The sequence below is a fragment of the Balaenoptera acutorostrata genome, chromosome 2 (genome assembly GCF_949987535.1).
Source record: "Balaenoptera acutorostrata chromosome 2, mBalAcu1.1, whole genome shotgun sequence".
Lineage (NCBI taxonomy): Eukaryota > Metazoa > Chordata > Mammalia > Artiodactyla > Balaenopteridae > Balaenoptera > Balaenoptera acutorostrata.
Genome location: NC_080065.1, coordinates 56,174,665 through 56,246,753, shown reverse-complemented (window position 1 = coordinate 56,246,753; position 72,089 = coordinate 56,174,665).

Here is a 72,089-nt window from a genome sequence, read left to right as displayed (position 1 = left end):
GTATAAGTTTGTGTTTGTGTGTGTGTGTTGTGCACATAGCCAAAACTGGACACATTTATTCTTAAGTCTATACTGCTTCTCTCCTTGAAGTGGAAGGAAAATAAAATTCAAGTTCATTGTGCATTTATTATGTGTCAGGCTTTGTGCTGGCCCTAATCAGAGCAGCCTAGTGCTTAGGCATGTGGTCTCTGAAGTCAGGCTGCCTTTGTTGAAATCCTGACTCTGCTATTACTGGCCATGAAACATCAGAGAGGTATTTAACCTCTCTAAGCTTCTGTTTTCTCACTTGAGAAACATGAATATTAACAGAATATATGTCATAGGATTATTGGGGTGATTCAATGAGGTAAGTTATGTAAAGTGCTTAGCACAGGGTCTGACACATGATAATGTGCAATAAATGAGATACTATAATATCTCATTTAGTATGACAATAATCCTATGAAGTACATACCATTAGTCCCATTTTATAGATGTGGCAAGTGAATCTAAGGAAAATAAATTGACATATCCACAATTTCAAAACTAGTAATGATCTCATCTATGAAAAAAATTAAATGAACGAACAACTATATTCATTAGGGGAACGCTAGCTGCTACAACAAATAAACGTCAAGATTTTGAAAGCTCAAACACAACAGAAATTTCTTCCATGTAACTTTTGACAGTGGTTGTTCCTAGTTGGCAAATGATCCTCCTCCTCGCCATGATTCAGACATGAACATTTCTTCCATCTGGGAGGTCTGCCATCCCCCGAGGCCTTGAAGTCATTTACATCCAGCAAGCACAAGGGGAGAGAGAGAGCATGGAAAAGGTATAATCACTTCTGAAAAGCCTTGGCTCATCAGACGTCATTTCTGCTATTCTATTGGTAAGAATTAGTCACATGGCCACATCTAGATGTGGAAGGTGCTGGGAAACATAGCCCCTAGCCAGGCAGCTGATTCCCAGAGACAACTCTATTCTTTGAAAGGGGGAATACAATGTCAACATCATACAGCTTTCATTCCATGCTGTCAGTGGATCAAATGATAGCATCTTTAAATATGATAGACGTTATTTGTTTTATTTTCCTCTTAGTTTGTGAAATTTCTCCAAATTGAAATTTCATTCCTCTTCTGCCTATCATTTTCCTTACTTCTTGCCAAAGGAATTTCAGATCAATGTATTTCAGGGCTTGAACAATTATCTTCATGGGTCAAGGTAATTTTGCTATGCTAAGTTTGATGGAGAAAAGAGCAGGAAGAATCTGGCCAATTCAACTTATAGCCCGAAGCTTGTGGGTTCGTTATGTGTGTGCTCTTCTGGGCTTCAAATATTGATAAGGGCCATCAAATGAGTCCATCTTAAAAAAAAAGTCAAAGCCTTGTGCTGATTGTGAGCTAGAGGGATTTGGCACTGAATAGCTAATAAAACCCACAGAAAAACATACTAAATGCCTGGAAGTGAAGTTCAGCTAAATGAATAAGTAAACATGACCACACATATAGTCGATGACCCCCGTTTCAGTTAACTATTGTTGTGTAAGAAGCCACTTCCAAACAGTGGCTTTAAACAAGAATCATTTATTACCCTCATGATTCAGCGGGTTGACTGAGCTCATCTGGGAAACTGTGCTCTACATGATGTTGGCTGGGGCTGCGGTCATCTGTGGACCTGATTGAACTGGAACATCCAAGGTGGCTGTCTCCTATGACTGGTGCCTGGGTGGAGACGACGGGAAGGTGGGGACAGCTGGGACACTGGGACAGTTGGGGGCTCCCTGTCTCCCCATGTAATCTCCAAGCTTCTCCCTCTCCAGGCAGCCTCTCCAGGAAGTGTCTCCGTGTCATTTCTCCAGGAGAGTATCCGCACTTCTAATACGGCAGCTCAGGATGCCCAAAAGCACAGAAGTGGAAACTGCAAAGTCTTACCAAGACTTAGTCCCAGAACTAGCAAAAGGTCATTTCTGCCGAATGCTATTGGTTAAAGTGAGGCACAGGTGCAGCCCAGGTTCAACAATCTGGAAACATAAAACGATATATACTAGGAGGTGTGATGCACTGGGCACCATCTAGGAAGCTATTACCACAACCTGAGCTCAACAATGAGAATAAGAACCATGTTATCGTGCTTACTACCATGTTATAGTCAAGGTCTAGAGCGGACAAGAAACTTGATATACTTGGCCTCTAATCTTTTCCTTTCAGTTTACTCTTTGCTAAGAGTTGGTTTTACAGGGGATCACGTGACTCCATAGCATTCTTGATTGCAGAGTGAGGAAAGGCAGCCGGTGGTAATCTGAGCCGTGATGATACAACTTAATTCCACTTATTTAGAGATGGTTCCTTCACTGTTCTACTTTTTTTTTTTTTATCTTTTTTTTTTTAACATCTTTATTGGAGTATAATTGCTTTACAATGGTGTGTTAGTTTCTGCTTTATAACAAAGTGAATCAGCTATACATATACATATATCCCCATATCTCTTCCCTCTTGCATCTCCCTCCTTTCCACCCTCCCTATCCCACCCTTCTAGCTGGTCACAAAGCACCGAGCTGATCTCCCTGTGCTATGTGCACTGTTCTACTTTTAGATAGCTGAAGAGATGGGATTAACAAAGTTGAAGAAAGTAGAACTAGAAACATGAGGAGGGCAGACAGTCAAATAATCCCATAACAAATGGGATGGCAACTGTGACAAGGGCCATGGAGTGGCGTTAGAGGCTGGGAGAACAGTTAGGGAGGCCCTGTGTAATCTAGACACGAATCAATGAATTCTGGATCTGCTGTAAACCACAGAGGGCTTTCAGAAAAGGAGATGCATTTAAGAAACATTTATAATGTATAATCCATAGGATTTGATGACCAGTGGCTTTAAAAAGGGAGGGAGAATAACTCTGAGTTTAAGGACTTGAGTGGCCGGATGAATGAGTTCCATCGGATACCAAAAAAGGAGCGAGAATAGGAGGTGTAATTTGGTGTAAATAATGGAGATTTCATTTGGGACACTTTTGGACAGAACTGGAGGTGGCTGTAAATGATCTAATGAAGTACAGTGGGCAAGTGGATAATTGGCTCTGTGGTGGCTCTTTGCTTGTTTTTCCTTTACTTTACCTTTCTTTGTTCCCTTTTCTTCCTTATTTCTATTGCCCATGTCCCTCAATTTGTGTAGGTGGGAAATTCTCCACTGAATGAGTCCCAGTGAGGGACAGCCCATATCCCAATCTAAAATCTTAAAGGGTCAGATTTGTGTTTTCCCAGACCCCTTACAGCTAGGATATGTATCCACGATCTAGGTTTGACCGATCAAATGCACCCACCTAAGACTTTGAATTAGGAACGAGTGACTCAAAGAAACAACGACAGTGGAGAATTCATTCTGGAGATGGTGACAACACCATTTTCCAAAGAACACTGAGAGCGCAAACTGCAGCGTCCACTGCCTCGGCGGCAGGGACCTCCCTGGACTAACGTGGCTTAGGTTTGGCCTCGCTTTCTCCCAGTCCATTTCCTGAGTCTTGTTCTTCAGTTTTCCAACAATTCTGAGAGCTACACAGTCTCTCTTCGATAATTCACGTTTCTGCTCCAGTCAGCCTCTGTGGCTCACAGCTGAGATCCCTGGCCGGCCCAGACTTGGAAACCTGGAGGAGGGACTGGGGTTCATCAGAGAAAACACAGAAGTGGAAGCCACAGGGGTGAATGGAATTGTGCAGGGAGAGGGTGTGAGGGTTAAAAAAGAAGTGGACTGCGGACAGGAGCCTGAGGAGAAGCCAGCGTAAAGGCTGGGCGGAGCAGAATGACAACACTGGGCCCTGAGGGCAGTCACTTAAAGGGTTTTCTTCCTCTGCCGCGTTATCACAGTGAAATCATCCAGGGTATAGTGGATTCAGGTGACAGAGGTGTTGAGGTCCCAGAGTCCCACCAACATAAAAGATCTGTTGGTACCTCAGGTCAGAGAAACCGTGAAGGCCATCAAGGGGAAGAGACAGAATTGGAAGCAGGAGGCCAACCTCAACAGTCAGACAAGCGGCATCTGGAGAAGGGGAAAGGCAGAAAGGATGAGGCACGGCTGAATGGTGTAGGCATGGGGACCTCCGAGTCCAGAGCTGGGAGAACAGCGCTGGCAGGGAGGGGGCACCAAGATGTGTGCTGCACCCAGGATTAGCTACCCTGTCCTTTCACACTTTATACCACCAGGAGGTGCCTGGTCAGGGCCTTATAGGTACGTACTTAGAGCCAGAGAAAAAACAAGAGTCTGCACGGGCAAGGATTTATAACTGAAGCAGGAGAGGAGTGCTAGGCCTCCTTGGAAGTTCCTACTCCAGGCAACACAAACGACTGAGTGGTTGCAATAATAAAAAGATTTTATCCAAATTTTATCCAAATATTTCTGGGTGTCAGTTCATCGCTGGTGTCAATAGCCAACATCAGTAGTTGGCACTGCGTGGGTTAGCCCTGTAAAACACACTGTCTTGGGCTTCAACTGTAGTATATCTAAATCTTTTCAGCTTGGCTGGAGCATGTCATAGCATTTAATACCTCTTTTGTCCTTCCCCAGAGTAGCTGGCAAAGCACTAACATGTGTAAGTATTCAGTAGGTACCTGACCTGGGTGGCTTATACCTCTAGAACAAGTTTTTATGCCAAAACTTCGGATCAATTCTTACCATAGATCATGGCATATTTTTCTTACCATAGCTTTTTCGTTTTTGCTTTAGTACTTGTCAGAAAAAAACTAGGACACTGAAATTTGAGGACTTACTGAAGTTTGGAGTCTTCAGTTATCTGATGTCTATGAAGCCTGACCTGTCTTCCTCTCGTCAATAAGATCATATGAAAGCTTCAGTGACAAGCTTCTACTTTGTTAACGATTTTAAGATCCTGCTACCCATTGTAATTGCTTAAATAGCATTTTAATTACCTGCCTTAAATGACTTTTCTTTTTTCCTAAAAGCAGTGTGTGTTTTAGTTTAAAATATGGGCCACTGGTGTTTCCCTTTACAAGATGGCTATGTTTAGTACAAGGGGAAATAAGTATATATTTGCAGAGGTTTTACTCAGTCATTTCTGTATCTCAGGTTGATTTCTGGCATATAAATGCTTCAATACTTTTGTGGGTTCAGTGTTGTTATGTAAAGATTTATCACATTTTTCCTGATTTTTAAATACTGTTAATTCATTCATGAGCTTTCCACAGTTCCAGTTTATTTCTGGTACCTGCAACAAGTCAATCTGCTGTGTTGATGATTAGACACAGTTTTAGAAAGGAGAACTGACTTAGGACATGATGTGCCAGGAAGAAAATAAAAAGAGAGACACTTACTATGGGTACAGATTTGTCTTCCCTGCATTCATTGCTTCTGCCCAAAATACCATCCATGGCCTTATCTACTGTCATGGTATTAGTAAATCACTTCACAGCAAATGAAGTGCAGCAATGGGCCCATACTCATGGAATTCACTGGTCTTAACATGGTCCCCACCATCCCGAAGGAGCTGGCTTGATAGAACAATGGAACAGACTTTTGTAGACTCAATTACAGCACCAGTTAGATGGCAGTATCTTGGGTTGGGACAAGGTCCTCTAGGAGGCTGTCTATGCTCTACATCAGTCTCTAATATGTGGTGCTGTTCCTCCTCTATGGACAGGATTTATGGGTCCAGGAATCAAGGGATAGAAATGGGAATGACACTCCAATTATCACTAGTGACTGACTAGCAAATTTTTTGCTTCCTGTGCCTGCAACCTTATGCTCTGATGGCCTAGAGTTCTTAGTTCCAAAATGAGGAATGCTTCCACTGGGAGACACAATAGTGATTCCACTGAACTAGAAGTTAAGACTGCCACCCAGTCACTCTGGGCTCCTTATGTCTCTAAATCAACAGGTAAAAAAGGGAGTCACTGTGTTGGCCGGGGTGATTGATGCTGACTACCAAGGAGAAACTGGACTGCTGTGTCACAGTGGAAGTAAGGAAGAGTGTCTAGAATGTAGGAGATCCCTTGGGACATCTCTTAGTATTGTCATGTCCTGTGATTAAAGTCGATGGAAAACTACATCAGCCCAGTCCAAAAAGGACGACTAATGACTGAGATCCTTCAGGAATGAAGGTTTGGGTCACCCCACCAGACTAAGAACCATGACCAGATGAGATGCTTGCTGAGAGCAAAAGAAATACAGAATGGGTATTGGAAGACAATAGTTATAAACACCAGCTACACCCACATCACCAATTACAGAAACAAGGACTGTAATTGCCATGGGTATTTCTTCCTTATTTTGTTGTGACTATGTTTCTGTGTGTATGTGTGTATAGCAAATATCTTTGTTTTTGTCCCTCTCTTATCCCCTTATCATGTAACATAAACTGTATTGACTTTATATCATAGTATTTAAGTATTGTTAACTTCACATCATAGTATTTCAGTTAAAGAATATCAAGGAGAAGAGTAAAGATTACCAAGGACTTTGTATCCTTCTCTGGGGAGAGGGTTAGTGTATTTTCAATTGTATATAGGATAGTGTATCATGCTAGGCATAAGTGTGACCTTATTATTATCTGTATTTGGAGAGTAAGCATGATTTAAGATGAATATGGGTGCCAAGTTGCCAAGGGGTGGATTTGTGATGGTTAAGTTTGTATCAACTTGGCTTGACCACGGTGCCCAGATACTTGGTCAAACATTATTCTGGATGATTCTGTGAGGGTGATTTTGGATGAGATTAACATCTAAATTGGTGGACTTGGACTTTGAATAAAGGAAATTGCCAACCATAATGTGGGTAGATCTCCTCAAATCAGTTAAAGGCCTGAATAGAATAAAAGATTCCTGCGCAAGAGGGATTTCTGCAGCAGACAGCCTTTGGATTTGAACTGCAACATGGGCTCTTCCCTAGGTCTCCAGCCTGCTGGCCCACCCTGCAGATTCTGGACTTGCCAACCTCCATAATTTTGTGAGCCAATTCTTTAAAATAAAAGGAATCTTCACTCTTTCTATGTATATATTCTCTTTCTCATTCTCTTTCTCTCTCTCTCTCTCTCTCTCTCTCTCTCCATCCCTTCCTCCCTCCCTCCTTCCCTCTGAACTGGTTCTGTTTCTCTGCAGAAACCTAATACACAAGATGATTAGATTACTTGTTGATGGCTGTCATGAGTATATTGGTTATGATGGTGTATGAAAGGCTAGGCAGACTTCTGGTTCTAAAAATATGGCAGACTGGCTAACCAACCCCTACCCCTGATACACATACATAGAAATGCTACACATAATATAACAGAAAAATGCCAAACTGAAAAAAATTACCCAGAATTCAGCAAAGAAAATAAAATTATAGAAAATTAGGACCCGAGATTAATAGATGCAAGAAGTTCACTTATGTCTAATAGAAGTTCCAGAATGAAAGTGTAGCGCAGACATTGACATTTTTTTTTCTGTAGAGAAACAAACAATAAATCATTTAGGCTTTGTGGGCCCTATAATCCCTGTCCCAACTACCCTACTTTGAAGCTGTAATGCAAAAGCAGCCATAGACAAATTTATAAACAAATGGGCATGGCTGTGTTCTAATAAAACTTTACAAAACCAGGCAATGACAAGATTTTGCCCATGGGTTATAAATTACTGACCCCTGGTCAGAGATAATGGATGAAAGCCAATATTTGATAAAAGAGTAGAAATTTTTCCTGAATTTTTAAATGCTTGATCTTTAGGGTGAGGAAGCATACTGAGTCTAAAGCAAAATAAATATAGATAAAGCACACTGTGTCAGATAGTAATGAAGCTCCAGAATGCAAGGATCAAGAAAAAAATTTTATACGCAACCAGAGAAAACAGAGTATCTATAAAGGACTAGCTGATATCACATTTCTCATCAGCAACAAATAGAATCCAAAACAAAAGGATCAAATCTTTGCAGAACTGAAGGAAAATAGCAAGCAATCTGTAATTTTACACCCTGAAAAACTATCATTCAAGAATGAGGCCAAAATAAAGACATTTTGAAACAAATACTGAAAAAGTTTACAACTCACATACGCTCACTGAAAGGACTAGTGGAAGACACACTTCTGAAAGAAGGAAATTGAACCTAAAAGGAAGGAAACGTGTGCAATGCTGAGCAGAGACCCATTTTCTGTGGGTAGTTTAAATATGCTTTAAAGATAACAACTGATGTTCAAGATCTTAAAAATAAGAGAGAACCACAATACTAGGCAACAATAATTTAGATTTTTAAGTCAGGTGGTACAAGTTAAGGAAAAACAAACAAACAAAAAATAGAAATAGAATGTTTAACTTCCAAAAAGAGTAAAAGGATTAAAAGTTAATTTTTTAAAAGATTAAATCCAATAGAAGTTGAAAAGGAAAAGAAAAAAGAATGATACATGGGAAAATACAAAATAATAGGCAGAAATCAATTCAAATACACCAGAAATTGCATCAAGTGGGTTAAACTTCCCTGTTTAAAAGATGGAAGTTCCCAGGTTATTTTTTTTAATATAACAACTGAATCAAATTATGAGCTATTTAAAAGAGTCACACCTAGAACTTAACAACACAAAAGGTTTAAAAAGATGGAAATGATATACTAAGAAAATACTAATAAAAAAGATTTGTGGCAATATTGTTGTCAGACAAACTTCAAGACAGTGATATTAGGGATAAAACAGGTCATTCTCTGATAAAAGGAAAAAATTAAAGTTAAAAAAATTTTTTTTGAACTAATATGCATCTAACAATGTAGTCTTAATATATACAAAGCAAACTTAGGCAGAATTACCAGGAGATGGTACTATGAATGGAATGTTTGTGTTCCCCTCCTCCCCCAAATTCATATGCTGAACCTTAGCCCTCAATGGTAATTAGGTCTAGATGTGATCATAAGAGTGAAGTCTTCATGATGAGATTAGTGCCCTTATAGGAAGAGACCAGAGAGTGAACCCTCTCTCTCTCTGTCTTTCTTTCTCTACCATGTGACAATACAGCAAGAAGGCAGCCATTTGCAAACAGGGAAAGGGCCCTCACCAGACCCTGAATCTTATGGCATCTCAGTCTTGGACTTCCAGCCTCCAGATCTGTGAGAAATAAGTATGTGTTGTTTAAGCCATCCCACCTATGGTATTTTGTAATAGCAGCCTGAACTAAGACAGATGGGAAGAGCTAATTATTTCAGAAATATTTTACCAGTTGTTAGTGTCTTTGTGGGATCACTGTTTGCCAAGAGTTTAATTTTCTTCAGTTCAAGAAGGGTGCTAAGAAACTGCTTAACTAATAATGTACAAGCAAGGAAAATAATGTACTAATATTCTGTGATTTGTGCAGGTGTATTTGCTTTCATACAATCACCATCTACATTACCCTATATTTGGCTTGTATTTATATGCAAGGGGAAACCAGATAACAAAATGGAAAAGGCAAAGATTCATGAGTGAGGAATTAAAGGAGAAAATGCCATAAGGAGTCAGGGATGAGAAATATCTCAGGTAGCAAGGTTAGCCTTGAACAGGTAGAGGGACAGCTTCTCCACTGAGATGTGGAGAAAGATGTATGTAGATACAGAGACGTGTATTTATGGAATGGGTTGGGGCAATTAGTTGAGGGGTTCCCCCCTGCCAACCTGTATTTGCTCGCAAGTTATCCAGAGGGTGTAAACTCTAGAAAGGCAGATATTTGCCTATCTTGTCGCCATTATATCCTCAATACCTAAAACAGGCTACAGGTACATGTAAATGGACAAATGTATTTGTTAATGTATTAATGAGTTGTTGAATGATGTGCTGTGACGGAGGGTGGGAGAAGTTAGAACAGAGAGCTTGGGGAAGTAAGCAAGTTAGCCCTCAGAGGGTAATGGGGCTTTGCAAATGAGTCCAGGACTGAATGCATCTCTCACATTAAACTTTGGTGGCAGGGTTTGGGAGAGGGAGTAAACTGTGTCCAATAGGAATCACAGTCTTTGAAATAAGAAGTGCTAGAAGGCACTTTCAGACATATCATCTTAGAACCAGAGGGGAAGCAGTAGCTCTTTACCTGAGAGTAGAACCACCTTAACTACCAGTTAATGCAATTATCTTATAAAGCCAATGAAACATGAAGTAGCAGCTCAGTGGAGCCTGAAGAGGTCTGGAGAGGTGTATTAAGCCAGTCATTGGAACCTGGGATTTCAGGCTTAGATAATATCTTCATTCTATGTACAGGTCTGGATTAATACTCAACAATTTGCCTTTTGAAATATTCTGTATTGAATCATTAAGACCTGTCCTTACTCCTCTCTATTCTGAAGATTATAGAGTATCTGTGGACTACAGTAGTTGTACTTAAGTTGATGGCTTCCTTTTAAGATCATCACCTAAAACCCCCTTCTGAAATTTGAAAATGCCCAAGTCTTAGCTGTAGCCCTAACCAATCATTTCCTAGGTGGCCTACTGCTGTGATGGTTTTCCCAGATGTCTGCTGGTACCTATCTTCAATGAGCAATTTCAGACAGTGACATTCTTGTAACTTATCAGAAAGAAGGATGCCATTTTGGACTGAGGTTTAGGATCTGAAACATCTTCATTTTCATTTTTTCTCAGACCCTGAGAAATCCAGTTCAGTGTTGCTACCCAATGGTCATATTTTAATTATTTTCCTTTAATGCTCAATTTTTTTTACAAAATTTAGATATTTCCCAGATAGAGTACCCTAACTCTATGTCAGAATAAGCTATTATGGAATTTGATAAATCTAAGAGAAGTTGCAATTTTTGACTCACCTACAAGATAATAATTGGTTTCTTGTTAAGAAATCTTGAGTAAACAGTATTAGGCCATCCCTATTAGAAACAGATGTTTTTATTTTTCAGAATATCACTTAGTTTTTGATTAGCAGCTGAACACTTTTCAGAGGCAGTATCAGCGTTAGCACCAGGATACATTTGGGCAACTGGTATTATATTAGTCAAAATACACAAATAGTTAAATAGTAGAGACCCAAATCAAAATAGCTCAAGGAAACAAAAAAGGATATGTTTCCCTTAGGTTAAAATGTCCTCAAATTATATCATCACAACGGCTTCATCCTCAGACAAGCTCTCTCCAAATGGTGGGAAAGATGCCCCCATTAGTACCAGGTTTACACCATCCTTTGGCTTCCAATCCTAGTAAAGAGAAAGAGAACCCTCTCTCCCCCAGCATCTATATCAATCTATGAAAATACTCTAGTCCCCTTGGTTCATATGCTCTCCCAGACAGTTCACTAAGCCCAGGGATATTGAGTAATCTGACTGGCCAGCCCAAGTCCTGCCACTCCCTCCCTACCCTCATCCCCACAATGGGAAAGGCAGGGCTACATGACTGACAGCCCATTTCCAAAGGCTAAAGATGCTGAGCAGACCCAAAAAAAAGTAATAAATCTTCATCTCATTCTTTCCAGGGACATCTCAGTGCAAGGGATCTATACTCAGACATACCTGCACCATTCACTAGCTCGAGCATGTTACGTAACCCCTGTGGATCTCATTTTTTCTCATTTGTATGCAACTTGCAGAGCTGGAGGCCATCTATGTAAAAAAGCACTATTCAGCTACTTCCATTCCTCCCTTATGTCTGTCTCTGTTCTTGGCTGATAACTGTGTCCTCAGGTGGATCCCCTCAAATGCCAGTCCTCAGGCTGTAGAAAGGAAGATAGTGCTCATCTGCTCCTGGAGCTGTCCTCCCCCCAAGTCCAGCTCCTGGAGCTGGCCCTGGCTGCCTGCAAGTCTCCCTTAATGTGGCCTCATAACCTTTCCTGGTCCTCATTAAATTAGGTAGAGTTCCCTGCCCCATTCTTGGTCTCTTTGTCCATTCCAGCTGCTATAACAAAATACCACAGACTGGGTAGCTTACCAACAGCAGCAATTTATTTCTCACAGTTCTGGAAGCTGAAAGTCCCAAGATCAGGGTGCCAGCATGGTTGGGTTCTGGTGAAGGCCCTCCTCCGGGTTCTCATTGGATTCTCACATCGTAGAAGGGACAAGGGAGCTCTCTTGGGCCTCTTTTATAAGGGCATTACTTTTATTGATAAGGGTTTTGCCCTCCTGACCTAATCACCTCCCAAAGTCCCCACCTCCTAATACTATCACATTCGGGGGTTAGGATTTCAACATATGCATTTTGGAGGGACACAAAGATTCAGACCATAGCACTTGGTCATTGGCTCAGTAATCTATGCTGTGCTAATTCCTCCTTTACCCCCGCTGATGTGTGAACTCCCTCTTACGAGGAAGCAGACAGATGCTGGGAAAGAGTTAGGAGTACAAAAAGTTTTACTGGGGAATCTGCCTGTGAAAGAAAAAGGAAGGAAACAGGGCTGGGTAAACAGAACTCTCAGACTGTGATGCAGACAGGACAAGCTCTCTGCCATCCCAACAGGAAGCGACTCTCTGATAGGAGACTACAACATCAGGCAGAAATACCTAGGCCTTGGATCAATCGTATTCCTCAGTCATTGCCTGGGGGCCACCCAGAAAAAAGTACGCCCTCAACTACCATCCACTTGCTCAGGCATTGGTTGGGGGATGCCCCAAGAAGATTATGATCTGGGCTCAAAAGCTGAGGCCAACCCCGAAGAAACACCTGGTGCCTGCAACTAATTACATTCTTCAAGCTGGGCAGTGAGACCTTCCTTGAAGGGGGATCTATGTGGTGTCTTGCCACGTCTGTCTTATCCTCCAAGATCCTGTTTAAGAGGAAGTTGTAAAGGAATCATTGTCTGACCTCAAAGGAGGCATCCTGATTATGGCAGGTAGATGGAGAAGACTTAGAGCAGGGGAACCTTCCCAACCACGTCACCTAGAGGTCGCCTACTCAGCCCTCCGAGCCAGCCCTACCTACACCCTGATTTCCTCCAGGACCTCTCAAACCAGGGATCCTTCCAACTTCATCAAATGTATCCAATCCCTTCTGTGCCCCTTCCAGGTATTGTATTTTCCCAGATCATGTCCATCCAACATTTGTAAGATTGGAGTCATGGTGGTGGCCTAAGAGAAGCCAATAGTGAGGAGTACTTACTATGTGGTAAAATTAACCAATACTTACTGAATACTTACCATATAGTTCAATTATGCCCATTTTACAGGTTAAGAAACTGAGGCTCAGTAAGTATAATTAACCAAGGATACTCAACTAGTAAATGGGGCTGTGGGTATTTGCTCTCGTGCTCTCCAAAGTCTATATTCCTTCTATTGGCCATTCAGGAGAGTATGTAAAACATTTTCCAGAAAATTTCTTACCCAACATGGTTTTTAAATATTTTGTATGTTATTAGACAAATTTCTGGCTATTCAGGGTTCATGGCTATCTAGAATGACCCATTCCAAAATGGTACTAGAAAGCTGAGATTTTACTCTCCCACAAATTCCATGCAAGAGGTCAGCATGAAAACTATTCAAAAGTGAACTCTCTTTTATAAATATAGCTAACATTTGCTGGTTAACTCTTGATAGCTAATCTTGATAGCCTTCGAGTTGTGAAGGCTCTTTCTCAGTCTCTCCTCCCCCTGCCCAGGGGCATTCCAGTTTCAGTTGACCTTGGCTATGACATTGAACAGTGCTCATTTGTGAAAACCCTGTTGACCTGAGCATCTGATCCTCTATTTGTTATTCAGACCATATCCTCTCTGCCTTTATGTGAGGCGTTAATATACATATGAGGACAGCAAGGTCCAAACCTTACTTGTTAAAATGAGCAGGCCAGAATTACTACAGGGACCAGTATCAAAAGCATCTCACGCACAAGAACGGTCCCTAGTTACTTTCACTTGCTTATGTCTAAGAGAGTCTGACAGCCTTTTTCATGGGAAAGTGCTCTTCAAGACCTGTGGCTTCCACCAGCTCCAGGGGAAGGGCAGACAGAGAAGCAAAGTGCTTGGCTAATAAGGACAGACATCTGCATTAGATGTTTGAAGAAGACAAAGGGAATTGGGAACATATTTGTTTAACCACATTACTTATTTCTTTATTATTATTCCCACTTAAAGTCTGGCTGTACTCATGTGCATTCAACACTGGAATCCACAGTTTGAGATGTTTAACTCCTTACTCCAAAACAAACATGCGTGACTGAGGAGAGGAGGATGTGATCTGAAACTCAACACCCGACCTGCACGATGCAGAGATTACTGGTAAAAGAGAAAGGCATGGGGTTTTCATGCATGTGTTTTTTTCTGCCCTAGAACCACATTGGTCCTCATCTTAAAATGCATACTGAAGAGTTAACGAATATACTTTAAGCCAAGAGACCTAAAATTAAGTTACCCAACCAAAGTAGGATGCAAAGATCTGAGGCTTTCTGGTCAGGGGAACCTGGGGACATGTGTGTTATATTCTTTGGTTTTTTGATGTAAGCTGCTGCTTTGGGAAAGGCGAGTTGTGGAAGCTGGTGTTTCACAGCTCTGAGCAGCCAGCGTGATGCCGAGCTGACCTCTGCCATCATCAGCGTGTTTAGGCTTCCCTGTCATCAACACTCCGGCTCAGTTAGGATGGTGCTGGGTTGGTGTCAGCAAGATTGCTTCCGCATGTAATACCCATCTCTGCATGAAAGTCAGTTCGCTCTTGGAAAAGTGTTACTCGTTACTTTATTTTTTAAAACTTCCTTACAAAAATTCAGAAGACCTCACAAAACAAATGTATAGCATAATGAATGATTAAGGCAAACACCTTTGTAACTATGATTCAGGTCAATAAATGGAACTTTGCTCCACCATGTGCCCCAGTCATTAAGCTCTTCCCTTCCTCCTAAGGTAATAACCATTCTGATTTTTATAGCTGCCTTTCTTATGTTCCTGTATAGTTTTTCACTCAAGTGATAAAGATGTACTTTGTCTCCTTAAACCTACAAAAAAAAAAAAAAAGCAATTCTTCTCTTTTCCTTACAATTTATCTGTTGAAGAACTCAGGAAGTTGGATGGGTAGAGTGTGCCATAGTCTGGATTTTGCTGGTGGCTGATCATACAGTCCCACATGTTCTTCTGCCCTAGGGATTTCCTACAAGCTAGAAGCTGGAGTCATTACACCGCTTGACTTTTACAAGTCTGGTGACCAAAATTTCCTCCTTTCCCCCATCCCCGCCGCCCCCAAAGGAAGGGGCCTTTCCTCCAAGGTGCAGACACAGCCTCTTTGGACACATTGCCCTTTCATGCTTCTATATTTTCTGCCCAGCTTGTTCCACTATCTGAAGTACCCTCCCTGCTTCTCTGCCTGGAAATCGACTACTCAGTTTTCAGGGCCCAATTCAAAAGTCAGTTGTCGGGCTTCCCTGGTGGCGCAGTGGTTGGGAGTCTGCCTGCTAATGCGGGGGACACGGGTTCGAGCCCTGGTCTGGGAGGATCCCGCATGCCGCGGAGCAACTGGGCCCGTGAGCCACAACTGCTGAGCCTGCGCGTCTGGAGCCTGTGCTCCGCAACGGGAGAGGCCGCGATGGTGGGAGGCCCGCGCACCGCGATGAAGAGTGGCCCCTGCTTGCCGCAACTGGGGGAAGCCCTGGCACGGAGGCGAAGACCCAACATAGCAATCAACCAATCAATAAATAAATCTTTAAAAAAAAAAAAAAAAAAAGTCAGTTGTCACTCACAGCTCTGTGACATCTTCACACATCCCCTCGGCAGAATATGTCACAGCGTCCCCACCGCGTTCTCAGTCTCTTCAATCACAGCACTTGCCCACCATGTCACAACTGCCTGAACTCATCACTTTTCCACCCCACACTGTCCCCACCCCTACCCCCTCCTTGACAGCAGTGACCGTCTTATCTGAGCAGAAGCAGATATTCAGTGTGGGCCACACCCTTCCACCCCACCTCTAGGGAACACCTGGATCCCTATCAAGCCCTCACCCACCAGTGGTCCACAGAGGACCACTCTCCTCCAAGGGCCCTCCTTCCTTTCCCGCTCCTCCAAGGTGCCTCTGCTCTTTAGCAATTCTTTTATTTCAAAATGCACAGCATGCTCTCCTGCCCTCAACTGCCTCTTCTTTTCTCATGAAGGATCTGTACCCTCACCTGATCTGAAGTTGCCTTGAAACCTAGAATTCAAAAAGAAGGGTCATAGACTATTAGCCCGTCCCCTGCCTGCTCTGTAGCTCAGCACAACAGCATCTACAGTGTAATGAGGCCTTGCTTCATTCATACCATTAACCAGTACAGCAATGGAAAGACAAGCCCCAAATTACACCAGCCCTCAAGAGGGGGATGGGCAAGAAAAGAAGGAGGTATTTTCTCATACCATTCCATTAAACTCTCTCTCACCTTTCAAATCTGGCTTCAAAATCACTTCCTAAGAACTTTCCCTGATTAACTTGACCTAATTCTCTTAATTCCTGTACTCAGTGAGCCTTCATTAATTATGTACCTAGAGATTTTTCACTATTCATATGCTCTCACTATATATTAGTCTATGCATATGCTTTTCATATGCAGTTTCTCATATACAGAGAGGAAATTCTGGTCTTGCAGTTCTTTTGAATCTCTCCCACCACATCAGTTCACATTTCTGCACAGAGGACAGACCCAATAAATGTCACTGACCGACAAACGGATGTTACTATTCATGCACCAGGACCCTGGGAAATTTCTGGTACAAGAACTGAAAGAGCTAGGGAAGAAAAGATGATAACATTTCTAGCCCCTCTGAAGAACATTTTATCCAAAATGTCTGTTTTTCTTTTCCTGAATGATTTTTTTTTTTCTCACTGGTCTGCTGAAATTTGCTAGTGCCAATCTTTTGAGCTCTTGAAATAAAGACTTGTTGAGCAGATTTTTGACTTTTGAAAAAAGGGTTTCAGAACCCAATTTAAAGCCCTAAATATATTAAAGCATATTACTTCAAGTATTGCTATAGCTATTTGTGTTCGTTGTAAATAAACAGCATTAAGTCAGTGTTTTTTTCATCAACCTGTAGAATTTTCACGAATTCTCCTCCCAGTTCCCTATGATATCGTTAACGGTTTCTCTGAGGCAATGAGCCCTGGTAATAATGTTGTGAGTCAAATCTGAATTATTTAAATTTTTTATTACTTTTTACTTTACAAAGAGTATTTTTCAGGTCCTGCAGCGCCATGATAGTTTAGAGTAAATGTTGATACTTTTCTGAAGACAAAGGGCATTTGTCCAAATCTGGACTGGAGAAACTTGGTATTTCTTCTCAGAGAAAGTAAGCCCCCAGAAGACTCAAGTTATCTATTCATTTACCCAACGGTTTATGAAAAAACTAAGGAGCATGCATGTGTGTGTGTGTATGTGTGAGAAAGAGAAAATGTTCAATTCTACAGTGCAGGCTGGGGCCCCTACTGCCAAGCTGAGGGAAGGACATCATGTATTCTAGAGCAATGACAGGAAGTTTCTTTGGATCTTTGCTCATGTTTTTCCAGTCAATAAATTAAGGAAGGACCTAGATAATGTACAGAAAAGTGTAAGGTAAGATTAGCAGTGTGTGTGCACACATGTGCCGTCATGCACATTTTGGTGTTCAAATCATTAGTAAATGCATACGTTAGACTTCACCTATTAATTTTAATAAGAATCACAGCCTTGATTATGCTAACCAAGGTGAAACACGTTTCGCTTACTTATGGTAATTTACATATTTAAATTGGAAGGTATTACTTAAAAGAAATGAGCAGTTAATTTTGATAAAATGAATGAAAGAACTGAGTTCACGCTATTTGCAATGGGATCTCCCAGACTGGGTTCCCCTAGCAAAGGGCTGGCTGAGCACCCAGGCTCAGTCATTCATCCCTGACAGGCTTTCTAAGCTCCCTTCCTTCCTCCCAGCCTCCATCTTCTTCCAAAACTAGTTAATACTTCTGCCTTTCTTATTTCTAGCTGCTCCGACAGCCTCCCCTCAAGGTTATTTTATTCCCTAAACCTCTCTCTATTCTCCCTCTTTCCATTCTCCCTGAAATAATCGATCTGACCCTTATAGTTCCAGGTTATTAGTTGTCCCTAAAGGAGAGGAAATAATGGGTTCAGAAAATCCTAAGAAGTTATAAACGTAACTTACTCAACCAGAAACATTTACAATTTCTTTCTAGACCTGCATTGTCCAATATGGTAGCCACTAGCCACACATGGCTATTTAAATATAAATTTAAATGAATTAAAGCTAAATGAAATGAAAATTCCAGTTCCTTAGTCTCACTCACCACATTTCGAGTACTCAATAGCCACAGCTAAGGTATTAAATGACACAGAATATTTACATCACTACAGAAAGTTCTATGGGACAGAGCACTATTCTAGATTTCCTTCTCTGAAGGACAGCCCTAATGTTTTTATTCTATCATTTTTTCCTTTCAGCAAATGTCCTTCGCTCTTGTTGAGGTGGTCATTCCATTCACCTTCAGACGTAGCCAGACCGCCCAATGGTGTGCTGAATCAGATCAGCCATCCTATTTCTGAATCAGGTGGATCGTTTACCCCTCAGTGCAAGGCATATTATAAGTGCTCCATATGAAAGAATCGTAGAGGGACTCATACCTAGAGAGACCCAAGGAAACCAGCAAGACTTATGGAGCTTAGTTTTCTGCCAGAACATTTAAGTATAGAGTAGGGGAGGGACAGTAAAGCACATTTAAGGTTCAAAGACAGAGTACTCTCTCTTTTGTTAGGAGAGGAAATTTAGAATTCCAGTGCTATCTCACTTTATGCAACACTTAATGGTGTGTAAACAAATAGGTAAAGAATGCAGAAGCTCACAATTGAAAGAACGCTGTGTAAATTGCCATCCATTTAAAGGAGCAGGTTTTCACAAAGCCATGGGGCACATCTGCAACCAGGGCCTCAGGGAGTCTGCTCCCAAGGCCCCAAGCCGCTAGGCCAATTTTCCTGGGGCTTCTCCTTTCAAGGCTCTCCTAGGACCCATTTCCTGGACTTCTTGTCGTTTCCTGTCTAGATCTACTCTCTTATTTTGCTAGAGAACATCTTCTAGTTGTTTTTTGAGACACTGTTTGGAATGAATGTAAGTATCTGAAAATGTCATTATTCTTTTTTTTTTTTTTTTGGCTGCATTGGGTCTTCGTTGCTGCGTGCGGGCTTTCTCTAGTTGCGGTGAGCGGGGGCTACTCTTCATTGTGGTGCGCGGGCTTCTCATTGCGGTGGCTTCTCTTGTTGCGGAGCATGGGCTCTAGGCGCGTGGGCTTCAGTAGTTGTGGCTCGTGGGCTCTAGAGCACAGGTTCAGTAGTTGTGGCACTCAGGCTCAGTAGATGTGGCTCGCAGGCTCTAGAGCACAGGCTCAGTAGTTGTGGCGCACGGGCTTAGTTGCTCTGCGGCATGTGGGATCTTCCCAGACCAGGGCTCAAACCTGTGTCCCCTGCATTGGTAGGCGGATTCTTAACCACTGCGCCACCAGCGAAGTCCCAAATGTCATTATTCTACCCTCACATTTGATGGATAATTTGGCTGGGTTAAGAAGTCACTTTTACTCAGATTTTGAAGGCCTTGTTCCATTGCCTTCAAGCTTTCTGTGGTGCCAACGAGAAGCCTGATGTCATTTTGATTCCTGATCTATAGTGTTTGACCTGAGATAAAGTTAACTTGCATATCAGGACCCACAAAATGGAGGACTCCCCAGTGGTCTGGCTCAAGTCACAAATCTAAACCTAAGTCATCCTGCACTTACAGGAAACATCTGACAAGGAAACCAAATGCCAATCACAGCCCTCCACCTCAGCTTCAGCTAGCTCATCTTACACTAGAAAATAGGACCTGCTAGCCTTACAAGGAAATCCCTGACCTCCTAGCCCATCATGCCCTGCTTCCCCATTGCCTCTTCTCTATAAAGGTGCCCTAATTCCCTTGGGAAGCGTCCTCCACTGCTTGTGAGGCATTGTAACCCACCCCCCACCACAGCCCATGGATTGTTTTCTCTTGAATAAAGGATCTCCTTGACTAAATTATTTTAGCCTTGTCATTTGACGCTTGCTTTTTTTTACCTGTTTAATGTGCATTCATGTGGATTTTTAAAAATTATTATTATTCTTTGGGCAGGAAATTTGATGGACTCTATGTCTGGAGATGTTAATCCTTCACTCCTGGTAATTACTGCATGCTTTCAATAATAATTTTCTCTCAGTTTTATCTGTTTTATCTTTCTAAAATTCTTCTTACCTAGGTGTAAAATCTCTTTAATTGAAATGTGTAACTATTTGACATGTACTGCCTTTTTTGCCTCTATTCAGAGCAATTTTCTTTTACAACTCATTTTATAGGATAAAACTTGTCAAAGACTCTGCCTCTGTTCATCATTAAATGCTGTTTTCTGAACAAACTGCAAAGGACTCATTTACAAAATAATATAATACCACTGTAGGTCACACTTAGGTGGACTTATAGTTCTTCAAAGATTCAAAATTTTCTGAATTCCATTTGGTGACAAACAATGAGGGGAGAAAACACTTGTGGCCAAGCTGAAATAACTTTCTGAATTCAGCATCAGCTCTGTCACCAAAATTTTTATGGTTCAGTTACTCTATGCATATAAAAAATATTTGTAAATCTTAACAACTACAACTTCTATTTTTATGGGAAGGATACTACAGCTTGTTTGAGCACACAAGTATGAATTATGCATGCACACAACCAGTTCCAAATACATTTCTGCTCCATCGTTTTCTAATTTAGTAAAAACATTATTAATGTTATGATTCTGTGCCTTCCCAAAGTTTGTGTTCATATTATTACTACAAAAACAAATCATTTTATCTTCAGTGTTAAACTTTTGAACTGTATTCATAGTGATGTTCACTATAATGTCAAATATTTTAAATTCAACCCAATGAACTTTCATAAGCTTTACTCTGACTCTATTAATTTGATTAAAAAAATGACTCATTATTGGTATTAACTGATTTCTGTCTGAAGCATCAGTTGTCACAGATATTAGTTATTCATTTGCAAATTATTTCTTTGTTAACAGAGACAACATATTGACAGTTATCACTTCATTTTTTTGTACATGTGCGAGAGAATTTAGGATTAAAAATGAGACAAATGAATTTAGAACAAGAGTTATCTTCATGCTCAACATCACTAACCATTAGCGAAATGCAAATCAAAACTACAATGAGGTATCATCTCTCACCAGTGAGAATGGCCATCATCAAAAAATCTACAAACAATAAATGCTGGAGAGGGTGTGGAGAAAAGGGAACCCTCTTGCACTGTTGGTGGGAAGGTAAATTGATACAGCCACTGTGGAGAACAGTATGGAGGTTCCTTAAAAAACTAAAAATAAAACTACCATATGACCCAGCAATCCCACTAGTGGGCATATACCCTGAGAAAACCATATTTCAAAATGAGTCATGTACCATAATGTTCATTGCAGCTCTATTTACAATAGCCAGAACATGGAAGCAACCTAAGTGTCCATAGACAGATGAATGGATAAAGAAGATGTGGCACATATATACAATGGAATATTACTCAGCCATAAAGAGAAATGAAATTGAGTTATTTGTAGTGAGGTGGATGGACCTAGAGTCTGTCATACAGAGTGAAGTAAGTCAGGAAGAGAAAAACAAATACCATATGCTAACACATATATATGGAATCTAAAAAAAAAAAAAAAAAAGTGGTTCTGAAGAACCTAGGGTTAGGACAGGAATAAAGACACAGACATAGAGAATGGACTTGAGGACACAGGGAGGGGGAAGGGTAAGGTGGGACGAAGTGAGAGAGTGGCATGGACATATATACACTACCAAATGTAAAATAGATAGCTAGTGGGAAGCAGCCACATAGCACAGGGAGATCAGCTCGGTGCTTTGTGACCACCTAGAGGGGCGGGATAGGGAGGATGGGAGGGAGATGAAAGAGGGAGGAGATATGAGGATATATGTATATGTGTAACTGATTCACTTTGTTATACAGCAGCAACTAACACACCATTGTAAAGCAATTATACTCCAATAAAGATGTTAAAAAAAATAAATAAAATAAAAAGGTAAAAAAAAAAGTCATCTTCAAAACAATGTTATTTCAAAGGGTGATGTATAAACACACTTGGTGCAGCTGTACGTGTTAAATTGTCTTTAAACATGGTATTCTTAGAATAAGTACCAACTTTTCAAGTAAATGTTGATAGTTCTTCAGCAAATTTCTGTCTCCTGTTTTCAGTGGTCAGAGCTGTCACTACTGACTCAATGGTAAATGTATAATGGAAGTGTTTTTGTTCAGATTTCATATTTACCATTGACTTTCTTCAGAAATGAAAATTCAGTTCTTAATTTTTCATTAAACATGTGTTTTAAAAATTCACTACTGAGACAAGATAGGGGGATAAGGAATGCTAAAATCTTACCTCTCCATAAAAGCAATGAAAAACTGACAAAAATAATAAGAACCAAGAACTTTTTGTGCTTTGGAAACTTGCAGCACTTATTGCAGCAACCAAAAGTTTGCAGCAATCCATGCAGCACTTATTCAAGAAAAATGACTGAATCTCAGTAAGAACAGTGAGCTTTGTGGCATCTTACTTTAATCCCATTCCCCATCCCCCAGCGCAACTGTAGCCTTGAAATTAGCAGCCTATATTCCTGGTACTGGTAGAGGAGAGAGAAGAACAGATAACCTTTGCAAATTGTTCTTAGTTGTTCTGTCTGGTGGCTTTCTGGAGGAGCTTCTCAAAAGGCTGTCTTTCATACAGATTGCCAACAGGCACATGAAAGGATGCTCAACATGGCTAATTATTAAAGAAATGCAAATCAAAACTACAATGAGGTACCATCTCATACTGGTCAGAATGGCCATCATTAAAAAGTTCACAAATAACAAATGCTGCAGAGGGTGTGGAGAAAAGGGATCCCTACACTACTGGTGGGAATGTAAATTGGTGCAGCCACTCTGGAAAACAGTACAGAGGTTCCTCAAAATCTAAAACCAGAGTTGCCATATGATCCAGCAATCCCACTGCTGGGCATATATCTGAAGAAAATTGTAATTCAAAAAGATACATGCACCCCAGTGTTCATTGTAGCACTATTTACAATAGCCAAGACATAGAACCAACCTAAATGTCCATCGACAGATGAATGGATAAAGAAGATGTGGTACATATATACAATGGAATAAAACTCAGCCATAAGAAAGAATGAAACAATGCCATTTGCAGCAACATGGATGCAACTAGAGATTATCATACTAAGTGAAGTAAGTCAGAAATAGAAAGACAAATACCATATGATATCACTTATATGTGGAATCTAAAATATGACACAAATGAACTTATCTACAAAACAAAAAACAGACTCACAGACATAGAGAACAGACTTGTGGTTGCCAAGGGGGAGGGTAGGGGGAGAGATGGATTGGGAGTTTGGGATTAGCAGATGCAAACTACTATATATAGAATGCATAAACAACAAGGTCCTACTGTATAGCACAGGGATCTATATTCAATATCCTGTGATAAACCATAATGGAAAAGAATATGAAAAAGAGGGTGTATATATATGTATGTATATGTATAACTGAATCACTTTGCTGTTCAGTAGAAATTAACACAACATTGTATATCAACTATACTTCAACAAAATAGAATTTTAAAAAAGGCTTGTCTTGGAGACCTTCAAGATGGCAGAGGAGTAAGACGTGGAGATCACCTTCCTCCCCACAACTACATCAGAAATACATCTACACGTGGAACAACTCCTACAGAACACTTACTGAACGCTGGCAGAAGACCTCAAACCTCCCAAAAGGCAAGAAACTCCCCACATACCTGGGTAGGGCAAAAGAAAAAAGAAAAAACAGAGACAAAGAATAGGGACGGGACCTGCACCAGTGGGAGGGAGCTGTGAAGGAGGAAAGGTTTCCACACACTAGGAAGCCCCTTTGCAGGTGGAGACTGCAGGTGGTGGAGGGGGGAAGCTTCGGAGCCACGGAGAGCGCAGCAACAGGGGTGCGGAGGGCAAAGCGGAGAGATTCCCGCACGGAGGATTGGTGCCGAGTAGCACTCACCAGCCCGAGAGGCTTGTCTGCTCACCCGCCAGGGCGGGCAGGGGCTGGGAGCTGAGGCTCAGGCTTCGGACGGATCGCAGGGGTTGGCGGCGTGAACACAGCCTGAAGGGGCTAGTGCACCACAGCTAGCCAGGAGGGAGTCCGGGAAAAAGTCCGGAGCTGCCGAAGAGGCAAGAGACTTTTTCTTCCCTCTTTGTTTCCTGGTGCGCGAGGAGAGGGGATTCAGACCGCCGCCTAAACGAGCTCCAGAGACGAGCGTGAGCCGCAGCGATCAGCGCGGACCCCAGAGACGGACACGAAACGCTAAGGGTGCTGCTGCCACCAAGAAGCCTGTGTGCAAGCACAGGTCACTCTCCACACCGCCCCTCCCGGGAGCCTGTGCAGCCCACCACTGCCAGGGTCCTGCAATCCAGGGACAACTTCCCCGGGAGAACACATGGCATGCCTCAGGCTGATGCAAGGTCACGCCAGCCTCTGCCGCTGCAGGCTCGCCCCGAACTCCATACCCCTCCCTCCCCCCCGCCTGAGTGAGCCAGAGCCCCCGAATCAGCTGCTCCTTTAACCCCGTCCTGTGTGAGCGAAGGAACAGACACCCTCAGGCGACCTAAACGCAGAGGCGGGGCCAAATCCAAAGCTGAACCCCGAGAGCTGTGCGAACAAAGAAGAGAAAGGGAAATCTCTCCCAGCAGCCTCAGGAGCAGCGGATTAAATCTCCACAATCAACCTGATGTACCCTGCATCTGTGGAATACCTGAATAGACAAGGAATCATCCCAAAACTGAGGCAGTGGACTTTGGGAGCAACTGTAGACTTGGGGTTTGCTGTATGCAACTGACTGGTCTCTGGTTTTATGTTTATCTTAGCTTAGTATTTAGAGTTTAACCATTTGTTTATTGATTTGTTTGCTCTGTTGTTGTTTTTTTATATATAGATTTTATTTTGTTTTTCCTTTTTCTCTTTTTGTGAGTGTGTATGTGTATGCTTCTTTGTGTGATTTTGTCTGTATAGGTTTGCTTTTACCATTTGTCCTAGGGTTCTGTCTGTCCTTTTTCTTTTTTTTTAAATATAGTTTTTAGCGCTTGTTATCATTGTGGATTTGTGTTTTGGTTTGGTTGCTCTCTTCTTTGTTTTTTCTTTTTATAATTACTTTTTATCTTTAATAATTAAAAAATATTTTTTATTTTAATAACTTTATTTCTTTTTACTTTCTTTCTTTCTTTCTTTCTTTTTTTCTCCCTTTTATTCTGAGCCGTGTGGCTGACAGGGTCTAGGTGATCCAGCTGGGTGTCAGGCCTGTGCCTCTGAGGTGGGAGAGCCAAGTTCAGGACATTGGTCCACCGGATATGTCCCAGCTCCACATAATATCAAATGGCGAAACCTCTCCCAGAGATCTCCATCTCAACGCTAACACCCAGCTCCACTCAACGACCAGCAAGCTACAGTGCTGGACACCCTATGCCAAACAACTAGCAAGACAGAAACACAACCCCACCCATTAGCAGAGAGGCTGCCTAAAATCATAATAAGGTCACAGACACCCCAAAACACACAACGGGACGCAGTCCTGCTCACCAGAAAGACAAGATCCAGCCTCATCCACCAGAACACAGGCACCAGTCCCCTCCACCAGGAAGCCTACACAACCCACGGAAACAACCTTAGCCACTGGGGGCAGACACCAAAAACAACAGGAACTAGGAAACTACAGCCTGCAAAAGGGAGACCCCAAACACAGTAAGCTAAGCAAAATGAGAAGACAGAGAAATACGCAGATGCTCCAGATGAAGGAGCAAGGTAAACACCTACCAGACCAAACAAATGAAGAGGAAATAGGCAGTCTACCTGAAAAAGAATTCAGAGTAAGGATAGTAAAGATGATCTAAAATATTGGAAATAGAATGGAGAAAATACAAAAAAGGTTTAATAAGGACCTAGAAAAACTAAACAGCAAACAAACAATGATGAACAACAAAATAAATGAAATTAAAAATTCTCTAGAAGGGATCAATAGCAGAATAACTGATGCAGAAGAATGGATAAGTGACCTGGAAGATAAAAGAGTGGAAATAACTACTGCAGAACAGAATAAAGAAAAATAATGAAAAGAATTGAGGACAGTCTTAGAGAGCTCTGGGACAATATTAAATGCACTAACATTCAAATTATAGGGGTCCCAGAAGAAGAAGAGAAAAAGAAAGGGACTGAGAAAATATTTGAAGAGATTAAAGTTGAAAACTTCCCTAATATGGGAAAAGAAATAGTCAATCAAGTCCAGGAAGCACAGAAAGTCCCATACAGGATAAATCCAAGGAGAAACATGCCAAGACACATATTAATCAAACTATCAAAAATTAAATACAAAGGAAAAATATTAAAAGCAGCAAGGAAAAAACAACAAATAACATACTAGGGAATCCCCATAAGGTTAACAGCTGATCTTTCAGCAGAAACTCTGCAAGCCAGAAGGGAGTGGCAAGACATATTTAAAGTGATGAACGGGAAAAACCTACAACCAAGATTACTCTACCCAGCAAGGATCTCATTCAGATTCGACCGAGAAATTAAAAGCTTTACAGACAAGCAAAAGCTAAGAGAATTCAGCACCACCAAACCAGCTTTACAACAAATGCTAAAGGAACTTCTCTAGGCAGGAAACACAAGAGAAGGAAAAGACCTACAATAACAAACGCAAAACAATTAAGAAAATGGGAATAGGAACATACATGTCAATAATTACCTTAAATGTAAATGAATTAAATGCTCCCACCAAAAGACATAGACTGGCTGAATGGATACAAAAACAAGACACATATATATGCTGTCTAAAAGAGCCCCACTTCACACCTAGGGACACATACAGACTGAAAGTAAGGGGATGGAAAAAGATATTCCATGCAAATGGAAATCAAAACAAAGCTGGAGTAGCAATTCTCATATCACACAAAAGAGACTTTAAGATAAAGACTATTACAAGAGACAAAGAAGGACACTACATAATGATCAAGGGATCAATCCAAGAAGATATAACAATTGTAAATATTTATGCACCCAACATAGGAGAACCTCAACACATAAGGCAAATGCTAACAGCCAAAAAGGGGGAAATCGACAGTAACACAATCATAGTAGGGGACTTTAACACCCCATTTTCACCAATGGACCGGTCATCAAAAATGAAAATAAATAAGGAAACTCAAGCTTTAAATGACACATTAAACAAGATGGACGTAATTGATATTTATAGGACATTCCATCCAAAAACAACAGAATACACTTTCTTCTCAAGTGCTCATGGAACATTCTCCAGTATACATCATATCTTGGGTCACAAGTCCAGCCTTGGTAAATTTAAGGAAATTGAAACCATTTCAAGTATCTTTTCTGACCACAATGCTATGAGACTAGATATCAATTACAGGAAAGAAATCTGTAAAAAATACAAACACATGGAGGCTAAACAATACACTACTAAATAACCAAGAGGTCACTGAAGAAATCAAAGAGGAAATCAAAAAATACCTAGAAACAAATGACATGAGAAAACACGATGACCCAAAACCCATGGGATGCAGGAAAAGCAGCTCTAAGAGGGAAGTTTATAGCAACACAATCCTACTTCAAGAAACAAGAAACATCTCAAATAAACAACCTAACCTTACACCTAAAGCAATTAGAGAAAGAAGAACAAAAAACCCCCCGAAGTTGGCAGAAGGAAAGGAAGCATAAAGATCAGATCAGAAATAAATGAAAAAGAAATGAAGGAAACAGTAGCAAAGATCAATAAAACTAAAAGCTGGTTCTTTAAGAAGATAAACAAAATTGATAAACCATTAGCCAGACTCATCAAAAAAAAAAAAGGGAGAAGACTCAAATCAATAGAATTAGAAATGAAAAAGGAGAAGTAACAACTGACACTGCAGAAATACAAAGGATCGTGAGAGATTACTACAAGCAACTGTATGACAATAAAATGGACAACCCAGAAGAAATGGGCAAATTCTTAGAAAAGCACAAGTTTCCAAGACTGAACCAGGAAGAAACAGAAAATATAAACAGATCAATCACAGACACTGAAATTGAGACTGTGATTAAAAATCTTTCAACAAACAAAGCCCAGGACCAGATGGCTTCACAGGCGAATTCTATCAAACATTTAGAAAAGAGCTAACACCTATCTTTCTCAAACTCTTCCAAAATATAGCAGAGGGAGGAACACTCCCAAACTCGGTCTATGAGGCCACCGTCACCCTGATACCAAAACCAGGCAAAGATGTCACAAAGAAAGAAAACTACAGGCCAATATCACTGATGAACATAGATGCAAAAATCCTCAACAAAATACTAGCAAACAGAATCCAACAGCACATTAAAAGGATCATACACCATGATCAAGTGGGGTTTATCCCAGGAATGCAAGGATTCTTCAATACACAAATCAATCAATGTGATAAACCATATTACCAAATTGAAGGAGAAAAACCATACGATCATCTCAACAGATGCAGAAAAAGCTTTCAACAAAATTCAACACCCATTTATGATAATAACCCTCCAGAAAGTAGGCATAGAGGGAACTTACCTCAACATAATAAAGGCCATATATGACAAACCCACAGCCAACATCGTTCTCAATGGTGAAAAACTGAAACCATTTCCACTAAGATCAGGAACAAGACAAGGTTGTCCATGCTCACCACTATTATTCAACATAGTTTTGGAAGTTTTATCTACAGTAATCAGAGAAGAAAAAGAAATAAAAGGATCCATATAATTAAAGAAGGAGTAAAGCTGTCACTGTTTGCAGATGACATGATACTATACATAGAGATTCCTAAAGATGCTTCCAGAAAACTACTAGAGCTAATCAATGAATTTGGTAAAGTAGCAGGATACAAAACTAATGCACAGCAATCTCTTGCATTCCTATACACTAATGATGAAAAATCTGAAAGAGAAATTAAGGAAACACTCTTATTTACTATTGCAACAAAAAGAATAAAATACCTAGGAATAAACCTACTTAAGGAGACAAAAAATCTGTATGCAGAAAAGTATAAGACACTGATGAAAGAAAATAAAGATGATACAAACAGATGGAGAGACATACCATGTTCTTGGATTGGAAGACTCAACATTGTGAAAATGACTATACTACCCAAAGCAATCTACAGATTCAATGCAATTTGTATGTAACTACCAATGGCATTTTTCACAGAACTAGAACAAAAAATTTCACATTTTATATGGAAACTCAAAAGACCCCGAATAGCCAAAGCAATCTTGAGAAAGAAAAACGGAGCTGGAGGAATCAGGCTCCTGGACTTCAGACTATACTACAAAGCTACAGTAATCAAGACAGTGTGGTACTGGCACAGAAACAGAAATATAGATCTATGGAACAGGATAGAAAGCCCAGAGATAAACCCACGCACCTACGGTCAACTAATCTATGACAAAGGAGGCAAGGATATACAATGGAGAAAAGACAGTCTCTTCAATAAGTGGTGCTGGGAAAACTGGACAGCTATATGTAAAAGAATGAAATTAGAACACTCCCTACCACCATACACAAAAATAAACTCAAAACAGATAAAGACCTAAATGTAAGGCCAGCCACTATAAAACTCTTAGAGGAAAACATAGGCAGAACACTCTATGACATAAATCACAGCAAGATCTTTTTTGACCAACCTCCTAGAGAAATGGAAATAAAAACATAAATAAACACATGGGACCTAATGAAACTTAAAAGCTTTTGCACAGCAAAGGAAACCATAAACAAGACGACAAGACAACCCTCAGAATGGGAGAAAATATTTGCAAATGAAACAACTGACAAAGGATTAATCTCCAAAATTTACAAGCAGCTCATGCAGCTCAATATCAAAAAAACAAACAACCCAATCCATAAATGGGCAGAAGACCTAAATAGACATTTCTCCAAATCACATATACAGATTGCTAACAAACACTTGAAAGGATGCTCAACATCACTAATCATTAGAGAAATACAAATCAAAACTACAATGAGGTATCACCTCACACCGGTGAGAATGGCCATCATCAAAAAGTCTACAAACAATAAATGCTGGAGAGGGTGTGGAGAAAAAGGAATCCTCTTGCACTGTTGGTGGGAATGTAAATTGATATAGCCACTTTGGAGAACAGTATGGAGGTTCCTTAAAAAACTAAAAATAGAACTATCATATGACCCAGCAATCCCACTACTGGGCATATACCCTGAGAAAACCATATTTCAAAATGAGTCATGTACCACAATGTTCATTGCAGCTCTATTTACAATAGCCAGGACATGGAAGCAACCTAAGTGTCCATCAACCGATGAATGGATAAAGAAGATGTAGCACATATATACAATGGAATATTACTCAGCCATAAAAAGAAACAAAATTGAGTTATTTGTAGTGAGGTGGTTGGACATACAGTCTGTCATACAGAGTGCAGTAAGTCAGAAAGAGAAAAATAAATACCATATGCTAACACATACATATGGAATCTAAAAAAAAAAAGATCTGAAGAACATAGGGGCAGGACAGGAATAAAGATGCAGACATAGAGAATGGACTTGAGGACATGGGGAGGGGGTAGGGTAAGCTGGGACGAAGTGAGAGAGTGGCATGGACTTATATATACTACCAAATGTAAAAAAGATAGCTAGTGGGAAGCAGCCGTATAGCACAGGGAGATCAGCTCGATGCTTTGTGACCACCTGGAGGGGTGGGTTAGGGAGGGTGGGATGGAGATGCAAGAGGGAAGAGATATGGGGATATATGTATATGTATAGCTGATTCACTTTGTTATAAGGCAGAAACTAACAGACCGTTGTAAAGCAATTATACTCCAAAAAGATGTTAAAAAAAAATTTCCAAATATGAAAGAAAAAAAAAAAGGCTTGTCTTTATCTCACCTGACTAGCACTCTCAACTAAACAGTGCTAAACCTGATAATGGGACGCAGAATTTTTGTTGAAAACATTTATAGGCAAATGTTTTAGTCCCTGCTACCCAGTGCAATGAACAACAGTTGGAGCAAACAGCAGATGAACCAAAAATCTTGGGAGGAAAATCTCAGAGTGGGAAACTTAGAAAGACACACGTGCCCAGGTTCAAGGTCATGTTTAGTTGTGTTCATCCTCAGGAAAGACCTGAAAAAGCCCTACACTCTCATCTCTGGATGACTTTGAGGCTCTGAAGAAGCAGGAAGTGAAGGTTAATGTAGGGTGGTCAGCCCCCTGGCTGAGTGCTGAAGGCATGTCAATACACACAGAAGCCCCTCTGCAAAGACTGGGAGTTTGTTTGGTTCTAGGCATTGAAGGAAATCCCTATCCAATCATTAGCTGATCACTAAGCTAGGGCTATTCAGGGACCTTGAAGAGCCAAAACAATTATGACAAGAAAAACAAAGCTGGAAGACACACACTTCCTGATTTCAAAACTTATTACAAAGGTAGAGTAATCAAAATAGTGTGGTACTGGCATAATGATAGACATATAGAACAATGGAATAGAACTGAGAGTCCAGCAATAAACTCATATAACTGTGGTCAACTGCTTTTCAAAACAGATGCCAAGACCATTTATTGGGGAAAGAATAGTCTTTTCAACAAATGGTGCTGTGACAACTGGATATCCACATGCAAAAGAATGAAGATGGATCCTTATCTCACACCATATATAAAAATGAAGGCAAAATGGATAAAAGGTCTAAATGTAAAACTAAAAGTGCTTAGAAGGAAATACAGGTTTAAGTCTTCACAACCTTAGGTTAGGCAATGGTTTCTTAAATAAGACTCCAAAGTCACAAGCAACAAAAGAAAAAATAGATAAAACTAGACTTCATCAAAATTGAAAGCATTTGTACATCAAAGGACACTACCAAGAGAGTGCAAAGACAGTCCACACAATGGGAGAAAATATTTGTAAATCATGTATCTGTTATTGGGCTAATATTCAGACACATAATGAACACTTACAACTCAATAATAAAAAGACAAACCACACGACTGAAAAATGTGCAAGGGATCTGAACACACATTTCTCCAAAGAAGATTTGTAAATGGCCAATATGCATAAGAGAAGATGCTCAACATCATCGGTCACTAGGTAAACGCAAATCAAAGCCAAAATAAGATACCAACTCACACCTACTAGGATGGCTGTAATCAAATAACAGATAATAACAAGTGTTTATTAGGATGTAGAGAAGTTGGAACTCTCATACTTTCCTGATGGGAGTGTAAAATGGTGTAGCTATTTTGGAAAACAGTTTGGCAGTTTCTCAAAAAATTACCATATTATCCAACAGTTCCACTCTCAGGTATATATCCAAGAAAATGGAAAACTTATGTCCACATAAATACCTGTACACAGATGTTCATAGCTACATTATTCATAGTAGCCAAAAACTGGAAACACTACAAATGTTCATTAAATGAATGCAAAACAAAATGTGGTATATTTATCTACACAATAGAATATAATTCAAAAATAAAAAGGAATGAAGTACTGATATATGCTACAACATGGATGAACCTGGAAAACACTGTGCTAAGTAAAAGAAGCCAGACACAAAGGGCTTCATATTCTGTGACTCCATTTATTTAAAATGTCAATAATAGGCAAATCCCTGGAGACAGAAAGTAGACTGATGGTTGCCAGAGAATAGAAAGAAAGGGAAGTTGGGAGTGACTGCTAACAGGTACAGGGTTTCTTGGAGACATGATGGAAAAGTTCCGGAATTAGATAGTGGTTATAGTTGCACAGCATTGTGAACATACCTAAAACCTCTGAATTGGACACTTCATACTGGTTGAAATGGTGAATTTTATGTTATGTGGATTTAATCTCATTCATAATAATAAAGCTCATGCTGACGACAGGCTTTCTTTTTGTAAAATAAAAAGTGCTGCCAAGCAACAAAATAAATCAATGTTGGTTTGCACCATATGATAAATGAGAGAACTGTTGCAACAAAAGCATTCCAACAGTCTTCTCTGTATGCACTATGGCAGGATTGTTCAGCTTTTGTTTTCTGGACATATTCCATGGAACGACCTATAATTTCCCCAATTTCCCACTGACCCTCATGCCAAGTGGCCTGGAGACCTTGCTTCTTGCCCCTAGAGGTCCTGGCATATCTGGCTGAATGACCAGTGTCCAGCTGGAGCGACAGTGTCAATCACTTCCCCCACCACTGTAGGCTGGCACGAGCAAGCTGGCCTTCACTGCTTGTGTCTGCAAGCACTTGTTTTCATCACTGAGTGTCCTGCTTGCTGTCCTTGAAAGGGAAACATTAGCTGACACTGTATTTTAAAAAGGTTAGGAAAAGAAGATACTGCTGGTCATCTTTAATTTAACTACGTGTTAAAGTGAGAACTCTGTACGTGTGCCTCACACACTCCTAGATGCAACCTTGGTGGAAGACAGAAGTGCACAGTGGAGGTCCACCCAAGCCATCCTGGTTATTGTAACGTCATTATTAATAATAAGGCTTTGTTTAAAACAAAACCCCAAAATCTGAGGCAAATGCTAAATAGGAAAGGATGCCAGGAAAAGAGGTTAATCTGGACTTCCCAGTCAAATCAGGACCTGTGTCGTGCTAACTCGAATGCAAGCCATTGAAGGATAAGTGTCAAATGCCTGGCACAAAAATTAAGTCTACAGAGGTGAGGGGTGGAGATCACGTCTGGTCCCTTAAAGGCTTGTGTTTTGTGCTGTAATAATATCATGTAATAATAATAATAGGTAAATAGAGGGGAGAAAGGACGATCTGGGAAGAGTCTGAAAAGGGGCAGAAAAGCAAAAGGTTCATTTAGAAAGGAACAGAGAAGTTTCCCATGGGGTTCATCTGTTATTGAATATTGACAGAAGTCATGTTTTAATTTGATTACCTATATTTTCCAGCTGTCTGTATACAAACTATGCCTAGGTACTGTTCACATTATCTAACTTCTGGCTCAATGCCTCGTTTTCAAAATAATAAGGAGAAGAACAGGAAAAAGTATTAAACAGCTTGCAAAAGCAAGGGCATTTTCTCTATCTCCTAGTAAACATGTAAAGTCCTCAAAATACTACATGAATGAATAACCATCATTGGTATGGATAACCCTTAAAATTCCTGTTAAAACACTGAGATTTATTTTTAAAAGACTTCCTTCCATTAGATTTATTAAAGACTTAGCCCCCACCAAGATGAAGCATAATAATGAAGGAGACTCTAACTGAGGGTATGTCATGTACTTTCCACCCTGCCCAAGCTGACAGTTGCTTCTGGCTTTCTAAGCTCCCGTGCAGAGCCACGAAATCCTTCCCAGAAAGCACTAAGGGCCCAGAGCCTTTCACCTCTTTCCTCCCCACAGATTTCTCCAGAGTCTTTGCTGCCACAGAGACCACAAGTGGCTGGATGTTTACCAGTACATTTGATCCTGTTTTCAGCCTACAGTCTGAAAGTTCTTACTGCTGTAATTTGGCATTTCCAAAGTTTTGCCAGAAATGTGTGCAAATAACTACTTTTGCAATTTAGGTAGATATAATTCAGTTTCCAGAGTAAAACTAGTCACACAAGAGTTTCCAAGGAAGCTGCTGCATAGCACAGGGAGATCAGCTCAATGCTTTGTGATGACCTAGAGGGGTGGGATAGGGAAGGTGGCAGGGAGGCTCAAGAGGGAGGGGATATGGGGAAATATGTATACATATAGCTGATACACTTTGTTGTACAGCAGAAACTAACCCAACACTGTAAAGCAGTTATACTCCAATAAAGATGGAAAAAAAAAAGAGAAGAGTTTCCAACAGGTACTCCTTAATGGATCTTCTGTCCTCTAAATTATCTCCCATCCTTCTCACCCTATTAGGTGTAGCTTTCTGAAAATGGCACTTTCCTGTAGGAATCAAAGTGTTTCAGTGACCATCACACTTACAGGATAAAAGTTAATTGGGTACAAAGGTGTTGTTTGTTTGTATTTCAATTTGTTGTTTATATTCCCTGAAGCGGGGAACTATTATGGATCCAAAACATATTTTCATCTACTATTCAGTTGGATTTTCATGGAGATTATAAATCTTTGGACAATAAATTTAGAATATGGGATGAGCGTCATAATTAGAAAGTCTGAGCTGAAATCTGTATTTTAAAATTTATGAGGCATCAAAATGAGGTTTTTCAAGGATTATAAAAGTGGAGGAACTATATGCTTTATCTACATAATCTTGAAACACCAACTTACTTAAGCCATTTCTGAGGGAGAAAAAGTCTATTAAATCAACTGCTGACTGCCTTAGATCAGAACATGAAGTAGAGGTTCTTGTCCCAACAGAGTGATGACTTATAGTTTTATTGTCAGAAAAATTCAGATGTGTCAGTGATGAAACCAAAAATGAAAAAACAAATATTCATGTTAAAAGTTAGAAGTGACCTATATAAAATAGTTTAGACTTAGTAAAACTTCATGTTTAGCCCTAGACACTTGTGACCTGGTGTCAGACTTCCACTCCATGGAGAGGCAGGCGGCTGGCTAGAGAGTGGCAGGAAGCCAGTCAGGTCAGAGAGCAACTACTTTTTTTTACTGTTTTAAGAAAAATTCAATTTAAAAATTAGATTTATGAGAAAGGGTCATGAAAAGTTGAACAGTTTCTCCCAGGAGAAGACAGAATGGCTGTCACAAGAACAGGACTTTTTATTCTCAAGGATGGTAACCTGAAATTAAGCGCAAGGTCATGGCCAAAGCTGGCCGTGGGCTGAGTAACTGAGCTGCCTTGAGTCAGGGTCAAGCTGAGCGGGGAAGCACTTGGGATGGTGCCAGGGGTTAGAGCCCTTTCCTCAGAAAACCAAGAGAAGGCAGATTGAAATGTGGCATTTCCTGGAAGAGAGAGAAGACATTTTTCTTAAGGGTTAAATCCAAAGGAAATGTTATCCTTTATTATCTCAGGTATACTGGATATCGATATTTTCTGCAAATGTACTTCTCCTGGTTTCTTATTCTGTGAGCTCTTAAGAGCAGAGTGCAGGAGCCCAAGGCCTGGTGCTTGCAGGGCTGGCTTGGGTTAAGAATGCCTAGTGACCAGTGTACCACCAAAGTGTCAGGGAGAAGAGATGCTGCTGCCCTCTTCTTTACGAGTCACCAGTGAAAGGAAGTTTCATTTGATGCCACCAACTTTGAAGGAGCTGCTCAGTCCTCTGTGGTTTCCTTAAAGCTAAACGGATTCAAACTCCTTTTGTTATGGAGACACAGGCATAAAAAAAATATCCCATCTTCTTACATACAGATGGCCAACCGGCACATGAAAAGGTACTCAACATCGCTAATTACTAGAGAAATGAAATCAAAACCACAATGAGGTATCACTTCACGCTGCTCAGAATGGCCATCATCAAAACGTCTATAAATAATAAATGCTGGAGAGGGTGTGGAGAAAAGGAAACCCTCCTACGCTGTTGATGGGAATGCAAATTGGTGCAGCCACTGTGGAGAATGGTGGAGGTATGGTATGGAGGTTCTTCAAAAAACTAAAAATAGAGCTACCTTGATCCTGCAATCCCACTCCTGGGCATATATCCAGAAAAGACGAAAACTCTAATTCGAAAGGACACATGCACCCCAATGTTCATAGCAGCTCTATTTACAATAGGCAAACGTGGAAGCAACCAAAATGTCCATCGACAAATGAATGGCTAAAGAAGATGTGGTATATATATATATATATATATATATATATATATATATATATATATACATACATACATATATATACATACATACATATACACACACACATACACAAACACACACACACACACACACACATACATACACACAATGGAATACTACTTGGCCATAAAAAAGAATGAAATTATGCCATTTGCAGCAAAATGGATGTACCTAGAGATTATCATACTAAGTGAAGTAAGTCAGATAAAGACAAATATTATGATATCACTTATATGTGGAATCTAAAAAATAGTTCGAATGAACTTATTTACAAAACAGAAACAGACTCACAGACCTAAAAAACAAACTTATATTTACCAAAGGGGAGGGTGTAAGGGATAAATTGGGAATATGGGGTTAACAGATGCACACTACTATATATAAAATAGATAAACAACAAGGATTTACTGTATATCACAGAGAACTATATTCAGTATATTGTAATAAACTATAATGGAAAAGGATTTTTAAAAGAATACAGACATATACATATATATGTATAACCAAATCACTTTGCTATACACCTGAAATTAACACAATATTGTAAATCAACTATACTTCAATAAAAAAAAATTTTTTTTAAATCCCATCTTCCTCTAATTTGTCAAAGCTAGATTTGGTTTTGCCTTAGAAATGAGGACAATAAGCCTCAGTTAAACCTTTGAAGTGCTCTGTGTTCAACACTTTGTGTCCGATTTCTAATCAAGGCCCCTAGACTTAATGCCACCCCATTCTTGTGTTTGCAGCTGTGATTATGGATGAATTGGAGCCAGAAACATACACCTGCCTCAAGTCCCTGTATTCGTACTGAACACCTTTTCTAACAAACAGGCCAGGAGGATACTCATTCCCCCCTGTGCTATCCTGCTCCACACTGATACACAGAACATCCCACCTTAAGAAAGGCATCGCCGTTTGAAAAGGTGAGATGACATAGGCATAAACTCAAATTAGTGCCATATGTTGAAAAGCCTTTGTTACTTATGCCTGAACCAGATGCTTCTATCCCCTACATTATATTTGCAATCAATCATTTTTAGCTCTTTTTCTTGATGCAATGTCAATTTAATAAAAGAATGGTGTTTACTTTTTTCTTCATGACTGTGAAAGCTCTCATGGCCAAATAACCTCACTATTTTCATCTCAGAAAGGTTCCCCTTGGAATTAATTACTTTGAAATCAAAGTATCCACAGCTCCTTTTAAAAACATCATTGGCACTTCTTCCCAACAGATTATCCACCATAATTGAATCAGATTTTCACCATGATGTCACAGAGAAGAATTAGAGCCATAAAAATACATGGTGAACCATTACAATGTAACCCAATTATTCCATGGCAGTTTTCAAATGATATTCTTATTATTACTTTACATTGTAAAATGGATTTTTAAATGTCCTGTTGTGGAATTAAGCCTGAAATTTAAACATGGACATATGGGATCCATGAAATTCTGCCTGGAGTGCAACATACGTCATCAACATTGTGTAAATGTATTACTACTCGTTTTTTAAAAATATTAACTGAAGTATATATTGCTCTTTTGAAAGTTTAGAGAAAGTTGACTTTCAAATAAGGTGACTCTCAGATAATAAAACCCATTCCCCAAGCTCCCCAAGAACATCCCTCCCATTATTTTGTTTTCTGTCTCTTAGTTCTTCCTTTCTCCACGCGCTATCCCAGCATCTGCCTCTTTCACTATTTCCTAATGAAAACCTATATCAATTTTCTTGATCTTGAGCTGATTCAGATCGAAGACACACTCAGCTCAGGCTTTTTTCCTTGTAGACCCACTGAGCATTTCATCCTCATCTGTTACTGAAAAATTGGATATGGGGCTACAGGGTATGGGGGTATAGGGCTGGATTCAGGTACAATTAGATTCAGGGCTAAAATAATTCATTGTATTGGATAACTATTTTTCGCCATCCCATGGCTGAGCCTCCTGCTATACTGGCTTAATGCTTAGACTCCGTGATGAACCCCTGACAGCTTGAGCTCTCTCTTTGTTGTAATTAAATGCATATAGTAGCTAAAACCTCTCAGGTGGGCAAAAGAGCAAGAGTTTTCAGAAAGTTCTCTTACAAGTCTGAGGTTCACTCTGACTGGACCAGGTTAAGCCATATGCACCTCTTGAATCAATCATTGTAGTCATGGGAATATGACATAGTAATTGGCTTAAACCATGATCATATGTTGACCCTGAATCTTGGGGGGATAGCCCCCCAAGACTACATAGATACAGCAGAGAGGGTGGATTCCTCACCCCCAAAGTCAGAGACTATAACGAGAAAAAGAATTGAGTTGGGGAGGTAAATGACTAATATGCTCGAGAATGATCTTTCTACCCAGTCTCTATAGCCTGAGCACCTAGCACAGTGCCTGGCACAGTGTAGACTGTTCACTGAAAGAATAAATGTGTGGTACATATGCGTTACTGTACCCTCCGTGTTTCCTTCCCTTGTTCCAGCCCAACAACTTTTCCAGTGCAGAAAGGCATCTGGTGACTTCTTAGCTGACATCCACTGAGTATTCCTTTAACCACATGTCTTTCCTTTTTTTTATACAGTTGAGCTCTGCCCAGGAAGGTGAGAGTCATTTGAGTTACTCTGGAGCAATCCAATTGTTTCTGAAGAAATGAAGTGCAATTGAGTTGCTTGTTGATATCTTCAGGGGCAACTGAATAGTGTCTGATAGAGTTGGGAGCCATTCAATTGCATCAGAAAACTTCTCACTGTTCAACTGGGCTTAAAAATTATTATGCCCATACATAACTCTACCTCCATGACATGTAATAATTGTTCTCTGCATGAAAGACAGCCTAGGGGAAGACTTTTTAAACAATTTTTGACCCATAATATTAATCTATTTTTTAGTCATCAAAAATAAATCTGAATGTTCTTCTAATGGCTATAAAGAAAGCTAGAGAGAGTTTTTCTAAACAAATAGCTATTTAAATAGGTGGAACTGTGGCAGTAGTGGCCAAAAGCAGAAATCTAGCAGAAGATGCAAATTGCAATCCTAAAGTTAGAGAAAGAGGCCTTCTAGAAGAGAAAAGAGGACCTTACAGAAGGCTTGCTCCAAGAGGTTTTTTCCTGTGGACCTAATTAGGGGTAAGGAATGTGCTGTTCAAGACCTCTCCTCAAAAAAATTTCAGTTCAGAGAATTCTACTTTGATTTATTATGAGGCTGAGAGTGAATGTAATATAACAAATTAGGTAAATTCACATAAGTGAATTTTCAATCCTTTGGGCTCACCTACTCTGACTTTGAAGGCTTCATGAGTTTCATCCTGACTTTTGTTCCATTATTTGCAACAAATAACTGAATATAGGGAATGGAACACTGCGGGCAAGAGGGTCACGTTACTCTATTTAGTTACCATAGCAGCCTGTCCTTTGATTAACTATCAAATAGGCAGTTTGTCTTTGGCAGTCAAGGTCGGCTTCCCCAGCCATGTCTCTCAGAACTCTCCACCCCTTGGTGGAGACAATTTTTATCTCTCAACTGCCCAGTAGCCCGTGCCCTCCCTCCCATTTACCAAATTGTGTTCTTCAATAGGTCACACACATTTAGCGATACGTGACAATGATTTAAAATGCTGCACCACTGTGGATATTTGAGTTTTGATACGTATCAGAGCCTTAAAGCCATTACATATCAGCAGTGGAATTGCAGACCCCGTCATGGAGGAGACAAGACTCCAAGGGATACTGAGCTTCTTGACCTGAGCATGGGCCATGTGGATGTGGTCAATTGTACACTAAGGATGTACTTTTCTGTGTGCATATTATACTTCAATTCAGCATTAAAGAAAAATATCCAGGAGAGAGATAAGGAAGTCTGCATTAAAGTCAGAGTGGAGAGAAGTAGTCTCATTTCAGAGATTTCAGCAATCAAATCAACAGGGCTTGACAATTAATTGAATGTGAGCAAGGGAGCCAGGAGCCATAGTGGTTGGGATGCCAGGTTGATAACATTAGCACTAACCAAGATGGGGTTTATGGAAGAAGAATATAGGAGAAGAATAGGTTTTAGGGGAAGATAACAGGTTTTATTTTTGGATATGTTGAGCTTGAGCCATTGAGGCAATAGACAGCTTTGAAATAAAGTTCAGTATCTTGGGAGAGAAGAGGAGCCCAGAAATAGATGTAGAGCACTGATGTGTCAGCGGTAAATGAAGCGATTGTCAGTTGAAAGTTAGCCAAGAGAATGTATTTGAATGTATTCTTTCAGAAGAAAAGTAGATTGAGCTTGGACCCTTGGGGAGCATCAATATATTACACATTCTCTTTCTCAGTAGATTGATAGGTAGGTAGACATATAGATGTATATATCTATATATATATATATAGATAGATAGATAGATAGATAGATATAATATGTATGTATGTCTAGACAGAGAAAGAGAGAGGAAATGAAGCCACACAGAAGACCAGAAGGGGTGATCAGTAGAACCAGATAGAACAATTTCATGGAAATCAACCATTTTGGCAATATCTCAAGATGCTTTGATTGGATACCATGTAGTAAAAATTTTCTCTCCTTCTTATATGGAGAATGAAGGAAATGGATTAAAGCCATCGTAGAATCAAAATTTTTAACAATCAATATAGCACGGGTACCCACCAATCAGAATGGACCTTCAACCAATCAGGAGGAATGCTGGCACATAAACCACCTGTGAGGTCACACTGGTGCATGTGGCTGAGTGTGCACCTCCCAAGACCCTCATTGATTGCTACTGAGGTGCAGCATAAGGTAGAGGTTAAGAGAGTGGGCTTCAGATCCAGTCTGCCTGAGGTTTATTTCTGGTTCAGCCATATTCTAGCTGTGCGATCTTAGAATAGTCAGCTAGACACAAACTTCTCTGTCTCTATTTCCTTATCTATAGAATGAGGATAATCACAGAGCTGTGAAAAATGAGTTTTAAAAAGTTTTTAGAACAATGCCTGCCATGTGGAGAGCACTAAAAAATGTTGTTAATATTATTTCTGGAAAATGACCTAGGCCTTGGGGGAAATCAGCCTCCCTAAACCCAGAGTTGAGTCTTGCTCTTTCAGATGTGTTGAATCCATATGCACAAGCAATGATGCATTCATGCAACCATGATCTCCTCTTGGACGAACTCCTAAATTCAATTAGCATCTTTAGTTCAACTAAACAAAATGTGGGAAAAAAATCCCAACTGCTTCAGATACTTTAGTTAGATGAAATCAGTAAGGGAGAAAAAAATCTTTGAAATGAAACCAAAAACTCACATTAGACACATTTCATGGTTGGAACTACAAGAACTTCAAAGGCATTTGCTTTTTTGGAGCAAGGTTTGGGGGTTTTGACTAAAATGCTATTTGAGAAGTGGAATTCAGAAGGGAAGAGACACTTTGTGGTACAACTGTTTCATCTCTGTATCCTGAGATGGACTTTTGCCAGAGTACTTGTTTAAGTTCTGTTTACAGTGGCCATTATTTTGTGGGAAAATAAAAAGAGCTCTTAAATCACAAATCAAAGAAAAAATCGGAGAAGATATGTTTGAATGAACAAGGAAGAGATCATAAAATGTTTTCTGTGGCTTTCAGAAAAATCTGCTTGTCTGTACTATCTTCTACAATTTGTAAAAACCTACAGAATTGAAAGCTCTGAGAAACCACAGTGGTGGGCCAGTTTAGGAGTAGTTTCTTGGGGATTGTAGGGTAATTGATTAAAAATGAAAATTTCCAGGCTTCCTTCCAGAAGAGTGGGGACAGATCAAGAGAAGGAGAAGAGCATAGTGGGTTCACCATCGTTAAAGGTGGTGGCTCAAATGTCACCTGTGCAGCCTGGCTCACACTTAACACTCAATATTAAATGATCCCCTTTGTTGTTCTTCAATCTCTTGCTTTCATTTTCTTTACAGCACTTCTGTTAGGTAGATTGCTTGCTTTCTTGCTTATGTCTATTTCTCCTCTAGACTATAACTCCATGAGGGCAGGGACTATTCTGTTCCTCGTTTTATCTCCAGTTCCCAGAACACTGAGAATACAGAAGGATGCTCAGGCATTTGTGTTGAATGAATGAGTAAATGAATGAGTGAATGCAGTTGCTGTAGTGACTATTTTGAATAAGCTGTTGTGTAAATTCTGTGCCATGTGTATATATTTGTCTAATTGGCATCTGATCAATTTGATAGGGATTTTGACCAAATTAAACAGTACAAACAATCAAAAAATGATCAACCCAGGAATTTCATTCAGAGCCTTAGTTTAGACCTGTTCTAACTGTAACTTTAATTTAGACAGAGAGGTTGAAAATTGTCTTCCTGGTACACCTCTTTCATAATTTTCTTTTCTACTTGGTTGATTTCACAGTCATAATAATAACTAATAATAATAATAACAACTAATAATAGAAAATAAATAATATATTATATTGCAGAAAAATTAGGTTGTTGAGGCAAAATGGTCAATCTAGGTAAGTCAAATCAAATCAGGGGCTTAGTGATTACGGAGCAATTGACCTGCAAGTGGCCAGTATACTGACCATTGAATCACCTGATTTAGAGCTTGGACAGAACTCATAACTCTAGACCACACTCTCTGCATGCTTATTTTAAATAACTGAGAAGAACTTTCTAGGGTTTAATAGGTGCTGAATCTTACTATTTGAAAAGCATATAGGTATCATTCATTAGTTTGGGAAAAAAGTCTTAGAAAAAGATAGATAAAAAGGAAGAAAGACGGGAGGGAGACAGGCAGGTAGTAAAACACACACACACACACACACACACACACACACACACACCTCTAAAACAAATTCAAACAAAACTCAATTCCCTAAAATCTGAAGCACTTAAAATGAAAATGAAATGGTGTCTCTAAAGTGCATTACCAGAAGCAACATACAAATGAGGGACCAGCATAGTATCCTGGATGTTCTTATGAGGAAAAAATATAAACTATCTAGCAGCTGGCTCCACTGTTGGAAAAGTTCTCTCAAAAATATATTTTACCAAATGCACTGAATTAGGTAAGTGAGAAAAGGTCTCTTAATATGAAGAAAATGTGATCCATTTTGTTTGCTTGATGTCAACTCTTTGTGTTTCTAAGTGTAAAAACAGAGCATTCTAAAACCACATAGACGAAGCCCTCTGCAAAATCCATGAGGGAGCTTTTGTTCATATCATAATAATGATGACTATTATGGTTCTTCACTGGCAGAAAAAAATTCTGTTGAGGAAAAAGATATTTTCTTCTAGGGGTTAAGTTGCATAAAATCGAAATAGTTCAGTATAAAGTGATGAAGAACTGTGTGGGGGAGAGGATGAACAAAGGTAGTTTTACAGCATAAATGGAATTTCTTTCCATGCTTTGTAGGTATTTGATGACTAAAGGAATTAATTATCATTTTCATAATGTATGCCAGCCTCCATACTAAATATTTTACTTAAGTTTTTTGGTTTTAGCCTCATAATCATCCCATGTGGTACATATCATCACTCCTGTTTCTCAGTGGGGATATAAAACTCAAGGTCAAACAGCTATTGAGAAGTAGAGCCGTCTGGTGGTGAAACCCACACTCCCATGTGGCAGCCAGCAGCTTGAGAAGACTTCATCAAGAGAGTCTGATTCCGGCCTGCCATGAAGATTGGGCTATCCTTCATTTGCTGCAACATGGATGGACCTAGAGATTATCATACTAAGTGAAGTAAGCCAGACAAAGACAAATATTATATCATGTCACGTATATGTGGAATCTAAAAAAAAAAAGATACAAATGAACTTATTTACAAAACAGAAATAGGCCCACAGACATAGAAAACATATGGTTACCAAAGGGGAAAATGGAGGAGGGATAAATTAAGAGTTTGGGATTAACATTTATATACCACTATATATAAAATAGATAACCAACAAGGACCTACTATATAGCACAGGGAACTATACTCAATATCTTATAATAACCTATAAGGGAAGAGAATGTAAGAAAAGAATATATATATTTTTATATACCTATATATATAACTGAATCACTTTGCTGTACACCTGAAACTAACACAACATTGTAAATCAACTATATTTCAATAAAATTTTTTTAAAATTAAAAATTAAATAAATGGAGACAACTAATCTAAATAAAAGGCACTCCTTACTGTTCCACTAAAAAAAAAAAAAGAAACTGGGCTATCCTGAACTTTGGGATAAGCCAGTTCCCCCCAGAACCTTAATTATCTCGCTCCCTGGAGAGAACAAAGAGGTTAACAGGGTAGAAGACAGCCCTGGTCAACTAGGCAGGACCAGAACACAACCTGAGGACAGATGATACTTGGGCACCATGTGAGGGGTCGTGTTTTGTTCCCACAGCATCTGTAGGCAGATTTTCATACTTCTGACACTATGATGGATTCAAACCTACCAAGAAAGGTTAACAGTCAATCCTGACATTTAAAGATTTAATTGGAAACTAAAGGGGAGAGGGAAATTGGCGTGGTCATGCTGGGATTACAGAATGAATTACATCTAGGTTTACTTGGTGAGATTTACCGGAGGAAAACAATTTGGAAACCAGAGTTTTAGGTAAGGTGGCAAGGCAAACGGGAAGCTGTCCCAGAGACAGAGTAAGGACTTGGAAGAACAAAACAAGAGGAAAGTGGGGAGAAGGGGAAGAAGAGGAGACCTAGAGGAGGGGGCATAATTCAAACTACCAATGAGAGAAGTGGACCAGAGCGACAAGCCTCAGGAGAGGGTCCGTGTGAGGGGTGATGAATTAGATTGAGGGGCATTTGGAGAACTGTGGACTCCATCCTCCTTTTCATCTCTTTACATGAAAATGAAAGATAATTTGTGTGGCAGAAAATAAACAAAAACAAACCCTCTGGGTCTCTGAGTGCACTTGGATTCGTGCAGCCCTGCCACAGCTGCTTAGAAATAATTTCTGAGTCCTCAGCCTTGTCACCAGCAATGCGAACCCCTAGCTTCGTAATGCATGCAGCAGGAGAACGAATGAAAATCAAATGGGAAAAGGCAGGAGAATTCCATGCTGCTTGTCAAGAGACGGGGGAAGAAAAAAAAAACCTTGTAATAAAGGGATCGAACGATTGTTAAAACATCCCAGGTACAAGATAAATCATCATCTCAATGACGTGATTGCTTGATTCCCTGGCAGATAATACACCAGGTGAACTTCTCCCTTTCTGAATAAAGCAATCTTGCCCTAAGACAAGAACAACTTCCCTGCATATTGCAGAGGAAGTGAGAAGTGGCACTTTGGATAAGGGATTGAAAGCACCTGTCAGACGTGTTCTCAGAGCCTGCCGTCCATCCCAGGCTCTGGACACCTGCCGAGAGAATTCTTACTGTTCCGACTAATCCAGCCCCACAAACTGGCGATGGGAATATGAACCTGCCTGGAACTCACCAATGGACAGGTTGTTCTTAAGGAAACAAAGAAACAGTTCGGGTTGCATTGCAGCCCATCTGCATGTCTGTACCGAGTGTGTCTGGCAGAGTTGTCTCATTTTTGACTGTTTGCACACAGAAACCCAGCCACATGACGCTCCAGCCTGGGTCGGGGCTGTGGAAATGCAGTGCCTTGGCACTTAAGTGGGGTTTAACTGATGGTGAAATTGAATGTGAATTTCAAGCAGGCCATTTCCTTTGAGTACTTCAGGGAAGTGCTGTCATGAAGAGAGGTTTTTAAAACCAAAGAGGAGAGCTGGTCATTAAGCCTCGTGAGTGGCTGAATGTCATTGAAGGTGTTTACAGACTTTGGCCATAATTATATTATTATTATTTATACATTTCCATAATGAGAACTTAGTTCCAAGGGAGCTCAAATTGTTTTCTACATGCAAGTTTCTTAATCCTTGGAGTATTCCTAAACTGCAGATCGAGGATTCGTTTTATTAGCTCCATTTAGAGAGAGAGAAAAGGAAGGCTTAGGAAGGTTAAGTTTCTAGCTTCTGGTCACTAAGCGCATCACGATGTAAGTTGTGGATGGAACTCACGTTCCTGCCTTCCAGCCCAGGGCTGTTTTCCATTCCACTGGCACAAATGAGAGATGTCCGAAAAGGCCTCCTTGTGGCAATCAGACAGGGTTCAGAATATAAGAACAGAGCCGAGAGTAGGGGCGGAGGATGTGAAGCCACAGCTCTGAACAGCACGGCTCCCAGGTTCTTGCTGCTGCACACCCTGCCCCTGGGGGCCCTGAGAACAGGAAGGAGGCAGGTGCGAGGGTGGGGACTCAAAGGCCTTCTCTGCAGCCTAGGAATGAGCGTCACAGCGGAAATTCCAGAAATCCCTACCCCTATCTTCTTCCTGGGTTAACAGGGAGAGGATGGCGCCCGGGGCAATGGTGCCAGGTGAAGCGTGCTGCTCGGAGATGCGAGACCAAGCCCGGGGCTCCTAGGCAAATCCTTTGCCTCCTCCCCGGGGGCAGCCACAAGCTTGGAGCAGCCCACCAGTGGCGGCAGCTCCCGGGAGCCTGTCAGAGATACAGACTCCCAGGCCCCACCTCAGACCAATGGGATCAGTTTCTGCTCTTCACAAGATCTCTAGGTGATTCATATGTTCATTAGCATTTGAGACTCCTTCTTACAGCGGTTAAGTGCAGAGGCTGGATTTATAGCATCTGAATTAGCATCCCTGATTCTCCACTTAAACCGTCCGTGTGACCCCAGGCATGTTCCTTAACCTGCCTTCAGTCATCTGTGAAATTAGGGACAATAAGGCTGTCTGCATCAGAGGTTATTATGAGGATCAAATGAGAGAATCCATTGTAGGTAGGTCTACAAGAGAAAAATCACACCATATATTATGAACAATGCCCACTACACAGCAAGTGCTCAATGCACATTGCCTTCAGGGTGCCTCTTCTAATTCATTCTAATGTGACTGTACGTGGTTAAATATTTGGAGGGGAACACATTGATTTGCTCTGGGGCCCCTATTCTTTTAGGAATGTTCTATTTTATAATCCATATACTGTGTTGGATCTTTTCTCCCTGCTAACCTCCCCACTCCCAGATTTTCGTTTGGGGAGGGGGCAGTTTCCATGTCAGGGATGCCTGTGGAGGCACAAGACCCTCCAAGAGCTTGAGTCAGTCCCTGCCCCACAACTGAACTACAGCCTCACCCACACCAGCTTCCACCAGGATCCTGAACGCTGTTCAGAACAATGAGTATAAATAGAACAATGGGACACAGAGCCACCCGCAAAGCCTTGTATTGTCAGGAAGGTCTGGAGGCTGAACTGGCTTGTGATGAGGCAAGGACATAATGGGATGAAACAGGCTGCCTACTGTTCCCTTGACCTTTATTTAGCACACAGAGGTTTTGTATAAAAACACGCACGCTATCAGAATGAATTCTGCCAGCCAGGTAAAGGCCAACCCAGGTTGGTCTATTCACGAAAGAGTGCCCTTTCTTTAACTACTAGAAAGAGGTTTATAGGAAGAGGCCCACTTCCATCGGTAAACCCAGAATTACTTTATACAAGCCTTAATGAAGCAGTGGAACCAGGGCCGGTTCCTCACTTGGCCCCCAGCATCCTCAGCCAGGAGGAAAGGGGGTGGCACATAGGGGAGCCTCCCTGACCTCCCTCTTGCCAGCCAGAGGGAACCACATGTCACATTTTTAAAGTTAATTCTCCAATGAGAACATGTCTTCAGGACCCCATGATTAGAATTTCTGAACAAAGTATCTAAATGTTTCCCCCTTCTTTCTCTCTTTCCTTCCTTCAGACCATAAGAAAGAGAGCAGAGATCTCAGGGTTAAGGGCTAAAAATCAGCTGTCATGAATGAAAAGAGGAACAGACTTCATTAAGCAGTTAACCATCTGCTAACCAGAGCACCACCTGGAAATCTGAGACTTCAGAGCTGACAGATATTATATGTTTTTTAAACAGGTAAGATCCAGAAGTGGTAGTGGTGTCTCCCCAGACAACCCGCTCAATTAAGAGGTGTTGCTACACAGGGCTGCTGATGCAAATTCAGATCTTTCTTTTCTCCCACTCTTTCCTCTGCCTCTCAGCAGTCTGTTTATTTACCCTCTTTATTAACCCCGTAAATACACTATGAATATAAACGAGGAGTGGGTGGGATCAAGCCCTGTCATGGCAGGTCCACTGGGGTTTTTAATTCAGACCCCTTCATCCCTGGGCTCTTCCTGGAATGTGGACAACCTCTTAGCTTCCAGGTGTGGACTCTGCCAATGTTACTTGTCATTAGCGGGCACACATATTTACAGCAGGGATAGGATGTAACAGGAAGAAATAGGCTTCCTGCTGTTCTCCTGACATTGATTCAGTTGGAGTGGGGTGCATGTTTATATCAATGTAAAACAGCTGTCACATAAACAAGCCTGCCATAAAGAAGAAAAACAAGAACCAAGTGACTAAACAGGGAGGGAAATACCCGAGATTGAAATATTTACTGGGTGAACAACACACACATATGCAAGCGGATAATTTGTTACTTTAGTTATTAAACATTTAATTTGGTAAAGTTCTAGTCATAAAAGATGAATCTTATAAATGGTTGGGCTTCGGCTTTCTCAAGTAAAACTGGAGCTGGCAAAACTGCTGTGTTGACAGCCTTGCAGGTAGAAATATGCAAAAAGCTGCTGCTTTGGGGGTCTCGGGAGGATTTCTGCAAGCTGAATCCCTGTTCATGGCATATCATGGGTGTGCTGACATCTCCATTTTTCATTTATGAAAAATCTGGGTGCCACTTAAACCTTGGCAAGGCCTCAAGAAGCCAAACAGAAAGCATCTAACAGCATTTTCTACTTACTGCTCTGTCTTCCAGGAAATCCCAGCAAACCCTGTAGATTCTGGATGCAGATAGAGATGGCGTGGATCAGCGCTGGCTTCCATAAGGTGTCTCCTCTTTGGGGAAGAAGGAGGCTGGGCAGTCAAGGCTGGACATCAAACCAACCATTAAACCCAAGCCACTCTTCCCACTCCTCAATGTCTTCTATCGGTCCTCAGTCTCCGGCACGCATCAGTATCGCTGGCAGGGCTTGTTAAAACACTAATTGCTTAGACCCCTCCTACCCCCAGAGTTTACCATTCAGGGAGGGGGAGGGAGGGGGGAGAAATCTGCATTTCTAAGGAGTTCCAGTTGTAGTTCTAGCAAGTGCTAACAAGTGATGCAAATGCTGCTGGTCAAGAGATTGCACTTTGAGAACTCTATGTTAGGAAAACTAGGGGGGCTGGGGCATTCCCTGAAAGTCCTGCTCTGTCTTCAATATTTAAGCCTAAACTGCCTTTGGTATCCTGGGGAAAAGTGAGAGTGATTGCCTCTGAAACAATGCCCTCAGGACCAGAGCTGACAGGAATGAATACGGCTATTCCTTGAAGAGAAAGGCAGAGACATCTTGGACTTCGTACACGTACTGTGGGACTTTATTTGGTATCACATCAACCTGGAACGTCTAAGTCGCATGGATCCAGGTCTTCCCATGGCCTGCATGAACCTGCAGGGAAGCCATACCAGAGACGATGTACAATTCCTTCCCCACACCTCTTACCTGAATGGGAAGATTAATTAGGGATCCTCTCTCCTTCCTCATAATCAGTGTTGCTCAGATGATTTAGAGCAAAAGATCAAGGGAGACTGTCAAATATAGTGGAATGAGGACAGAATACTCCTGTTCTTCTTGAACATTTCCCCAAACACCTCGGTGGCAGGTTGCTGAAACCATGGAACACTCCGTGAAACAATTTCTCATCGCTGATTCACGTCACCACCCAATTTCACAGGCCACCCGAATTTATCTGAAACTTCATATTTTGATAGGAACCTTCACTTTCTTGGTTATCTTTATTTTTTTGCTCATGACTTCTTTACTTGTTTGCTCATTTGCACATTAACATACTTTTCATAATGAAAAAGAAGTTGTAACACATCACCAGAATTCCTGTGTTCTCCGCAAGCATAGAACTTCAAAGACTGTTTGAGATGTGGATATTTGCTTGAGAGCTCAGGGACTCACTCCCACACGTTAGCCTTGGAGCATGTGTTTCATCAAAATTATAAATTACAACACACCATGAAGCTTTGAGGTTGAAAGAACAAAGTTAAATCTTTGCATGCCAAGGGTTGACTGGCCTAGGCTGGCTAGAATTCTGGGTACCAAGCCAGACCCCCTACACTAACTAGCTACGCACTCTTGTTCAGGTCATTTAATCTTTCTGGGCCCCATCTTCCTTATCTGTGCTTTGGCAGTTCCCCTGACTGGTCGGAAGATCACTGTTTTGCAAGGCAGTGCATTCCATTGTTGGACAGCTCATTCCAAAGTCAAAAGGTTCTTCTGTAATTTATGCCCAGGTCTGACACCCTTTATCATCTACTCACTTTCCCTACTAGTGTCCTCTGGAAAAACACAGATAAGCCTCCTCCCTCATCACATGCTTGAAAACAGCTGTCATGTCCCCTTTAAATTTTCCCTTTTGGTAGTACAGCTGAAGTTCCCTCAGCTGTTTCTCGTAGCAGATAACCCCAAAACATACTATAGCTATTGGCAAATAGGAGCATTTAATAAATGTAAGTTAAATAAATGAATAAGTGAATAAATGGATAAATGCAGGGGTGGACACAGATGTTAACCTTCCCATACTCTCAAGTTGGTGAACAATCCTCTTTAAGTAAGGTGCCTAGACCTGGCCTCAGTACAGCTGACTTTTCATAATCACCAAGATAACATTTGCAGTTTTAACTAGTCACAATGACTCTAAAGGCCTACACCTGTACAAATGTCACTGGGTTATGGCAAAAAAGAAATCTGAACTGATGCCACCAGGTTGGTGTGACAGTTAAGTCATTTAAATTATTTAGCTAGTGAGGGTACTTAGCTGATGCTCCAACATCCAAATCTCAATTTGACTTTTATTATGCATGTGTTTTATAGTGCAAATGATACTCTATCATGGTAACAGAAATTCTGGGAATTTGCAAGGATCTGTGGTCAGATTCCTCTTGAATTATAAAAGTGAAAGATTTTCCAAATGGACTAACAAAGAATCCAGTGGGCTGGTGATTTTCCATTATCTGGTCCCTCTGATAATTGTGGAAGCTGAGCTTTCATCAGTCTTCTTTCTTTAGCTGGTCACACCATCAGATCACACAGGGATTTTTCATAGGAACTGCTCTGCAGTAAGCTCTCCCTCATGCTTTGTTTATGCTTACCACAGATAAAAAGGGGACACATCTATCTAAGAGAGATTGGCAGGCTACTCCACTGGCCTCAGAGGGAGATGGGACCTAGGTAGACACTGCTCCTCAGCTTTGTGTGTCAAGAAACTCATCATATCACAGCAGTCATTGCTGTTCAGGCTCTTGGGCCTGAGTCACACAAATCTAACTCCTGAAAGACTGATATATAAACTAAAGTGCCCTTTTAAAATTTCTAATGGGGGCTACAGTTTTACAGTGACTACAATACTTGTGTCATATGAAAGGGATTGCTTGTAAGAACCTAGGGAAGCCCAAATAGTAATTAAAAGTTTGCTCAATTGAGCACAGAATCCAAACCAAGAGAACTTAATGCCCTTGTATTATATAAAATATACCCTCCTAGTAGGAAAGTACTCACATCGGCTAAATACTGTCTTTCTTCTTTGGTTTGGGTAAATATTGACAAATCCACACTATCTAATTTCTCTTTATCTAGACTCTAAGCAGACCACTCACCTCCTATATAAACCTATTCTTTCTCTAAATAGGAGAAAAATACAATGGCTTAGGGTATAACCTTCTTAAGGTATATTCCAGGCATGAAGACATTGTAGCTATCATGATTATAGTAGAAGGATTTCCAGTTCTCTATCAGCTACACACTTAGAAGCTATCTCTTAACGTGGATGACCTTTCATCTACTTTAGTTTTCCAATTATTAAAATTTTTGAATAGGTAATGCATGTACATGGTAAAAGACATTTTTTTCAAAGGATATCAAAAAAAGATATATAGTGAAACGTTCTCTCCCACTCCTGATCCCCAATCTCCTCCCCAATCTGTTATCAGTCTCTTGTGCATCCATCCAAAGATAATATATACATATTATTTTCTTTTGCATTACATAAATGGTAGTATACTATGCACATTGTTTTTTTCCTTGTTTATAGAATTATTTTTTAACAGCTGCATAGAATTCCACTATAGTGATGTATCATATTTATTTAACTAGTCCCAATAACAATACACATTTAGATTGCTTCCAGTCTGCCATTACAAATAACACTGCAATAGAGTTGTTTAATTAATATTTCACACCTGTACAAGTATATCTTTGGATGTATTTATAGATGTGGAATTACATTTTTACTGCAATAGATATTGCCTAATATGTCTCCATGGCACTGATCCAATTTATATTCCTACCAGCAATTTATGAGGGTGCCTCTTCCCACACACTCACCACAGAGCAAGTTCATTAGTTATCTATTGCTGTGTAACAAATTACCACAACACTTAATAGCCAAAAACAACATGTATTATCTCACAGTTTCTGTGAGACAGAAATTTAAGAGGAGCATAGCTGGGCAGTTCTGCCTCACTGTCTCTGTTGGTTGACCAATGCAGCAGTCATCCAAAGGCTTACCTGCGGTGGGTGATCCACTTCCAAAATGTTGCACTCACAGGGCTAGTGGCAGAAGGTCTCAGCTCCTTGCTGACTGTTGGCAGGATGGCTCAGTTTCTCTCACCACATGGATTTCTCCTTGGGGCTCCTGTAGTGTCTTCATGACATAGCGATTGGCTTTCCCCGGAGCAAGTGATCCGACAGAGAGGAAGTAGGAAACAGCAGTGCCTGTGGTAACCATTCATGACCTAGTCTCAGAAGTCACAAACCATCATGTCTACTATGTTTTAGTCATTAAAAGTTTGCCACTAAGTCCAGCCCACACTCAGAGGAAAATCGTTTCCTCTCTTAAAGAGTGTCAGAGAATTTGTGGATATATGTTTAAATCACCACAGTGAGTTATCAAGCTTTTTTTTTTTTTTTTTTTTTTTACCAATCTGGTAAGTGAAAATCGTATCTACTGTGGATTTTTAATGAATGCATCACAATTTATTTATGCATTCTATTTTTGATGATATCTACACCTTTTAAAATTGAAGTATTGTTGATTTACAATATTGTATTAGTTTCAGGTGTACAACAAAGTGATTCAGATAGAGAGAGGTTTTAATGTGCATTTCCTTATTACGAGTGAGACTGAGTATTTGTAAAAGCTTCATTGAAGTATAATTGACATACACAGAACTACACATATTAAATATATACAACTTGATGAGTTTGGACAAATTGTAAACACTCATGACACTATCACCACAATCAAGATAACAGACATATCCAACACATTCCAAGATAAACAAGACTGACAAAACTTTAGCTAGAATAACTAAGAAAAAAGAGAAAAAAATCAAACTAATAAAACTAGAAATCAAAGAGAAGACATTACAACTAATACCAGAGAAATAAAAAGGATCATAGGAGACTACTATGAACTATTACATGCCAACACATTGGATATCCTAGAAGAAAGAAAGAAATTCCTAGATACATACTTACTGAAACTGAATCATGAAGAAATAGAAAATCTCAACAGACCGATAACAAGTAAGGCTACTGATCAGTAATCAAAACCTCCCAGAAGAGAAAAGCCCATGATTAGATGGTTTCACCAGTGAATTCTGAGTATATTTTTAAAGAATCACTCATATATTCTTTCTGTACACCTTCTATCTGTGATCTTTGTTGATTTTTCTATTGGGGTTTTGGTGTTGTCTAAGGATAGGCATTGTAAATATTTTTCCTGTTTTTTGATTTCCTATGTGCTGGGAATTTTTTTTTTTTTTGTCATGCCAACATTTTTTATGGAATTAAATTTTTCAAATGTTTTTTATCTGGAACATCTTAGAAAGACCTGCCCTCTGAGATTTTTTAAAATCCACCATGTTTTCTTCTGTGTTTTTATGGTTTATTTCTTTTACATTCAAATCTTTGATTTATCTAAAATGTATTTTGTTATAAGGTGTGATGTAGGAAACCAAACTTTATTTCCCTTCCCCCACAGGCTGACTACCTAGTTTCACAAATATCATTTATTGAATAATTGTTATTTTCTCCTTGCATCAATTAGTGTCCGGTCAGGAAATCTGAAAGCACTCTAAATATTTCAAACAGAGGGGAATTCAATGCAATGAATTAGTGACAAAGACATTGGACTAAAGGAACAAAGGGAGAAAGTGGTATTATTCAGTGATCATGAAGCCCCTAGTACCCCCAGCTGGAAACCACCAGTTGGAGCTCAACACTGAACTGCTGGCAGCAGGGTCATTGCTTTTTTTTGGAATCTCACTGTGGACACTGAGCAGAAACCCAGAAACTTAAACTTTCATGATGGTGCTGAAACCACTACCATTCTCATTCATGCTGGTGGAGCCCAAATTGCCCGCCATTAATACCACTACTGCTGCAGAAAGAGCCACTGGAAGCATAAAAATGGCTCCTTCTTACTTCTCACTCCTCAATCCCAACCAATGCCGCCCATTCACAGAACGTGACCAAAGAAAGCTGATGAGGAAATCTAGAAAAATAGCACACTGGCTTTCAGCCAGCACCCTCGTAACACATGAGAGCATGGAAGGTTAAGAATGGAACTGAGTGCTAACCAAAAAATCAGCCCACCCACTGATTTCAAAAGCCATGTTTATCACACAATAAATTTCTCCACATGTGAGGGTTTATTTCTAGACTCTCTATTTTTTTCCATTAGTCTATTTACTGTTTAGTGTTAACACTGTTTTGAATATTATGTGTTCATATCTAGTAAAGACAATTTCCTCTCATGTTTCCTTTTAAAATTTTTCTAGCTTTCCTGGGTTATTTATTTTTCCATATAAATTTAGCTTGCCTAGTTCCAAAAAACTTCAGTTTGCATTTTATTGAAAGTGTATTATAATATTAGCATATCTTAGGGAGAATTAATTTCTTGATGATGATACAACTCCCTATTAATTCAGTATACTATTCATTTGTTCAAATCTCCTTTTGTGATCCTCACTAGTATTTAAAATGCTCTTTCTATAGATCTTGAACATTTCTTGTTAAGTTTACTCATAAGTATTTCATGCATTTTGTATTTATTTCATACATTTTGTATTTATTCATACATTTATTTGTATTTATTCTGAGGATCACTTGTTCTGATTGATTACAGTTCACATATATGAAAGCTATTGATTTCCATATATGATCCGTGTTCAGTTATCCTACTGAATTCCCTGACTGTAACAGTATTTCAACTTACTCTCTCTTCGATTTTTGAGGCAAATAGTTATATTATCTGCTAATAATTAGAACTTTATGTCCTCTGTTTCAATTTTTAAACCATTCTTTTTTTTCTCTTCTAATTGTGCTGAAGAACACCACCAGACCATGATAAATAATAGCAGTGATAGAGTGTCCGTTCCTTGTTCCTGATTTTAACAGGAATGCTCTTATTCTTTCCCTGTTTTGTATAACTCTGGGTTTGGCACAATAGAATAATATCTGATTCCCATTCTATTAAAACTTTTCAAAAAATAGAGACTAGGCATTGAATTTTCGCAAAAGCCTTTATAACACTCATAAAAATGATAATATAATTTTTCTATTTATATCCATTAATGGGAACTACATTAATAAATATACAAATACTGAAACATCCTTGCATTTATGGAATAAATTCCTTTGGTCATGTAATATTAATCTTTTAATATGCTGTCTGTTTGCACATATTTATTTAGGATTTCTGCATTGATTGTCATGAGTGAAATTGGTCTGCAGGCTCGTGTGGTTGTATGCGTACATGTGTACTCTTTGTCCTCATCCATTTTAAATCAATTTTTACCAGCTTCACTCTCAGATAATGACCTTGCCACCAGTATCCTCAGGGTTCCTTACAATAGCCTCCTGTATGCTGATTACAATAAAAGTGATCTTTTAAACATAAATATTGGACTTGATGTTTATTCCTGATAATTTCATCTCATGGGTTTATTTGATTGCAGCAATCTATCAACATCTTTTTGGTTACTTATTTCCCTTCATATATTCTATTCTGTGATTTAAAGAAACAGTTGGCAGATGGGTCAAAATCCAGTAGTTAGACTGGCCTATAACTTCTCACTTACCTTGTGAGGAAATATATTTAGAAGGAATCAGAATCAGGTAATGACTCTCCATGCAGTAAAGGACGGAAACTCAAGAAACACCTCCTAGTGGCAGGTTAGATGAAGATCCACCCACCAAGGCTTCCTGCAGCCAGTAAGAAGCAGGCTATGGGGGCTGGGATCTCAGAGAATTTCTAAGGCCTTTGCTTTGGTTTCCAGAGGTGTGTTTTTCATTAAGTAGGAAGGCAGCGTGCTGCAAACTGGGACTGAGGGCAGCGAGTGTGAGGTCATTTATGATTGCTCACTCCAGGCCTGAGTTATCAGGAGCCAGCCTGTCAGAGCCATTTGTCATATTTGCTCAAGATTCCTCCCCTGTATCATGGCAGAAGAAAACACGCTTCCAAGGGATGTTTCATTGATTGAGAAACAACTGAGAATTCATTTTGGAAACTATTGCAGGAAACAATAAATGTGACTTTATATTTCTGATAAACACTACACTCATTTTTTTAGGCTCTGGCTACAATGCCAAGGTTGTTTAAAAAAAAAAAAAACTAACTAGTTATTTTGTCAAACTGCAACAAAGCCTGAATACACAATTAGAATTATTATATCTTTCCAGTGAATTGATACTTTTATCATTACCCCTTTACTGCTGGTAATGTTCCTTGTTCTCAAGTCTGCCTTGTCTGATATTAATATAGTCACTCCAGCTCTCCAGCTCTCTTTTGATTATTGTTTGCATGATATCTCTTTTTCTATACTTTTCATTTATCTATGTCTTTATATTTAAAGTGGACTTCTCCATGTGTTTAGATAATTTACACTTTACCTAATTACTGGTATGGTTGGATTTAGAGCTATCATTTTATTATTTGTTTTCTGTCTATCTTACCTGTTTTGTTCCTCCATTTCTTCTTTCCTGCCTTCTTTTGGATTATTTGAATATTTTTACTATTCCATTTTAATTTACCTATTGACTTTTTGGATATCTTGATTTTTAAATGTTTTATAGTTTTACACATTATATTTACATCCATGATCCATTCTGAGTTAAGTTTTATATTAAGACGTGAGACTTGGGTCTTCCTTCTTTACTCCCTTCCTTCCTCCTTCCCTCCCTCCCTCTTTCTTTTTTCTTTCTTTCTTTCTTTTTCTCTCTTTCTTTCCTTCCTTCCCTCCCTCCCTCTTTCTTCCTTTTCTTTCTTTCTTCCTTCCTTCCTTTCTTTCTTTCTCTCTTTCTCTTTCTCTCTCTTTCTTTCCTTCCTTCCTTCCTTTCTTTCTTTCGTTCTTTCTTTCTTTCTTTCTTTCTTTTTCTTTTCTTTTCTTTCTTTCTTCCTTTCTTTCTTTTCTTTCTTTCTGCCTATGAATGTCCAAGTTCCAGGGCCATTTGTTGGAAAGGCTATACGGTTCTCTGTTCTGTTCCACTGATCTATGGGTCTATCCTTCCACCAATACCACACAATCTTGATTACTATAATTGTGTAAATATTGAAATCATGCAAACTGATTCCTTCCACTTTATTCTTTCCCAAAATTGTTTTAGCTATTCTAGTCCCTTTTCCTTTCCATATAAATTGTAGAATAATCTTATCTATATCTATAAAATATTTTTCTGGGATTTTGATAGGAATTGCGTGACACTTGTCAATCATTTTAAGGAGAAATGACAACTTCATTATGTTGATTCTTTCAACCCACAAATATGGTATATCGCTCCATCTATTTAGAGTCACAGTGTTATGTATATGTTCAGCTTTGGTAGAAACTTCCCGTCTTCAATGGTGATTGTACCAATTTACACTCCCACCAGCAACGTATGAGAATCTCAGTTCCTCCATAGCCTTATCAACACTTTTTCATTTTGGTCATTGTGGTGGGTGTGTAGTGGTATTGCATTATGGTTTTGCATTTCCTTGATGATTAATTACACATTATTTTTAATGCATACTGTTACATTTTATGGTTATTTCATAACTTTCTTTTCCAGTTTTAATGAGATATAATTTAAACCTAACATTTTATAATTTTAAGGTGTACAATGTAATGATTTGATATACGTATATACTGAGAGATGACGACCACAATAAGTTCAGTTAACATCAATCACCTCACCTTTTTTTCTTGTGATGAGAACTTTTAAGATCTACTCTCTTAGCAACTTTCAAATAGACAATACAGTAATATTAACTGCAGTCATCATGCTGTACATTACATCCCCAGAACTTATTATCTTATTACTGGAAGTTTGTACCTATTGATCACCTTCTAATTCCCCCAGCCCTCATCCCACAAATCTGATCTCTGTTTCTATAAATTTGTTTTTTTTAGATTCTACGTATAAGTGAGATCATGTAGTATTTGTCTTTCTCTGACTTATTTCACTTAGCATAACACCCTCAAGGTCCATCCATGTTGTTGCAAATGGCAGGATTTCCTTCTTTGTTATGGATGAATAGTGTTCCATTGTATACATAAATACATTTTCTTTATCCATTCGTCTTTTGATAGACACTTAGGTTGCTTCCATGTCTTGGCCATTGTGAATGATGCCGCAATGAACATGGAAGTGCAGATATCTCTTTGAGATAGTGATTTCATTTTCTTTGGATGTACACCCAGAAGTGGAATTGCTGGATTATATGGTATTTCTATTTTTAATTTTTTGAGGAACCTCTATACTGTTTTCCATAGGGGCCACACCAATTTACATCCCCACCAACAATGCAAAAGGGTTCCCTTTTCTCCACCTCCTTGTTATTTCTTGTTTGTTTGTTTTTTGGGGGGGGTGTTAAAGTCTGCTATTATTGTGTTATTGTTGATTTCTCCTTTTATGTCTGTTAATATTTGCCTATGTATTGAGGTGCTCCTATGTTGGGTGCATATGTATTTATAATTGTTATATATTTTTGGATCGATCACTTGGGCATTTTGCAGTGTCCTTCTTTGTCTCTTATAACAGTCTGCTTTAAAGTCTATTTTGTCTGATAAGTATTGCTGTTCCAGCTTTCTTTTGATTTCCATTTGCATGGAGTAATTATTCTGAACCCCTCACTTTCAGTCTCTGTGTCTTTAGATCTGAAGTGAGTCTCTTATAGGCAGCATATATATATATAGGTCTTATTTTTGTATCCCTTCAGCCACTCTGTCTTCTGATTGGAGCATTCAGTCCATTTACAATTAAGGTAACTTTTTTTTTGAATTTTATTTAATTTATATTTTTATACAGCAGGTTATTATTAGTTATCCATTTTATACATATTAGTGTATATATGTCAATCCCAATTGATAATAGCCATTCTAATAGGTGTGAGATAATACCTCATTGTGGTTTTGCTGAGTGATGTTTGTCCAAGGATTTTTGTTGTACTTAGGTGGGAGAAAAGGGAAAAGTATGTCTATTTCATCTTCTTGAAAGTGGAACTCCTTGTTTTGGTATTTTTAGTTTGTTTTGGGCTTTGCACAATGATCTGTATGTTTTTGTCATTGGGCAGAGAAAGTATTAATGAAACTTTCTGGTGATAATTTATATTAGCTGGCAATAGTTTGGGAAACATTAGAATCAATGGACCATAAGCCTTTTCCACACTTACTGTATTCTTATCAGAGAATGAAATTGCATTCACACATTCCTCAATTGCTTATTAAATGTTTACTATGTACCAGACCCTGTGCTTCACTCTGGGTGTAGAATAACGAACAAGGTATTGTCCCTGCCCTCAAGAAGTTTATGATCTAGTAGGAGAAACAGAGAAGTGATATTTTAATACATTGTACAGTAGTAACTACTGTAATAAGGATATGTCCAGATGAAGGCTGAGGAGCCATAGAATAACTTTATAGATGAAAAAAGAACAGAAACGAACTCTTTCTAACTTAAAAAATAAAGAAATTTAGTGAAAGGATATTGGATGCCAATAGAATCAATGGAATAGCTGAAGAAACAGGCTTATAAAGAGACAGAAATCAGGGCAGTTTTGAAGGGTCAGGAAATAGGAACCCAGGCAGGGTCTCTGAGCCGAAACAGTCCAGTCAGAACCCTGCTCCTGGCATGGAGGAATCCCAATTTCTTTCATCTTGGCACTATTTATTCGAGATTCGAAGTCCTGGAAAAAAGCATCTGATTGATCAGCTTAGGTCACAGATCATCTACCTGATTGTACCAAGGCCATGAGAGAAAGGAGCTAACATGCTTTAGGTTCTGTTATAATGGACAGACATTTGGGTTTACCATCTAGCCAAGGATACACAGAAGAAAAAAGGGTTAATTCTCCAGAAGGCAATCAAGATACTAAAGGAAGGGTGAACACAGCCCAAAAATGACCAACTTCCATGGCAACAGCTAAGCGAAGACTGAGGCATGGGGAAGACACAGCTAGTCTCAGAGTGAGAAAAGAGTATGTTTAGGAAGAGAGACAGGCATGTGCAAAGTCTGGGACAAGAGGAGGTGTGGTGAATTTAGATGACTAAAGTAGTTCACGATGGCTGGGGCACAGAGTTGGGTGGGGATAAAGAGGCCAAGAATTGGAGGAGATGGTGTTAGACAGGAAAACAGGAACAAAGTGACACTGTGTCTTGAAGACAAGTGAAAAGCTTGGAGTTTATTCCTGAGGATGAGGGAGATGTTAAAATGTTTTATGTAGAGTTATGACATTTTTATTTTTGAGAAGTGGCTTTGGCCATCACAATAATTCAGGGAGAGATCAAAGTAGCCTGAACCAGGATGATACAAAATAGATAGAGAGACGTGATTAATTAGACTTAGGAGAGGAAGAGGTGAGGGAGTGAGAGGAGACAGGATGATTCCCAGGTTTCTGGCTTTAGTTGCTGCATGGATAAGAATGCCACATACAGGGGCTTCCCTGGTGGCACAGTGGTTAAGAATCCGCCTGCCAATGCAGGGGACACGGGTTCGAGCCCTGGTCTGGGAAGATCCTGCATGCCTTGGAGCAACTAAGCCCATGCACCACAACTACTGAGCCTGTACTCTAGAGCCTGCGAGCCACAACTACTGAAGCCTGTGCGCCTAGAGCCCGTGCTCCTCAACAAGAGAAGCCACCACAGTGAGAAGCCCGTGCACTGCAACGAAGAATAGACCCGCTAGCCACAACTAGAGAAAGCCCGTGTGCAGCAACGAAGACAAAACACAGCCAAAAATATAAATAAATAAAAAGAATGCCACATACAGAGGAAGGGAATTAAGGTGGGGGAAATGAGTTTGATGTTGGACATCCTGAGTTTGAAGTAGATTGTTGAATATATGGTTTTGAAAGTTAGGAAAGATAAATAGCCAAAAGATTTAGGTTAGGTATCCATCAGCATATAGAGGCCAAAGTGATAGGTGAAACATCCCAGGAATAGTATACAGGGCAAGAAGAGAGTAGACCCTAGGATGGAACCCTCACAGCATCGACACTTAAGGATTGAGATGAAGAACAGCAGTAGCCAAGAGAATCACGAGGATGACCATGAGGTAAGAAAGAAAAACAGATGAGTGGTGTCTGAGGAAATGGCCAGTGCTGTCAAACACTGAGTAACATAAGGAGGGAGTATTGTCCACTTGATTTGTCAACAAGAGGTGGCTGGTGTGTAAGAAGAGTCCAGAGGATTGATGGGAATAGCGGCCAGATTGCAGTGGGCCAACTGTCAAGGAGGTGTGAGGACATGGACACAGCACTGCCCGTGGGCACTCCATCCCACGGCGTGAGAACCACCTGCAGAGCCCTTCCATTTACCGATGCCTGGGGCCACCTCTCCAAGGGTAAATTTACATGATGTGTTACTTTTCTCTTCCTGCTGGGACAAATGGCCATAAACTTAGTGGCTTAATACAACACAAATGTATCTCACAGTTCTGTAGGTCAGAAGTCCTCTGGGGTCTCATTGGACTAAACCCAAGGTGTCAGCAGAGCTCTGTTCCTTCTGGAGACTCCAGGGAAAATCTGTTTTCTTACCTTTTGCAGCTTCTAAAGGCCCCCTTCATCCATCTTTGAAGCCAGCAATGTTGTTTCTCTCTGCTTCTTCCACAGTTACTCTCTTCTTCTGCCTCCCTTTTGCCACCTTTAAAGACCCCCATGATTATCTTCTGGGGTCCACCTGGAGAATCCAGGACAACTCCACACCTCAAGATCTTAACTTAATCACAAGGAAGGTAACAGGTCCTAGGGATTAGGACATGGACACCTCTGGGAGGCCGTTATTATGACTACACATATGGGCAAAATTTTAAACCCCAGGTGATTCTTCTGAGCAGCCAGGATTAAGCAACCCTAGAGGGAGAAAGAGGATGATAATGGAATTGATAAAGAATTTTTTGTCTTTGTTTTGCTTTTAAAAATGAGGTGTGCAGTAGTAGAAATAAAGAAGACAATCATTTCAATTCCTAGCTGTTTTTATCCACTGGAGTCTTAATAGTGAAATCATGTTAAAGAAGAACAATTTTTACCTGATACTTTTTTTTTTTTTTTTAAAGATTTATTTTTTTATTGATTAATTGATTGATTGATTGATTGCTATGTTGGGTCTTCGTTTCTGTGCTAGGGCCTTCTCTAGTTGTGGCAAGCGGGGGCCACTCCTCATCACGGTGCGCGGGCCTCTCACCATCGCGGCCCCTCCTGTTGCGGAGCACAGCTCCAGACGCGCAGGCTCAGTAATTGTGGCTCACGGGCCCAGCCGCTCTGCGGCATGTGGGATCTTCCCAGACCAGGGCTCGAACCCGCGTCCCCTGCATTAGCAGGCAGACTCCCAACCACTGCGCCACCAGGGAAGCCCTACCTGATACTTTTTAAAGTCTGCCCAGAGCTGACTCTTTCCTTCTTCTTCCCTTACTCAAAACATGACATATTTTATGAAGCTTCCAAACCCATAGTTATAATTAAAAAGACAAGCAAAAGATACGCAGTTGCATGCTCAAGGTGAGCCTGCAGATACCCAAACCTAGATTTATGGAAAATGAGCTTTTCAGAGACAGAAACTGAAGAGGCTAATCTGAAATGAAACTCAATTTTCTCCAAGACAGCGGCCTGAGGTTACTTGAGACCAGTCTTTTGTCAGCACTGGGGACTCAGAAATGAAAGCGTGCAGAGATGATCAAATGCCAAGATTGCCATATTGCGCAGGGAAGGCGAGCATGTGTTTTGGTTGGAAGGGGGAAGAGTGTTCAATTAATCCTGAAATGTTTGCAAAAACAAATGATGGGCAAAAAAGGAAGCTCAACTTGAAAGGGGTGTGATTCTTTATGAAAGAGCCATCTCTACCAGTCTGGCAGCCGCAAAATAAACATGTGAGCCAACCAGGCCAGAGCAGATAATTGGGAATGAGCAGCAACTCATGGACAGTTTTCATTAAAACCAAGGCAGGTGGCAGACGGGCGGGCCTCAGGGGCTGGCCTCGGCGGCCCAGCACTGTGGGCTTGGGGGAGATTGGGCCATGCCCCTCCTGGTCTTCCAGGGGCCCAGGGACCAGCCGCTCCCCTTCCACACTGGGGCCAGGATGGGAAGGCACACCTCCAGACCGTGTAAGCGTCTGCGCTCACCTCAGCTCCTGGCCAGGAGCAGAGGAGCACAGGGCCAGGGTAATTAAGGCCCCTGGAGGGATCCCACAGCCCTGTCAAAGTGAGGGGAGTCCTTGCTGCTCCTCAGACCCTTCCCTGTACTGGGCGCTCCCAAGACTGCAAAGGATTTGAGGGTTGCCTTGCTCTTGACCCCTTATATACAGCAGACAAAGAGCCACCAAAATATATATATATATTCTATTTAAGCAATTGTCTCATTGTTATACAAAAACATGAATATTTGCATAATTCAATGAAGGCAGAGTGCTGATCTACACAGAACAAAGGCTGGAGTTTACAAGGGCACCTTCGCCACTGTCCTCGTGGTCGAGCCTGGGTCATGAAATAACCGAGCCTGTGTGGCCTGACTTGTGCCTACTTGACAGGAAAGCACCAATTTGACAGCAGTGATGCATCCAATTCCCTGAGGAGGGCCCCTTCATAACTGCTCTGCATCGACCCAATAGAATATTTGATTTGTGCGGCTGTGAAAAGCACTGTCGACTGCCAGATTGAAGTGAACATGTTGGAACGGACATAGTCAAATATAAGGTGAGCCAAAATATTCTGAGGCTTCCGGACTCCTGCCCCGCCTCCCCGCTGCCTGTTTCCTCCTGAGAATTCGATGCCCTAACAGGGGTGGGTCTATGTTCAGCCTTCGCACCCCACACCCCTTCCAGGCCTCACTCTTCTCCCAGCCACTGCTCCCTTAAAACCACTACTCACCATTCAGCAGAGCCGCCTTCCTTTTCTGCTTTGGGCTCTGTTGGCCTGCCCACCCTGCTCCTCCTGGGGCAGAGCTGGATCACAGAAGACAATGTCAGGACCCATCTGACTGGAGGAACCAGACTTTCTCACCACGTGCTGTTGGCTGACTGCATCTGTCTGCCCAGAGCTGCCTCTGCTCTTGGCGCTCCGGGGGGCCCTCTCCTCAAAGGCAGGAGTTGCTCCAGGGGAGGGGCTGTCTGGAAGTGGTTGTGTCCTCCTGAGAGATGCAGTCTACTTTGTTACTGGACTATATGCTTCCAGACTTTCTCCTGTGCATTTATACATACCTGCAAAGAGGCTGGTGTGCAGATCAGCTGCCCATTTGCTCTTCCCCTGCTCTGCCTCTGTACCTGCGGGAAGCTTTGCTCTGGTGGAAGGCTGGAGGATAGGAAGCAGGAAGAAGCCTTCGTCTGCTTCCTGTGGCATCTCCTCCATAGTCTCGGAACCCACGTGGCAGGTCTCCCAGGTTCACCTCTGGAGTATGACCCTGATTCTGAAGGCCTATCAGTACCGTCTTCTCTCCTTGTCCCTCTAGCAGAGGGATGGTGGCAGCTTCCTGCTGCTGCTGATCACTAGATGATCTCAAGGTCTTCTATTTGCTCCTCTGTTCTTCTGTCTCCTAAACCAATTCTCTGTACTAAGTTCACTCATAAAATCATCTTAACCATTTCTAAGTGTACAGTTCAATAGCATCAAGCATATTCACCTTATTGTAGATTCATTCTAAGTTCTAGAGAAGTTTCTTATTCTCCTGGTTGATATAGCTCTTGGAATAGTTTTAAAAAACAGATTCTCAAAATAGAATTCTGGTTTGGGTTGCTGGCCTATTAGAGCATGGATATACTGATGATCTCCTTGAAAATGGAAGTCATATCTGGCATGCAGTGGCAACATCTTCACTTAAATTATCACCTAAAGATTGCCTGGGATCATGTGCCAGTTAAGACAAGGCTTTGGGAAATCAAATGACTCCTGCACTCAACTGGTGTAAGCTGTTAGGTGGCCGGCTGCTTCTAAAGGTTCTAAGAGCTTTCAGAAAGGAAACTATAAGCTCAGGCACAGAACCACTGAGCTGCTTTGATGTCTTTAAAAAATCTCTTATTTCTAGTAGCCACTGGTTAGACATGTCTGAAGATTTGGTCCCAAATCAAAGAGTACATGTTACAGAATAACATTGTAAGCTGAGTACAAAACCTAGCCGTGTCTCATATATTAACGTCAGGGCATTAGTTGCAAAGGCGTGGGATCCTGAGCCTTGAGAGGGGGACATTTGAATGGTCTGACAACACTTAGAACCTTGGAGGCAGTCCGTCTTCCCTTATCTCTGGAAACTAGCCTTCCCTTGCTTAAAGTCAGTGTAATGTAATGTAATAATCCTACCTTAGGCAACTTTTGCAATGGGATACTATTCTCAAGACCCATTCCTACTAGCTCTTACTGCCTCTGGACCAATAAATAGAATCCGATCCCACTGTAGGGGGAGAATTGCAAGGTGTGTTCTGGGAAAAGACATCCTATACACCAAAGGAAGTATATGCTCTTGCTAATTCTTATGAGCAGGAACCTGGAAAACAGCTGCACAAGCAGATTCTAAGGCTAAAAGCCTAAGAATAGAAAATAAAATTAGACGAGGCTGAATTTGTCAATAAGGATCCACTTACTCAAGATTCCAGACAATGTTCTAGCTCATGCAGCTAGAAATAGCTTCAACAGTTTCCTTGATTGGTTGACTTAGCCTTGGATTCAACTGCTTACATTCAATTACATCAAGATGCCCAAACTTCCTTGCTATAATGAACTTTGCATATTTCTGTCAGTACCATTGTCCATGGATTTAGGGAATGGCTCATTTATCATGATGGTATTTCACACAACATTCTGAGCAAGGCATACATTTTATAGTGAAGGGGGTACAGCAGTGGCTTCACACCCATGGAATTCACTAGCCTTGACACATAACTTAATTGCCCTGAAGTAGCTGGCCTGATAAAATGGCTTGTTACAGACCCAGTCACAGTACCAGATGGGAGATCACACCCTGTGAGGCTGGGTACGGTCTTATAGGATGCAATACATGCTTTAAACTCAAACAAATGGTCAGTGCTCTTTCTTCTGCAGTCAGAACACATGGGTCTGGGGACCAAGAGATGAGGACTGGCCCCACTCACTATGATACCCATTCTCAAAGATTTGCTTACCGTCCCTGCAATCTTGGAGGTGTTCCCAAGGGATGATTGCTTCCACAGGGAAGAGGAAGGGGAGACTGCCAGCTAGCTAGTGGGATTTCCGCATGTTATTGGATCAACAGAGAAGGGGGTTGATTTTAATTATCAAGGGGAAATTGGGTTGCTACTACACAGTGGAGGCAAAGAGGCCATTGTTGGAGCCCAGGGATAATCTTAGGTGTCTCTTATTACTTTCAAATAAAAATCAATAGAAGAATAGAGCGAACCAAGAAAGGCATAGCCACTAAAGACTCAGAGCCTCCAGGAATTGATTTTAGTCACCCCAGGGGGTCAAGAACCCCAACCAAGTGGAATGCTGGCTAACAGCAAAGTGACAGGGAATGGGTGGAGGAAGGAGGAAGAGATAAACATCAAATGTGTCTCATGACCAGTGACAGAAATGATAGCTTTAGCAGCTGTGAATATTTTGTATATGTCGATCGTTCAATTTTTTTTTCCTTTTTTCTGTTCTCTTTTCTTATTTTTTACACTAAGTGTCAGAGGTGTTTAAGTTTACAACTACATCAGTAGACCACCAGACTATGAGACGCCACATCCAGACCTTTGGGAAGGATCATGTCAACCGGAAGTTATACACTTGAAGTGAATAATGGCAATGAAGGGACTTTGGGTCTCCCCTTGTTGAGAGGGTGAGAGCATTTTTGGCTTATATGACACATGCTTCATGTCAGGCAGATGAGAATGGACACCAGGTTGCAAAAGGGATACAGTGTGTAGGTCAACAGCCTGTTTCCTTTCATAGCCACTCCCTGTCCTCTTCTGCTCTATTCTGTACTTCAGGGAACTACATTTCTCAGGCTCTCTTTCCCCCTGGCTGCTGAGTAGATATGACCAGTAGGTTATGATAAGGCAAGATTGGACGGTAGGAGGAGGAGAGAAGGCGAAGCTATTTCTCTGCCTCACCCTGCTCCTTGTGGCATCTCTGTAATGGCTGCAACTCCTCCATGGCTTCAGCTCCCACGAGACAGACCCACCATGTACTTAAGTGACTCTGGTGATACTGTCTCCTTGGCCTGCCTCTCCAATGTAGGGGTGCTTTTCGCCTTTGTAATCAATTCCCTGCATTAAATTCTCTTCCTTTTAAATATTTATAGGACTTTTTATTTTTCTGGTTGGACCATAATTGATAGAGTTTGTTTTGTTATATGATAAAAATAAGCTATATAAGATCCACAGACAGGGCTTCCCTGGTGGCGCAGTGGTTGAGAATCTGCCTGCTAATGCAGGGGACACGGGTTCGAGCCCTGGTCCGGGAAGATCCCACATGCCGCGGAGCGGCTGGGCCCATGAGCCACAACTACTGAGCCTGCGCGTCTGGAGCCTGTGCTCTGCAACAGGAGAGGCCACGATAGTGAGAGGCCCGCGCACCGCGATGAAGAGTGGCCCCCGCTTGCCGCAACTGGAGAAAGCCCTCGCACAGAAATGAAGACCCAACACAGCCAAAAATTAAAAAAAAAAAAAAAGTAAATGTGCTTTAAAAAAAAAAAAAGATCCACAGACATAGAAAAAAAACTTATGGTTACCAAAGGAGAAGGGGGGGAGGGATAAATTTGGAGTTTGAGATTAACATATAGACACTACTACATATAAAATTGACAACCAACAAGACCTACTGTATATCACAGGGAGCTATACTCAATATTTTGTAATAACATATAAGGGAAAAGAATATAAAAAAGAATACATATATATAAATACACACACACAACTGAATCACTTTGCTGTACACCTGAAACTAACACAACATTGTAAATCTATGCTCCAATAAAAAAATTAACTATATATTGTTCAACAACTTGTTCTTGAACCCTACAATGTATCAGGGACACCCTCTATTTCAGACAAACAGATCTCTCTTTTTTTTTTTTGAGATATAGTTCACATACCATAAAATTAACCCTTTTAAAGTTTACAACTCAGTGGTTTTTAGTAAATTGTTCACAAAGTTGTGTAACCATCACCACTATCTAATTCCAGAATATTTTCATCACTGCCCTAAGAAACTCTATCTGTATTCATTAGTAGTCACCTCCCATTGCTTCCCTCTCCCCAGTCCCTGGAAACTATCAATATATTTTTGTCTCTATGGATTTGCCTCTTCAGGACATTTCATATGAATAGAATCATACAATCCATGGCCTTTTGCGTCCAGCTTTTTTCACTTAGCATAATGTTTTCGGAGTTCATCCACACTGTAGCATGAATCAGTGCATCATTTCTGCATATGCCTGAATAACATTCCATTGTATGGATATACCACCTTTTGCTTATCCATTCATTAGCTGATGGACATTTGGGTAGTTTCCACTTGTTGGCTATCATGAACAATGCTGCCACGAACATTTGTATACAAGTTTTTGTGTGGACATATAGGTTTTTATTACTCTTGGTTATATCCTGCTAGGTCATAGGCAACACTTTGTTTAACTTTTTGAGGAACTGCCAAGTATTTTCCAAAGCAGCTGTACCATTTTATACTTCTAATTCATTCTATTTAAAAGCTACACAAAATTCCACAATAAAGCAACATAGATTTTTCTATAATTAATTTAGCACTTCCTCTATTGAAATACATTTAGGTGTTCTCCATTTTTTCATAATCACAATCATCATTCATGAACACCTAATTTTGTGCACCTCCATAGATATAGGCATTCTTGCACTTGAAATTGCTATGTCCATCTAATTTTTGCTTTTAAATATTTTGCTATTTAAATTCTTGCCTTTTAAATGGCTTTTTAATTTTTTATTATTTCAAGTTTTGCTTTGAAATGTGCCAGACTGCCCCCAAAAGGTTGTTACCAAGCCATACTCATCCAACAGTGTATGAGAGAGACAATTTTCCCACCTCCCTGCTAACACTGCATATGGTTTTGTTTTTGTCAGCCTGACAGAGGAAAACTTTGTTTTCTTGTTTTAATTGCATTGCTCTGATCACTAGTGGGAGTGAGCATTTTTTCAAGTACTCATATATTTATTACCCAAACATAAATAGCTAGACTGGGTGATTTCTAAAAGCCTTCACAGCTATAAAATCTGATTTGTATGATTTATGCTCTGGCAAGAAGCGATGGTTATGGCGATGCTGGCTGCAGCTGGGACTGGCTTTATGGAGCACGTGACTGTTTAATTGTGTTTCGCAGGTGCTGCAACAGGCCCTCATGCTCACCGATATCCTCCCACGGGATGCCACTGATAGAGCCACATCTCTTTCTATTTAGCCTAGAAAAAGATGCCAGTGCCTCTAGGAAAGGTACCAGTTAGCACAACCAAGGGGATCAGAGCAAGTTTGGATTGAAATTAGGAAACTGAGAGGGCAAAAGTTCATAGAGGGCTTCCCTGGTGGGGCAGTGGTTGAGAATCTGCCTGCCAATGCAGGGGACACAGGTTCGAGCCCTGGTCTGGGAAGATCCCACATGCCGTGGAGCGACTAGGCCCGTGAGCCACAATTGCTGAGCCTGTGCGTCTGGAGCCTGTGCTACGCAACAAGAGAGACCGCGATAGTGAGAGGCCTGCGCACCGCGATGAAGAGTGGCCCCCACTTGCCGCAACTAGAGAAGCCCTCACACAGAAACGAAGACCCAACACAGCCATAAATAAATAAATAAATAAATAAAATTAAAAAAAAAAAGTTCATAGAAAAAAGAACCTGGAAGACTGAAGGACAGAATTGACCTACTTCTTTCTCCTTTTAACCTAAAGCCAACTATTTACCCGAGGGGAGATTGCGATGCAATGAAATGGGCCTTGAATCTAGAGTCAGAAGATTAAGGGTCTAGTCCTGACTCAGACACTCATGTGGGAGCTTGGGGCATTTCCATGACTCATTTTTCTAGCCTATTAAATGGTAATATTCTCTATTACACCAAATTATTATAAAGTTCAAATAAGAGAACAAGTGAAAATCCAGTGAAAAAAAGAAGTGTTCTACCTAAAAGCCAGCCCTATGGGTTCTTCTCTCCGACATCCAGTAGTTGAGGAAGCGGCATAAACTGGCCAGGAGTCCAGACGGAAGCGCCTGGCAACTTGACTCCTCCCCCTGGCTGGTATTCCAAAGCAACTCTTAGAAGCACGCAGGTCAGAAGAGCCACCCTCCACCCATGCTTCCCCATTCCAGCATTCAGCATACCTAGGCTCCGGCACCTGTGCTAGCCTCTCTTCATCTCCTAAAAAGATGAAGACCATCGATTAGGGACCTACATGGGCTTTGTTTCTGTTTCACTATTTCTCGGGTTATCTTATTCCACTGTTTTCCTCGTTGTTCCCATTATTTCACAAACTCTTCCACATTTCCTTGTAAATCAAATGCAGTGGTGGCTAAACTTGGAAGGCAGCTGGTGCGCTGACCTAGCTGTGTGCCAGAGATACTCAGCCATCCATGCAGAGTTCACACTCTCCGATCCATAATTTTAAATTGTGATCAGCATCAAGCATCAAGGGATCACATTTCCTGGACCCTTGACATCTAGATGTGACCGTGTGACTAGTTTTCACCCATGGACTGTGAATTGGAATCATAGATCTCATGTACTAATCAGAGTCTTTTAAAAGTGGGAACACCCACTTCACATTCTCCTTTATCTTCTGCCAGTTGGATGCAAATGATGACACGGCTTAGAGAATGGCTGAGCCATACAACGAAAGAAGCCTTGGTTTCTGGATAACCATGTTGAGGAAAGCTGACTTGCTTTTATTATTACATAAGTGGGAAATCAAA